General features: G+C 69.0%; 1 protein-coding gene across 1 annotated transcript; it reads left to right on the top strand.

Annotated features, from left to right (window-relative positions):
- The first annotated feature begins 30,925 nt into the window (after window positions 1-30,925).
- On the top strand, window positions 30,926-54,386 carry GPSM1 (G protein signaling modulator 1). The gene is made up of 14 exons (XM_054584807.1): window positions 30,926-30,990; window positions 37,275-37,496; window positions 38,177-38,312; window positions 38,531-38,673; window positions 39,136-39,259; window positions 39,470-39,585; window positions 40,170-40,325; window positions 41,165-41,273; window positions 42,515-42,638; window positions 47,935-48,005; window positions 48,850-49,029; window positions 52,514-52,670; window positions 52,961-53,169; window positions 54,164-54,386. Exons 1-14 carry the CDS (start codon window positions 30,926-30,928, stop codon window positions 54,368-54,370), a joined length of 2,019 nt encoding a protein of 672 aa, XP_054440782.1. The 3' UTR covers window positions 54,371-54,386.
- Window positions 54,387-56,948: the final 2,562 nt, after the last annotated feature.

Here is a 56,948-nt window from a genome sequence, read left to right as displayed (position 1 = left end):
AGAAAGCTCAGGGACTTCTGCTGGACGTCGGTGAAGGGCCTGGCCCGCGGCTGGCCAGGCTGACCTGCAGAAACCGCAGAGGCGGAAACCGCTGAGCGCCCGGGCGTCCTGACCCGCAGGGCAGGAGCCCCAGCTGACTCCTGGGGCAGGACTGCACGCCCCCCGCCCCCCGCCCCCAGACCCCGTCCCCACGCGTCCGGGGAGGGCTGGAGGGGCCGCAGCCACGAGGAGGAGACAGACGCTGCTGCACTGCCTCCATCTCCCCCCAGCGATGACCCAGGTCTGCCGAGGTGACAGGCACTTTGTCACCAGACAGACCTCCCTTGCCACGCGTTCGCCGGGTGACCTGGAACAAACCACTGGCCCATCAGAGCCCCCGTGGGGAAACGGAGGCTTCCCGCTGCCGGGAGTGAGGTGATTGGATGCACGCTCAGCCGCGGTGGCTGTCATTGTCCGCTGCTGGGGACCCTGGCCCGGGGCGTGAACTCACGCCGAGAGCCAGGCCCCGAGGTCTTAGAACTGTGGCTTCTTCCAGAGTGTGGGTGTGAACCCCTCAACCTCCCCAGGATAAGCAAGTCCCCAAGGGCAGCTGCTCTTTCCCTCGGTGACCCCCAAGGGCCCCCTCGAGCCCTGTGTGCTGTGGGTGCTCCCGGAGCGAAGCTGCTTCTGCAGGGGGTCAGGGGGCTCCATGGTTGAAGGGTCGGCCCGTGTGCCCCCCCTCACCCCGCCACCACCTTCCCCGCCGCCATCTGGTGGGAGCTGGCAGAGGCAGGCATGGCACAGCCGGCTCCTGCCCGGGGCTCGGGACCCCGACCCGTGGCAGGGGCCCCCTGGTGACTCCCAGATGGCCCCCCAGTCACCGCTGCGAGCATGCCGGGGGAACTGTGGCTCTGCACTGCGCCGCCCCCTGCAGGGCAGGGCAGCCTGGCTTCTCGGGGACGCGGTCACAGAGCGAGGACGCGGTCCCAGAGAGGCGGTCCGAAGCCACTCTGCTCGGCTGTTGCTGCAGCCGCGGAGAAACTCGGAGGCGCCCAGCCAGGCTGAGCCTTGGGCAATGATTGGGGTGCCCCTCCGACTCCCAAGAAACGGGCCTCCGTGGGAACGAAGGCACTTTCAGAGATTGGTCTGCAGTGTCTGCTCTGAGCTGAAGTCTCTCGAAAAGGGAAAAACCCTCCCCTGCTTGGTTCTGTGTCCTGGAGAGAGGCCAAGCTGGAGAAGGTGCCGGGTACCCCCGCCCCGAGCCCACTGGCCTAAGCTCCCACGGACCCACCCCCAGGGCCTGGAGCTGCTTGCCCCCGGCCACTGCGGTACCCCAGCAGGTCACCAGGGAGACATGGGCCAAGGGCCCCCAAGCTGTGACCCAGGGAGAGACAAGCTATCCCTGACAAGGGCACAGCCCTAGGTGGCCAGTCAGCTGGCAGCCCCCAGAGCCCTTCAGAGTCTCCCCATGGGGCGTAGGGTGTCCCCAAGTCCCCTGGAGACAGCTGGTGAGGAGCCCCGAGAACCTAGCACCACCCCCAAGTGCCTGGTAGCCGAGGAGCCGACAAGAGGTTTCAGTAAGTGCGGTCGCTATTGCTGACCACAGCGACGATGACAATGCCAACGAGGTGTGCGCTCAGTCATACCCGTCCCGGCTCGGAGCGATGCCAGGTCCAAGAGCCAAGGCCGCCCTGTCCCACGTGGCAGCAGCAGGCACCGTGCCGCTGCCGCTTCTACTTAAATGCAAAGGAAGCAAAACGCAGCTTCCACTCTTTTGTCCCTCGGGCCACATTTCCGTGGCTGGTGGCTGCTGTACGGGACAGCCCACAGTTTAGAACATTTCCCTCATTCCGGAAGGTTCCGTGGGACAGCGCTGGCCTAGGTGTTTGAGTCTAGAAGGTTCTGTGGCACAGCCCTGCACCCACCGGTAGAAGCCGGAGGGACCGATGCAGAGCTGAGTGGAATCCCTGCCCTTCCGCTTAGCAGTGGGAGACGGCGCCCTCTGAGCATCGGGCTCCTGCGCCATGAACACGGCACGGGGACGGGACTGACCCGAGGCAGGGCGAGGCCTGCGAGGCCCTGCAGGCGGCCCACCGTGCCTGGCCCGTGGGCCTCGGGGTCAGGAGCTCATTCATCTTTCAGCAAGTGTTCCCCCGCCAGCCCCCACACAGGGCAGGCGCTGCCGCAGGGGCTGGGGGCCGCGATGACAACCAGGCCCTCCAGCGCTTGTGACCCACAGACACCGGCGCACAGACAAGAGCTTGCTGCCCACGGAGCAGGCAGGCAGCAACTTGGGGAGAGGCAGCACCTGGCGCCGCCCGGGTATAATCCAGGAGGCTTCCTGGAGGAGGTGTCTCACGTGCGACCAGCGCAGGCGCTCTGGGTTCTGTTTGCTGCTTGGCTTCTGGCTGCCCGAGGCCCTGCCTGCAGCCACCGCAGGCAGGAGCGGCTCGGATTGCGCCCGACTCTTTGGGGCTGCCTGCCCCCCCGGGACGGAGACCGCATCCGAGAACTGCGGTTCGCACCCGCGGAGAAGCGTAAGGACAGTCCTGCCCTGAGAGAGTGGACAGGCAGCCAGGGCTCAGCCTCTGCACCGGAGGGACTCAGAACTTGGGGTGAACCCATTGCCCGACCCGCTCCCGCCTCCGTGAGAGGCAGCTGGAGGCAGGGCCAGGGACAGGAGCTGGTTCCTCTGGAAGGCTGGGCACCCGGCCTGCCTGCGGGAGCTGCCAGGCCCGGGAAACAGCTCACAGCTCCTCCCAGACCAGGCCTCTGGGGCCTCAGGAGGGCCGTCCCCAGGTGGGTGGGGCAGCTCCGCCCCAGCTACTTTCTCTGGCAGGTGTGGGTGGGCCCTGGGGACGCTGAGGCCCCTCGGTGGGTGGGGGTGGGGCAGCCTCCCCCCAGGCCCCCCTTTCTCAGGAGGTCGGACCCGCCCTCACTGGCGCCTGTGGATGGGGTGGCCCTGCAGCGAGGGGCTGCCCGTGTCAGCTCTTGCTCGTCCTTGCCTGGCACCTGGGCCTCCCACCGAACACGCGCCGTGGCAGACGGTTTTCCCTTGGGGATGTGCGTGGGGTGCCCCTCCCAGCCCCTGGCTCCAGCCTCACGCCCCTCACCAGGCGGGGCTGCCTGCCCCCAGCCCAGGCACCACCCCACCTCCCGCCCCCACCACGCGTGGGCCGACACAAGTGTGGGGGGGGGCAACTGGGGGCACGTAGGCTGCATGTCCTTCGCAGCAAATATGTCCCCGCAGAGGCATGGCAGGAGCACAGAGAAGCAGCAGGGGCCCGAAAGCCTCCAAACACTTTAATACTGAAACGTGGGTGCTCTCCACTGAGGGAAGGGTCTCTCTATGTCCCCAGGGCCTCGCCGCGGCGTCAGGCAGTGGAGGGGGTCCCTGTCGGACCTCCCCAGCCGCCCGGCCAGCCAGCCCAGGGCCTGTCCGCAGGCTCGCCCTTACCGCCGCTCTGCACGGTCCAGGGTGTGACCAAGGCTGCCCCTCTGGCCAGCGGCGTCTCCTCCAGCCACAGGGGGCCGCAGGTGAGGTCCGACGGGGCTGGCACCCCGAGTGAGCTGGGGGGACACACAAACACACACGTGAGTGGGGGGTGGGGGGAGGAGGCGGCTGGCAGGCTGGGGTGGGAGTCTGGGCTCCCGCTGCCCGAAGAGCTCTCTGCCCTTAACAGGGTCTGGCGGGGACCCCAGGGCAAGGGCCTATGAGGGGAGGGCCTGTGTCCAGAGGGCCAGGAGGGCAGCGAGGGCAGGCGGGGCCTGCAGAGGCTGGCACCCGCAGCGTCCCCCGGGCCGTGGGGCCCCGTCGGGGAAGCGGTGACTCAGGGCTCTGCACTCAGGCCCGCGGGGACACCGCCCTGTGGGGGCACAGGCAGCTGAGGGGCGGCTTCTGCAGCCACCACGGCGCTGGGGCCAGGATCAGGGTGCCCTCGGCCACGAGACCACACCTTCCCCGGGGGTCCGGGCTTGTGTCCCAGGATGCACGGCCTGGCCTTCCTGGCGCATGCAGTCCAGGGCCCGTTTGAGCGACTAAAGACCACGCGCACCTCTGGCCGTGGAGACCGGGCAGGGCCTGGCCCTCCTCCCGCAGCCCGCTGGGCCCAGAGGCCGCAGGTGTGTGCCGGCACCTGCTGTGTGCCAGCTGCTGCTCAGGAAGGCGGGGCCGGGCCCAGGCCCCTCCCCTACAGCTTATGGGCACGCACAGGAGATGACGTGGAAAAGAATGTTCCAGAAAGAGTGAGCAGCCCTGGGGCTGAGAAGACAGATGCTAGAGAGGCAACGGACGGATGACCTAGGGGTGCCAGAGAGGGGGCTCCGGGAGCACAATGCCGCTTAGGAAGGGGGAGGCGGGGCGGGTGCCGCAGGGCCCTCTGTGGGCTCACTCTTGCTCCCGCCTCCCGACCCTGAGCTCGGATGCCAGCCTCCCCCAGCAAATCAGTGGGTGGCGGGAAGGGGCCATCTCCACAAAGTCTGGTTAAAGGGAAGCCACTGATGGCCATCAGCTGACAAGCCAGTGTCCCCCTCAACTGCCTAAACAGGGTCAGCAGGCACACTCCACACAGGGCCACCTGGTCCTCATCTCTGTGGGAAGGACTCAAGGCCACCTGGGTAGCATAAGCGCAGCCCTCTTAGTACATAAAAGTGAGCGAGTCCATGGGCCAAGAAGACTTCATTTGCAAAGACAGGCGGTGGGGGGCGAGGGGCATGCCTTGCTGACCCCGGGGCACCTCAGCCTTCACTGGGTGCACAGACCCTGACCACTGCCCGTCCCCAGCATGTCCGGCTCAGGGGGCCCCTGGGCCGGGGACCCTGTGTTTCCGGCAAGTTCGCGGGGAACAGTGGGGAGCCGGTGGCTGAGAGGATGGACTGGGAAGCGCGTGGGCTCTTGGACCCAGGCCCTGCCTGGACTCCCGGCTTGCCCTGCCACGAGCCGTGTGACCTGTGCAAAGTCCCTCCTCTCTGAGCTGGTTTCCCGTCTGCTGAGCGGGGATGGAGAACGCACCTCCCGGAGGTGCTACCGGCTGTGCCGAAGGAGCGGGCCCTGTGGGGGCTGGGCACGCCCCTCCCCCAGAGGTGCCAGGTGGTCGGGCATCCAGGGACCCAGCCTGGAGCCCTCAGCATGCGGTGCTGGTGGCCGGCGGGCTCCGCCCTGCGCTGAGCGCCACGGTCCCAGCAGTGCGCGTAGGGCCCAGCGGGGAAGGACAGGGCGTAAGAGGTCGCCGTCCCACTCTTTCCTGGGACGAGTCCCACTCCTTCACTGTCTCCTGACGCAGAAGCTGGCCTGGCCGCAGAGCAGAGCTGTGCCTCTCCTCCCTGGATCTGGGCTGCGGGAGAGGGGGCCAGGGGCGTGGCCACAGGGCGGCAGCCGTGCCGTGGGGCTGTCAGTGGTGACTGCTGATCAACAAGGGACAGCCTGGGCAGTTTCCCTGGCCGCCCAAGAGGCCAGCGAGCCCTGGGCTCCGAGCCCCACACGCCAGGCCGCTGGGTCGTCGGGCGTCTCGGAAACACCTTCCGCCTCTGCCTGTGTGACCAGGGCCTTGGAGAGCGGGGCTCAGGGCTGGGTGGGAGGGCGGCACGCGGGACGCCTGGGGCTGGGGCGGGGGCCCTGAGGGCCGCAAGCCTCTGCCCTGGGCTCTGCGACCTTCTGTGCCTGGGCCCACAGGGCCGTGCTGGCCGTCCCGCAGCAGGATGAGCAGATGGAAGGTGCCTGCTAACCTCCCCAAGTTTTCCCCACCCCTGCCCCTCCCAATGGACTAGAGGGGTGGCCGGTCCTTTGAAACGTGGCCCAATGCTGCCCCCTGCTGGTGGCAACAATCCAATTCCCCAACTGGATGGGGGCTGGGCCTGGGCAGGTGGGGAAGGGGCCCAGGTAAGTCTTATCCCCAAAGAACCAAAGGCCAACCCCCCCCCACTGGCGAGGTCCAGGGGGCTTCAGGAAGGCAGGGCGGGTGGGGATCCCTGGGAGTGACAGGCAGAGCAGGTGCAGGGACAGGGAAAGTTCCCCAGCAGGGAGGCCAGGGGGGCTGGCTGAGGCGGTGCCCCCATTCGCGGCGCATACATCACCCCTCCCATTTCCTAGGGAAGACGCTGAGGCTGGCGGGGGTCACGCGGCTTTGTTCATGGTCAGCAGCCTGAAGCACAGGCCTGGGATTTGCACGGAGGCCTCCTCCCTCCGGGGTCCCTGGGGCAGCCCCAGGTCGGGGGGCGTCTGGGCCCTCCCCTGCTCCACAGAGTCATTGCTGCCCCGTCTGTGTGCCTGGCTCCATGCTCCCCCACAGCAGCCGCCACCCCCACGACCGTTAATGAGCTCTACGCCTTCCGAGACCCCCGGACCCCGGGTGCGAGGCCGGGACAGGCCAGGCGGGCAGGAGCTGAGCCCCTGGCGTCGGGTCCAGGTGGTCTCCGTGGGCTCTGGCTCCTACTGACAACAGGCAAGGCTGGCCCCCTGGAGACCACCCGCCGGCCTGTTCCCTCTGGAGGTCCCCTTCTGCTGGGCTCTGCCCTGTTAAGCTGGGGGTCCCAGAGGGACGCATGGCACACAAAAGGAATGGGGCTGATAGAGGCCAGGCTGGGGACCACTGCCCCAGGGCACCCCGGTCTCAAAACAGAGAGGGGAGCAGGCAGGAGACGGCCCGAGCACCTCCGGGGCCAAGCGGTGTGCCAGGGAGGAGGGCTGGCTGGGACTGGGGACCAGCGGGTGCCACTGGCCACCGAGGAAGATGGTGGGGGCCCCGCGCCTGCTCTGGCATCAGGAGGCGCCGGGTAGGCAACAGGCTGAAAGAATCGTTCTTGGGGCTGCCGGGGGGGCCCTTGAGGAGCAGGCCGAGCATGTGCACGAAGCCCAGAGGGCGAGAGGCCACGGCTGCCCCCGGGGGGGCCCCGTGTGAGCCAGGCAGCGGCTGTCCTGCAAAGGCTGCCCGGACAGAAGCTGCACAGGGGCTGGGCTGGCAGGAAGGACACCCCCCCGAGGGGGAGTCAGCTGCGATGCTGGGGCACTAGCCAGGGCACTGGCTACTGGGGGGAAATGAGCTGGAGGACTGGGGACAGGCAGGGACAGCAAAGGGCCCCTGGGGGAGGATGGCCCAGGCTGCCGGGGCCCGGGGTGAGGGTGGGGGCAGCAAAAGGTCCCCAAACCAGGTCCCGGCTGAGCTGGCGAGGCAGACGGTGGGGCAGCCAAGGGTCCCCAGTGCCCCAGCCCCTGGCCGGTCCCCTGTCTGCAATGGGACCCAGTGACCCCTGGGAAGGGACCTGTGTGAAGTGGCCCCCAGAGAAGGCCACAGCCAGCGCTGGGGATGGAAGCCGCGGGAGGGGGCAAGGGTCTGTGGCCAGGGGGTCGCGAGAACTTAGACACAAGACGTGGAACCTGGACGAAGGTGTGCCTCATCGGTGTCCCCTGGACACACCCAGCCTGCCGGCCGCCGACAACACAGGGAAGCATGGCCGACCGTGGCCCCTGAGGCCCGGAACCCATGCGGGGAGCCTGGGAGGGGCGCACAGCCTGGGACCTGCCCACGCGTCCGTGGGGCCTCGGGTCGGGGCCCGGCACACAGCCTGCCCCCGAGGCGGCAGGGCCACTGCCCGGCCGGCGCCCCAGCAGCCCAGGTGGGCCAGGCACTGTGTCACTCCCCTGCTGGCCTGGCCTTGGGCATGGGGGGCCCCGCCCCGGGGGCGCGAGAGGCGGCCCGAGGCTCCGGCCAGAAGGACGCGCAGGGCGCCCGCCGGCTTACCTCCCTGCCCAGGGGCTGAGGGTCCGGAAGAAAGCCGTGGTTCTCGCCCGCCTCCCGTCCAGCTCCGAGTGTCCGTCCTCCAAGAAACCTGTAGAGAGACGGGCACCAGGACTTCACTTTCCAGGCGTCGGCACGAGGGGAGGGCGGCAGAGGTGGGGGCGCGAGGGAGGGCTCCCACCGCAGCGGGGGGTCCCAGCACCCTCACTGTCCCCAGCGCCTCCTTCTCTCCCTGACCAGCCTTTGGGAGGCCGAGCAGGGAGGCGGCAGGCCCCTAAGCCTCAGGACCGGGCCTCACTCCCCCTCCAGCCAGAGCCAAGCTGGCGACAACAGCTGCCGCTGATAGGAAAGTGAGTGTGTGCCATTCCCCGGGGCCAGTACTGTCACCTACGACACGTCCTCAGCGACAACAACTGGGATATTGTCATCGCACCCCCCCCAGGGGAGAAGAAACTGGGGTTCGGAGAAAGTGGGGCTCCCTGAACGGCCAGTGGGGCTGGCGGTCGCTGGGGCTGGGGCCGGCCCTACCTTGGGGCTGGGCGTCTGGGTGGTCCCCAGGGCTTACAGCCCTCCGCGGCTCCCAGCCGGGGCTCCGCCGCAGCGCCTCGCCGTCCGGGCAACAGGTGGGAGAGAACAGCGGCCTGGCCGGCGCGTCCCAGGGAGCCCCTCTGCCCCCGCTGGGCAACAAGGCCCTGGGACGGGCTGGCGTGGTGGGCGTGGGGGCCGTAGGCACGGCGCTGGGGAGCGAGGGTGGCAGGTCCAAGACCGGGTCCCCGGGGGCGTCCGTCGCCTCGGACCTGGCCAGCTTGGCTGTCAGGATGTCGATCCGCTGCTTCAGGATGTTGGCCATGGTCTCCAGGGCCTGCAGCCGGGCCTGCTTGTACCGGAAGTGCAGGGGGCCCGGCGTGCCCAGGCGCGCGGCCTCCTCGGGGTCCAGGTAGATGCACAGCCCTGGGCGCGGGTGCTGGGCTGTCAGGTCCTGCAGCCTCGGGGGGCCCAGGGAAGAGCTGGCAGGACTCAGCAGGGGGGCGCCCTCCCAGCCTTCCTGGGGGCTTCCCATCTCCAGGGTCTCAGCGCCATTCAAGGGTCTGTTCAGACACAGGCAGAAGCTGCGGGGACAGAGGGGACAGAAGTCAGACCTAGTGCCGCTGTGTCCAGCGGGGTATGTGTGTGTGAAACACGCGTGTGCAGGGATAAGCATGGCCGTGCTTCTGCGACAGCCCCCTGGCGTGTTCACCGTGTGTGTGTATGACAGGGCTGGTCACGGAGCATCCGCACGGCCACACCCAGCTGTTGGAGCCAGGACAGCTGGCGGCGGTTTCTTGGCTGTGACACCAGAAACACAGGCCACAAAAGCAGCAGGTACATGCTTCCAAATTGGAAACATCTGTGCACTGAAGGACACAGTCAGCAGAGCGACAAGGCAGCCTCCGGAATGGGAGAGATTTAGAACACGTATCTCCTCAGCGTTAAAATCCAGACCACAGGGAGGATAATGACTCAGCAAGAAAACTGAATGCTCCTCCCAAAACCAGGCAAAGGACTTGAGGGGACCCTCCTCCAAAGACACGGAAGGGGCCAATGAGCACAGGCAAGTGGCTCCCGTCACTCTCACCAGGGAAACGCAAGGGGGAAAAGGCGAGCTGTCCCCTCATGCCCACCGGCCATCACTGTGAACACGAGAGGTGTGGGCGGGGACGTGGAGACCTCGGAGCCCGCAGGCCGCTCGGCAGGCACGGGGCCGCCGCCGCGAGGAGCCGCGTGGGGTGGTTCCCCAGCAAGCGGACACAGGACGACTCGTGACCGGGCAGTCCCACCTCTGGGCCGCCCCCAAAGAACCGAAAGCAGGGCCGCAGAAAGCCACCCACATAGCCACCTTCACAGCAGCATTATTCACGTAGCCAAAGGTGAATGCAACCCCAGCGTCCACAGGCAGAGGAACGGATGGACCAAACGTGGTCCCTCCGCACAGCGCAGCACCTGTCACTCAGCCCTAGGGAAAGGTGGTCTCCTGACCCCTGGCGCGACGGGGACCGACCAGAAAACGAGCTCAGCGAGGCAGGCCAGACCCCGAGGGCCACAGGCCGCAGGCCTCCCGCCATGAAACGTCAGAGCGGAGGAAGCCGGGGGCGGAGAGCGACTCAGGGGGCCGGGGAGGAACGGGGACAGACCGCCGTGGGGACGGGGACTCCTCCAGCGGGACGAAATGGCTCGGAGCCAGACAGAGGTTCGGGTTGCACACTGAAGGCTCCAGTGCCACTGACTTGGCCCCTCGATGCGGTGAAAGTTACATGGTATGACTTTCACCTCCGTGAAGTCGCCGGCTCGGTGCGGCACGGGGCCCGGGGAGCCGGCTGCCCGGGGGAGCCCCCGCCACTGCCCCAGGAAGAGCAGCCCCACACCTGCACACCCACCTGCCCGGGGCCTCCTGGTCCCCCAGCACCATGCCGGAAGTCACCTTGCTCCACTGCAGCACCGGCGACCCCAGGCTCCCAGACACCTCCGGGTCCTAAAACAGAGGAGGACACTTCAGAGCCCTGCGCGGCCCGAAGACCTGACCCTGTCTCTAAGCCTCAGAGCTGGCTGCGGCCTCACAGGGTCCCCTCCTTAGGGGCTGGGGCAGAGGCAACAGGGTCCCCCAGGGAGGCAGGCAGGCATTTGGGGTCACCAGGGCGTAGAAGCCATGGCTGAGCGGGCCGCCACTCTGGCCGCCGCCCCCCCCCCCGCCCCCCACATACCCTGGACTGTGCAGGATGGGGGACAAAGGTCACGATGCTGGGGTTGGTCTGGGAGACCACGGGGGCGGCCCTGCTGGGGCCGGCCTTGCCCAGGACGGCCTCCCTCTGTTTCCTGTAGATGTCCTGCAGCCTCCGGTTCCTCAGCTCCAGCGCCCGTGCGGCCGAGGCTTTCTCCTCCAGGACCTGCTGCCGCCGCACCAGCGCCTTCTGGCGCATGAACTCCCGCAAGGACTCGGGGCTGTAGGGGCGGCCCAGGAGCCCCCGGGGCTTCGGGCAGGGTGGCGGCGGCCGTGCCTCATTGTCCTTCCCAGGTGCCCCACGAGGGGTGCTCGGGGCGGGGCTGAGCCAGGCGCTCTTCGCTCCCCAGGGAGGCAGGAGGGAGCCTCGGCCCTTGAACGGGCTACCGGGCCGCTTCGTGAGGGAGGCACTCCAGGGCCGCTGGGCGGGAGCACTTGGCCTTTCCAGAGGGTTCCACGGTCCCCGGGCGGGGGCCACCCAGTCTTCACACGTGGCCCAGGCCCTCTGCCCGGCTGAGGCGCTCCAGGGCCGCTGAGGGAAGTAGCTTGGCCTTTCAGGGGGGCTCCCAGGCCTTTGGAAAGCAGGGTCCTGCCCTTGAGCCAACCAGGTCCTCTGCGGGCAGGACTCCCACCGGGCCGGGGTGCTCCAGCGCTGCGCCCTGGGGAAGCCCCCAGCCCTTTCTGAGGAGGGGTGCATCCCCTTTGCCGGGGTCCGGGGACTCTTGGAGAAGGAGCTCCGCCCACCTGGGGCCCGGCAGGGGCCCTGGGGCCTCCTCCCTGCTAGCTCCTGTCTCGAATGCGGGGACGGGTGGCGTTCACACCCCGCCCTGGGCTGGTGGTCTCGGGCCAGCTCCAGCCCGGCCTGGATTTGCCGGCGCAGGTCTTGGAGGATGTCCAGAGCCGACTGGATGGTCACGGCCTGGTCGCTGGGAGGTACCTGCATCACGGCTGGACTGAGCGTCCAGGGGAGGGCGGCGGGGCTCCCAGCAGTTCCTCTTTTCTCGGTACCCCCTGAAAAGACGGGCAATCACAGGGGGAGCAGAGCTGGCCCCCCGCCCGGAGGCCCCCACCCCACGGAGCCCCCTCCTGGCCTCACACGCATCGCTGATGCGCGGAGGCCCTCAGGGGCGGGTGCCCCATCGGGGTGACTTGAGGCTGGGCCTGGGCGCCTGGTGGAAACTGAGCGCAGGCTAGGGGTGGGTCTGCTGGAGGGGCCCCTGCTTCCCTAAGTCAGGAAGGCCTGGCTGGCCGTGCCCTGTCTCTCCGGGGCCAAAGGGGCCCCTTGGGGACAGACATCTTGTCCTTAGGCTTTTAAATATAACGGTTTCCCCAAGTCCCCCATTGGTGGCGGGTTCGGAGGTCGTCTGACAGGTCGCCGGAGAGAGCTGCTGCTCCGGCACCCGGGCACCCAATGCCTCCTCCTCCCCCAGCGGCGTGGGGACCGCCCCCACCCCCAGGAGCCCCAGCGGAGCAGGCCGGAGCCCGAGGCGGAGGCTCAAGGTACCTGCTTCCGCAGCGGTGGGCGCTGGCTCTCTTGAGGCTGCCTTGCTCTGAAGACCGGGGAGCGCGGGAGGGGGCCCGAGCAGCCCCCTGGCCAGGGCTTGGCCTCTCCTCCAGGCATGGACGCCAACCAGCTCGGAGTCTGAGACAGAGGAAACGCAGGCACAACAGCTGCCAGGCCCGAATGCTGCCCAGGTACAGCCCGGGAGGCTCCGGGTGAGCCCCGTGGGTCGGGCCCCGGGGGCAGGGCTACACCCCCAGGCGCCAGCAGGGTAGAGGTGGGGCTGAGCCTCAGGATAACCTGACTTCCCTGACCCTCGGTCTCCTCTCCAGGAAACGGGGGCAACACAGGCGGCTTCCTGCAGCTCCGTCTGCAGGGCCTCGGCCCAGGTGCAGGCCCAGGGCTCATGCCCGCTGGACGCGGACCGGCAGTTATGGCAGCGGCGATGGTGACAAGCCCCCAGTGCACACAGGGCAGGTGGGAGGGCGCTGCCACACCTGGCCAGCTGCACTGAGCCGAAGGCAATCCATCTGGTTTGAAGCGGGCATGACTTGGTGACAACAGGGGCTGGGGACCCTCAAAAACGCCAGGCTGGCAGGATGAGGGGCCAAGCGAGTACCCCAACACGGGCGTGCTTTCTTTAAGTGCTGTCACATAATAGACATCGTGTGTCAAGTTTTACTTCATGATCCCCGGTTACACACACCAAATGCCAGCAACAGAGCCACCGTCATTGCAAAGCCACCCACCAGGCCTGGTGGAGACCAGCGCAGCAGCACACCCTCAGCTGGCTTGCACGTGCGCGCATGCAGGGACCCACACGTGCACGCGCATTCCACACATACATCCTCATGCGCATACAAAGACACATGCAAGCACATGCACAGAGACACAAACGCACATGCGCACGTGGAGATGCACACACATGCACACAAAGATGCACAGGCACATGTACACACAGAGAGGGACACATGCACACGTGGAGATGCACACACATGTACACAGAGATGCACACACAGATGCACTCTGCCCCGACCCCTGGGCCAGGCCAGGGCAGGCCAAGGGGAAACAAGGCCGCCCAGGCCAAAACTTGTCCTGTCCCCGTGAAGGGGACATGTCTGCCAACCGAGGGCGATGCACAGCGGAGCCCATCCAGGAGCTGACCCCCAGGGACAGGCCACCAGACAGGGCCAGGAGCCTTGCTCCACACACAGCTGCTAGATGCGACCCCTGCCATTGGCCCCAGATCAGAGGCGGCAGACACAGGTCTGAGGCTGGGGCCGCAGCAGAGGAAGGCCACAGAGAGCCATCCCTCTAGGGGCTGTGCTCCCAAGGAAGACCCTGAGGCCACGCCCTCTCTGGAGCAGGACCCCGGACCCTGCTCCGTCTAAGTCACGCCCTCTGTAAAGCCCTGCCCCTCTAGATCCTAGTGGCCGAGAGCTTCCTAAGCCTCGCTTCGTTAGGACGGGATGGGGAGGCCATTCCACTCTGGGACACATTTGCCCAGATACCCCCGACTCCCCGGCCTCCCCGCTGGGCCTGACCTCCCACCCCCAGGCCCTGGGGACACTGGAGTTTAAGAGCTTGGTCTCAGGAGTCCCAGGCCTGCGTTCCAATTCCAGCTCTGCCCATCGCTAGCTTTGGGCAAGTGAATTGACATCTCTGTGCCTCAGTTTCTCCATCTGGAAGCCCCCTCCCCCAGGGCCACCAGGATGTAAAAGCAGCCATGACAGGAGCCGAGCCCTGAAGGGTCAGGACTCTGCGGGGTGGAGTCAAAGGCTCGGGCTGCACATCTGGACAGATCTGGGTTCCGCGGCGGGGGGGGCCCCGGAGGTGGGGCTCCCAGAGAGACCGCTCGTCCGGGGGCCCTGTCGCTGCTGGGCCCTGCTGGAGGGAGGCCGGGCCCCCGGCGCTGGGGCGCTGGGCCGGCTCCGCGGGCGGAGAGGGGGCTGCCGCTGGCCCGGCCCCTCGGCTCCCCCGCCCCCGGGCCCCCCTGCGCCGGGCACTCAGCTTCCCCATTAGCCTGCCAGAGGGTCCAGGTCAATAAATGGGTCCTGATGGGCACATTTTTTCCTTCTGCTGAGCAGTTTAATGGCAATTAATTTTTTTACGAGAGGATTTTTAATCTGCGGAAATGGATGAAGTCCCAGGTGCCCCGTCAGAGGCCCGGGGCGGCCTAATCCATGATAAAAAATGCAAAGCGAGGTGGCCCCGTCTGAAATTAAATATCGGGCTTCATTTTCCTCCGGCCGGATGGATGAATATTTTATAACTATTGTGATTTAATTTTTTGTTAACTACAGCAAATTTCTAATTCATCCAATTCCCAAGTCCTGCGGCTCCGACCTCTGAACCCACACTCATCTCTCCTTAGCCCAGCTGTGACGGCGTCACTGACAGAAACTAATGGTCAGCGCCGTCGGGGTGACACGGCCGTGACGGTGATGAATGCGGCCCGTGGCGCGCCCTCTGACCCGGCGTCGGGCAGCAAGCGGGGCATTTTTCAAGGGAGCCATTAAAATAAAACAAACCGAAAAGAAGCGGAGGGCAGGGGGAGACGCTGATGCAAGGAACTGTGCTATTGTGTGCGTTTTCAGCCGGGCTTCCGGCACCTCCCGCACGTGCCCAGCACCCCTCGCTGTCCTGTCCGGGAGGGAGCGGGGTTCCCCCCATCGCCTCTCGCCAGCTGAGTGAACACGCCTGCCCAGCCGAAGCCCGAGGCCTCGCCCCCGCACCGGCGCGTGGGGGAGCTTGCTACCTGGAATTCCACATTCCAAACCAGACCCACCGGGGAGCGCGCTCCCTCAGCCAGGGTTCCCGACGCCAGAGGCTGCAGGGCCTCGACAGCGCCTGGTGTGTCGGCACGTCGCCCAGCGAGGAAGCAGGCCCGCCTGCCGGCCACGCGTGTTGCCGGCCGCCGTCCCTCACATCTGTCAGGTGCCAGCCAGTGCGCTGTGAGGGGCAGACTACGACTGCTCGGCAAAGCAGGGCCGAGGGGCTCTGGGACCGAACACGGGGGTCCGTGGACTCCCCCTTCGTCCCAGGGACGTCCGCTGCACTGGTGGGCCGCACCCGCCACAGCTGTGATGGCGACGGGAGGCTCCAGTCACCTGAGCTGCGCCCGCCTAGGCTGCCCCCTGCCCGCTGCCGCCCCGTGCGCGGCAGACCCTGCCCAGGCTCCAGCTTGACCCTGGCCGGCCCGGACCCCCCTGGTACCCCCCACACACAGCGCTCGGATGGCTCAGCCAGCCACCCACGCGGGAAACCGCGCCCCCACTGCATGGGGCCAGACCCCAAGGTCACGTCCCCGAGCCCTGCTGGCCCCACCACATCAGCCTTACCCTTGTCCTTGGCAGCTCTTCGGGTGGACAGCGTGGAGGACTTCTCTCTTTTGCAGGAACAGCTTCTCATGCTTTTGGGGTTTTCCCGTGGAACTTCAGCGAGAGGAGGCGGGGGAGGGGAGGGGAGCGGTGATGTACACACAGGAGCCCCCGCCCGGGTCCCACAGTGGTCCCGCCCGCTCCCTGGGCCTGCGTGCCAGCGTGGGTGGCTGAGTGCAGGGCTCGAGGGGGCAGGTGTTGCTGTCCAGGGCCACCCCCGGGGCACCCCCCTGCAGCGCTGGGCTCCGCACCCTCCCTGACTATCCACAGATTCCAAGTGTCTGGTGGCTGAGAGCCCCTGAGGACTGAACAGCCTCCCATCTCCTGCACGCAGCTCGGGGCTGAGTCACCGTGCTTGTGTTTGCTGAGTGAATAAGTGACTGACTTGGCCCACGAGTGAGCCCAGGGCATGGCAGCTGGCCCCACCGGGAGACGAGGAGTGAGGGCTGGAGTCAGAGGGGCCTTTCCATGGCTGGGTCCACCCCTGGCTGGACAGTCAGGGGGACATGGAGACTGGGGGCAGAGGCTGTCCAAGGCCCACAGCGGCGGACCGGAGGGGAGAACCGACACACCAGTGAGCGTGCGAGGGCGGGCCGGCCCACCAGGCCTCCGCAGGGAATGGCCGGGCTGCGTGGGGAATAGGCCGGCCTGGAGGACTCCAGAGCGCCCCCTGCGGCCAGGGCCGGCCTTGCTCCTCAGCCCCCTGACCCGCTGGTAGGAAGGGCCTCAAGACACAGGCCCGCAAAAAAGGACAAATCTTGTGCGACTCTACTCCTCTAAGGGTCCAGGGGAGTCAGATTCACAGCAGGAGGTGGGAGCCGAGGGCTGGGTGGCCGTGCGCGTTTGATGGGGACGGAGTGACAGTTTGGGAGGGTGGGCAGCCCTGGAGAGGGCGGCGGCGGCGGCTGCGCAACAGTGTGAAGGTCCCTAACGCCACTGAGCCGCGCCCTGAGACGTGGTGGGGAAGGCCTATGTCATGTGTATTTTACAGATTTTTTAAAACAAAGATATTACCTTAAAAATAATTTTAAAAGAAAACATCTTCCCTGCCCCCTAGAAAAAGCGATGCACCTGCCCGGCAAGAAGGGCCGCAGTGCTGCGTGCCCTCCACTGTTTGGCCAAAAGAGGAGCCGCGCTCAGATGTTTCTCTAAATTCCTGCCCTCTCCCCGCCCCGCCTCCGAACCCCAGGCCGTCCTTGAGGACCTTCAAAATCCCCTGAGAGCTGTTCAAGGCGTCCCTGACCCGAGTCCCCACCTACCTGACCGTGACACTCCTGGGCTTCCCCCTCCCCCCAGCGCCACCCCGCCCCCGGCAAGGCTGCGGACTCCAACCCTGGGGACACACTGCACCCCGGCAGGCCCCCCAGGCTCCCGGCGCAGCCCTGCCGACCCCCCCCACCCCCGCCAGGAGGAGCCGCCACTCACTGGGGTAGGCCGGGGCCGGAGGGGACTTCTTCAGCCTCTGGACCTTGCCCCCGGGGGCTGGTGTGGAGGCTCTGTGGAGGCAGGCGGCGCTGGAGGGCAGCGAGGTGCCCAGGGAGGCGCAGCTGCCCTGCCACCGCACCTGGGCCCGGATCTTGTCCCTCAGCTGCTCCAGCCGCGGGCTGCTCTCCCTGCGCTGCCGCGGGGGCCCCAGCACCTGGGGCGGCCTCTCCACCCAGGGCCTGTGGGGAGGCGCACAGGACTCGTGGCCCCCGGAGGAGCCGGAGAGGCGGCCCGATGACACTGAGCTGTCCCCGTCCTTGGCCTCCTCGCTTGCTGTCCACGACGGGTAGCTGCTGCTGGCCTTCCCCGGGGCGCCTGGCGGCCCACAGGGCCCAGGCCTCCTCAGGGCAGCCATGAAGCCCGCCTCGGCTGCGGGCGGCCGCGGCCCGTCTGCCCTGGGAGAGGAAGCCAAACACGGCGAGCCTCGCGCGGCGTCCCCGTCCCGCACCCCTGCCGCTCCCCTGCTCCGCTCTGGGCCTCCACAGACTGGGAAGGGTGTAGGGGGCCGTGGAATGCCCCCCTGCCTGGCGTTCCTGCAACCTTCCCTCTCGGATCCTGACCACACCCCTTTTGTTTGGGCGCCATGAGTGGCCCAACCTACAGGTGAGGACACTGAGGCTGGGGCAGAGGCACGTGGCAGGGGCGCTCGGGCCCCGGGTCCTTGCTCCTCACAGTGACTCAGCCACCCGCCGGGGACAGTGGGCCGGGCGGGCCGACACGTGCCGAAGTCAGCACAAGCGCTACCTGGGCGGCAGGCCTCCCGGGGGCCCCAGGGCGGAGGCAGCAGTGGCCCTGGCTATCTTTGGGGCAGGTCGCTGCGGCGCAGCGCGATTTCACAGGACAGCCCCGGGGTCAGCCGCATCCATTCCCGCTCCGGGCGGCCCGGCCACGGCCCCGCTGGGTCCCCTGCCCACGAGGGAAGCCCTCAGAATGGTCATGGAATGGGGTGGGCACGGAGGGCTCCCGGGCCCTGGGCTGGCAACAGCCGGGGGGCTTCCCAACGGGCCGCCTCTCCGAGGGGTGGGAGAGAATTCCAGGCAGCCCGTGACAGCACAACAAGCCGTGTCACCCGGCAACCGGCGCTGAGGCCATCCACCCCTTCCGCTCCAGGCAGCACCCCCGCCCCAGGCCCCCGCCCCAGGCCCCCGTCCCAGGGCGCCGGGCCGGTGGTGGCCGTGCATGGTCAGTGAGCTGCCAGGGCTGGGCTCAGGCCCAAGTTCAGTCCCAAGGAGGGTCAGTCCGGGGGCCCGAGGCCTGGTCCCAGCTGCCCGACGAGGGGAGGGCCGAGCAGTCAGGCCCGGACACCAGACACCAATGCAGGAACAGCAGCCACCTCTCTGGGAACCCCGCCCTCTGGCTGCTTGGGGCGGGGGGCGGGGGCTCTCGGCTCTCGCTGGCGGTGCATAGGGCACCCTTTTGCTCAGGGAAGTAGTAGCCAGAGCTGCCCTGGCACCAGGCCTGCCCGGTCTGCTTCCTGTGGGCTTCCTGTCACCTTTGGGAGGCCCTTGGCAGGGAGGTGTGGAGGGGGGCCCGGCTCTGCGGTCAGCGGCCGACTCAGCCTCAGCCCGGCTCTGGCTCCAGGAGGAGGGCTGGTTCAAATCCCGGCCCCGCCCCAGCCCCAGGGTAACCCTGAGCAACCGGAGACTCCGCCCCGGTCCCCTCTGGGGATTGTGAGCCCCTGGTGAGTTCACTGCGTGGGGAGTGGCTGAGATGGCCAGGGCTCTCACTACCCAGGGTGACGAATTTGTTGCCCTGAGGGGGCTACTTCCTGAGCAGAGCAGCCCCAGGGGAAGAGGAGTCTGCATCCAAAGAGCCCACAGGAGGGAGGGTGGCCAGTCCTCTGGTCTGTGCTCTGTGATACAGACATTGCACAGAAATGCGTGGGTGGGCCCCGCTCCACTGCAGCCTCCAGGAGCAAAGTCCCGGATGGAGCCGGCCCGAGGCAGAGTGGCCCCTGGCCTGGCGGAGGGTGGCCGGCCGAGGTGCTGCCGGCAGAGGGGGCCCTGGCTGCAGATGTAGGTCGCCTGCCTCAGCTGCCAGGTGGGGTCGAGGGCCCTGGGGCAGGAGGCTGGGCTCCGTCTGCGAGGCACGGGCCCTGTCCTGTCTGTCGGGCAGGCTGGCGCGGGTGGAGGGGGTGACACCCCGCCTCTAGGGCAGGCCCTGTCCCCGGAGTTGGGAAAGCGTCCCTCCAGCAGAACCTTGGGCACAAGCACGTCCCTGTGAGGTGCTGAGTTTCTGGGAGCGAAGGACACCGTAAGGGAGGGACCATGGTGGCCCCCGCCCTCGGAGACTGGACAACTGAGGGGACAGGTGAAGACGTCCCCCACTCCTTGGGTTCCCAGAGCCCCCCACACCTGGGTGGAATCCCTCAGTAGCCTTGCCAAGAATATGAGCCCACCTAGTGCCATCCTACCGAGCAGAGGCCTGACCCCTGTACTGACGGGCCACCTCCCCCACCTGGCCCTCCAGCCCCCTCGTCGGTGACCTCTGCCCCTGCTCCCGAAAGGGCAGAGCGAGGGTCACTCCGAAGGACTGTGGCTGAAAAGATCCTCCGGACGTGTGGGCCTGGCGCTCTTTCTTCCCACAAGCGGGAAATCCGGGGACACTGAGGCGGGTCCCGTCCCTGCTGCCCCCCACCGGCCTCACCGTGAGGCCTCCAGACGCAGCCCCAGATCCGGAGGCCACGCGCCTCCCGAAGGCCTCGGCAGCTCCCTGCCCCGGCCGGGACCCCTGCTGACGTCCAGCCCACAGCCGCTCGGCCGAGGCCGCCCCGCCCGGCCTGGCTCCCTCGCGCCCGCCGGGAGGCCTGTGAGCTGGGCTGCGGCCCTCGCCCTGGGCCCTGCATGGCCAGGCCCGAGCCTGCGGCTGCCGGCTGGACATTCGCCCCATGCAGACCCCGCCTGCCTCCCGCCCTCATGTCACTCTCGTGGGGACGAAAAGGGGCCACAAATCAAACCTGACACACTCAGGGGAGGCCTGTGTGGCAGCCTCGCGCCCTCAGAGAGTGAAAGGAACCGCATGCGATGGCCTGAAATGAAAAGCAGGCCAGCCGGGCGGTCGCTGTCCCAGGCTGGAGTCTTCCCTGGCGAAACCGCCTTGGCCTTCGCTGGGCCTGCCTGTGCCTTTTCGCCTCTCGGATGCCCACCTTTGGCAGGTCGTGGGGCGCGCCCTTTCTCCGACCTCTCACAGCCCCGGAGCAGAGCCCACGCGCCCCGCCCCCCCCCCTTGTTATTGTCACCACGTTAGTTGTTGACTGCTAACCGCCCTCGACCCACCTGGGTAAAGAAAGCGTGTCCACCACTTCACTCAACCCCCGAGGACCCCCGGCCGCCTTGCTTTCCCCGGCTCCCTGACCGGTCACCCATCAATGGTGCGCAGCCCCCTCTGGCTCCTTCTTTGATTGTAATGTATAAAATAAGGTGTGAAACTGCCATTTTGCAGAGCGTTTCCTCAAGCCATTGAGGTTTTGCTTCCTGGCTGTTGCCGTCAGTTTGCCTGAAATAAACTCACGAAAACTCCTACAGGTTTGGAAGTTTCTGATGCTGACACTCGCTGAGGAAGGTCCCTCCCCAAACGGTGGGAGTGGGCGGTGCCCTCCCGCCTTGCCCCGCAACGGGGCCAGGGGCTGCGGAGGCGGAGGGTGGCCTGGCGCGCTGCGGGCGGCTCAGACAGCCCTGAGGGAGGGGTCCAGCCCCAGGCCACAGGCTCAGCCACCGTGTCCAGCTCAGGGGCCCAGCGGGGTCAGAAGCCAGGCGAGGGGAAACGGCGGCCCCTGGGAGTCCCCAGGGCCCTGCTAAGCCACCACGGACTGAGGGGGTCACCAGGGGTGGGCTTCTTGGAGCAACGAGCACACAGAGAAGCCCTTCCTTCGCCTCCCGGCGCACAGCGGACCCAGTGGCAGACAGGCCCAATTCCTGGACATGCCAGGTGCCTGCAGGTGACCGCCGGCAGGTCTTCCGGTCCTCGGTGCCACTTTGCTGGCAGGGCAAGCGCGCAGAACTTCAGCCCCCACTCGGGAATGTTCTTTGGAGGGTCAGAGACACAGAACAGAGAGCACTACCCCGGGGCCAGGCACAGACCAGGAAAGCTGTCACCTGTGTCCTTACCCGGCCGCCCCAGCCCAGACCAGCCGCCCCGTCCACTGCCAGGCACAAGGCTCTGCACAGGGCACGAGAAAGTCCCTCAAGGGGCCCGGCTCCTGCCCTTGCCCAGGGACGTCTGATGGCGGTGGGGTGGGGACGGGCTTTGCTTTGGAAGCTGGCAGCACTGTACTTTAAGTAGCCACACTGTTTACTCGTTACCACCTCGCCCCTGGAGGACAAGCTGTGAGCAGGCCCAAGCAGGCTCCGTGCAGCCAGCGGACAGCAAAGGACAAAGGCCCGTCACGCCCCTCCCCCGCGGCCCCCGGGGTCCGGGGCCACAGAGTGCTGGGCGGTGGCAACAGCCAGCACAGGTCTGGACGTTGACAGGGCACCCAGCAGCCACCCCCTCAGACCCAGCCCTGGGGAGGCAGCGGTCCCCCAGCTGGCTTTGCAGCAGGCAGTGCCCGGAAGGCACCAGACAGCAGGGCGGCCGGAGAGGGCACAGGGGCCCGAGGGTCCGGATGGAAGCTCTCTGGAGGCTGAGCCGGGCTTGGTTCCCGCCGGGGAACTCACAGGCGGGTGACCAAGCACCTCGGCACCGGAGACCCTGCGGCACAAAAGTGCACGCCACCCACGACACACAGATGCTCACAAGCACACGCGGGCACACCAGGGTCCCCAGAGAGGCCGCCGGGGCTGCCAACAGGCTTTGTGGAGGGCCTGATCCGGGTGGCGTGCCCCCAGCCTCAGCGCCTCCTCCAGCCGCTCCCCGGGGAGGCAGGCGGACTCCTCGAGGCTGGTCGGGCCCCCCAGGGGACTCGGGTCAAACAGAGGTGGCAGATGCCAGGGCGGGAACAAGGCGACAGCACAGCCAGCGATTTGGAAAGACCGTTGACCGCGGGGGGGAGGGTGCCGTTGGGGACGCCAGATGGAAGCTTTGAGGGGTTGGGGGGAGGCAGAGTGAGCCCCGAGGACAAAGGGCCAGGCCCAGAGCCGGGGCTCCGTGTCGGAGGCAGGAACACGAAACACGGGAGAGCACAGCTGCCTGCACCCCAAACGCTTGGCCCCAGGTGGCAGCAGCCCCCTCGCTAGGCCAGCGAGAACTCAGCCCAGAGCAGCCTGGAGTGACGGCCGGCCCAGGGAGCCTGGAGCCCCTCCGCTCGGGACAGACTCACAGACACAGGACAGAGAGGCCAGCGGGGGCGCCACACCCTAGGCTGGCCCACCCCCACCCAGTCCTGCCCTGTCCCGCGTCTCCCGCCCGCACCCCCACTCAGGCCTGCTCTTAGCACCCGGCTGGGCGGGACGATGCCGGGGGCCGGCCCCAGCTCCGGGCCCCCGCCACGGGGAGGCCCTGCACCCAGCACGTTCCCCAGACAACCTGGGCCCCCTGGACGACTTCAGGTCGCTGAGGTCCTCGAGGAATGTGCTGTCACCTTGCCCACAGCCACACAACACGGAGCACAGGCCAGCCCTCGGCACCGCCTCCCCTGAGCAGCGAGGCCGCCCTGGGTCCAGGGACACCGGGAAAGGAGCCTGTGGACATGTGCCCCTGCTCTGGGGACCAAAACCATCCCCGAGGGCTTAGAACAGTCGCTAAGGGCCCTGGCTCGTGGGGGGCACAGCTGAAGGCCTCCTCTGCCTCCTGCCTCAACCTCTAACTCGTGCTCGACGGGAATCTTCCAGAAAGACAGGAGGCCCAGGAGCCCAGCCCTTTGCCCAAGGAGGGTCTGAGGGGCCCGTGAGGGGCAGGCTCTTTGCTGGTAACGGGCCTCCCAGCCGAAAGCATGTGCAGAGACGCCGGCCCCGTTTGGGGCCTGGGGCAGTGTTCCCCCCCTTTACAGATGGGGAAACTGAGGCAGCGTTCATTAGTTGACATTCTAGTGCCGCCTGTAATGGGACACTGGGCAGCACAGCCCAGCCCAGTGGAGAGGGTCCTAGCGTTGACCCTGAGAAGGCCCCAAGCCCTTGGAGGGGAGCCCCAGGCGGGAAGGGCCCTCCCCAGGGGACCAGGTGGAGGAAGGGCGGCTGGCCTGCGCCCGGCCAAGTCCATGGAAGACAGGAAGGCTAAGCACCCGCCTGACCTGCCTGGCCCCACCCCCACCCCCACCAGGGGCCCGGGGCAGGCCGCCCTTGGCACTCACCAGCGGGAAGGCTCCCGGTGTCCCTGCCCATGGAAGGGCCCCTGCCAAGAGCCATGGCTCCCAGGGCAGCTGCAGGTAGAGCCCAGGAGCCCAGTGCCAGCCCTCCAGGTCCTCTGCGGGGAGGCCAGGAGGCCGGGCTGGAGGCTGGGAGCGCGTGCCAGACGTTGCCAGGGAAACCCAGGTGTCTGTCCCTCTGGGCTCCTCCTCCAGGGCCTCGTCTAGGGGGAGGGTGTGGCTCACACTCAGTGTTCCTCCCCTCTGGGGCCCAGGGCACTTGGTTGGGGGGGGGAGGCAGGTATGAACTTGTGGGGGAAGTGCGGGAAGGCAAGGAAGGTCTCAGATGTGGCTCACGGCCCAGCTCCAGGTGTCCAGGCCAGGCTGCCGGCCCCCTCTCAGCCCCCTTCCCCAGCTCTCTCCCCTCTCCTCGCGAGCCCCCAGCAGCCACCCAAGTCCCTGGTGGCCAGGAGCCCAGGGAGCCTGGGGGTGTGGGGGTCCATCCTGGCACTTCTGAAAAACAGTGTATGGACGGTCACCTGGGACAGTTCATCCTCGGGGCTCGAGACAGCGCCGAGGCGCCAGGTGGCCTGAGGTTGGAGGTGACAGCAGAGCACCTCCGAGTTCCGGCGGCACCCGGCCCCAAGCCGGCAAAGCCCCTCCAGTCCTTGGAGTTGGCGTGGCCCCTGGCGGGGAGCACGGGAGGGCCACGGACGCCGGGCTTGGCCGTGCCTGACCCCGAGCATCACTCCCCCGGGTCTGGGCCACCGCGCACCGTCCCAGCTGTTTTACGGGGCTGCAGGTCCCTGTGCAGGGGAGGGCTGCTGCCCGTAGGAATCTGGGGGTGGGGGGGACAGGCAGCCCGGTGAGAACCCAGGCTCAGAGCAACGTGGGGGTGATGCCGGCGGGGGGCGCCCTCTCCTGGTCATGTCCTGGGAGTCACGTTGGGGACGTCGGGGGTCCTCACTGGCCTCCGCTGCCCCCGCCTCTCCTCCCCTAGAATTGTGCCCTTCCCCCCTAGTAAACCTCTACAAAAACAGTTTGGTTTTTTTTTTTACCAAGAAACTGTTCTTGCTGTTCTGGAATGTGGGTTTGGGACAGAGACTCGGGGCCGCCTGGGCTCGGGCCAGAGCCGGGCTCTCTAAGCAAGACCGTAGTGGGGGCGGCCGTGTCCCGGGACCAGAGGCTCCGGAGAGGGGCGACCCCCACCGTGGGCAGGCCTGGCACTGGAGCTCCGTGCGCCTGCCCGCCCGCTGCAGCCCCCACGGGGCGGGGAGAGTGGGACCCTGGATGCGGGGGATGTAGGGCGCCCCGCCCTCAGCGAGACTCCCCGCCCTACAGGGCCTGCGGAGCAACCTGTGAACCCCGACGCCTGGCTCCAGCCCCGTGCCCGCTACGGTACCCGCGGACCGCACACCCTGCCCTGCGCGGCGTCTCTGCCCCGACCTTGAGCCTGGGAACCCAGCCGCTGTTCTCCAGTTTCCGCAGTGGGGGCGTCTGTCTCCTCCCCTGCCCTCGCTGTGCGCACTTCGGGAGCACTCCAGCAAAGACCCTCGTTGCTGTCCGTTTAACAGGGCTTCTGCGGGGGTCGAAAGTAAATGCAGGGAGCGGGCTCATCCCCCACCTAGAAGCCGGAAGTGAAACAGGTCAACCGGCCACGCCCCCACCTGCAGTCACGGGCTTAACCTCGGAATCAGGCTCTTACCCACCCAGACACAGCAGGTTGGTTAGGGGGCGTTCTCACCAGCTCCCAGGGGTCCTTTCCCCAACTTCTGGACAGTCCTGGCTCTGAGTTTTGACCGGTCCAGCAGGGAGAGGGGGGACCCTCAAGGTGCCAGTCCCTGGATGGCCCAGCCCTGCCCCCCCTTCCTCCCTGCAGCGCCTCTGCCAGTGCCCTGCCCGGGCCGACAGGGCTCCCATGGGAAACGCGCGCGTCCCTCCGGCCCTGGGAGGTTTGCAGGTTAAAGGGGGCCCACGGATCAAATCACGAGGATCGGCGGCTTTCCGGCCAGGGGCTCCCTAGCACCTCTGGAAGATGCCTGCTTTGCCACACGCGGGCTGCTGCCCTCACCCCCCACCCCCTGTGCACCTCAGTTGTCGCCCCAAGATTAGGACCACAGACACAGGGGCCCTGTACCCAGGGGAGCCTGAAAACCACGTGTGGACCCTAGGGTCCCTCACGTTTCCCCCCAGACTGACCCGACGGTTCAGAAACTAGGGAAGGACCAGCTCCCCTGTCCCAGGGCCTCTGTGAAGAATCAACCCAGGAAGCCAGGCCCATCGGGCTGGGCTCCCACCGGCGCGCTGTGGTCAGCCTGCTCTGAGGCCGCGGCGGGGGGCGGCTTGTGGGAGCCAGGGCCCTGAGGAGGATGGGGGTTTCCACGGCAACCACCAGCTGCCTGGGCTGGGAACTGCGGGGCGGAGGCTCAGGGAAGACACCTGAGTGAGTGAGGGCAGGGTGGGGCCGGCCGGTGGGGGCGGGGAAGGGGCCCCTCTGCTGCGTCCTTTCCGTTTCATTGCTGCTGGACAGACAGGTGGACATTGCACAGAGACCCAACCGAGGGGACCCCCGCTCCTCCCGGCTGCCACACGCCCTGCCTCAGGCCTCATACCCACGTTGGCAGCCGGAATACCCACCGCCCGCAGCACACCCAGGCGTGGGCCTGCTGGCCCGGGAAAGGGGTGTGCTGTTGTGAGGCGCGCTAGTGTGGGGTGCGGCAGTTTGGGGTTCACTAGTGTGGGGTGCATCGGTTTTGGGGCACCCTAGTTTGGGGTGCATTAATTTGGGGTGTGCTAGTGTAGGGTGTGGTAGTTTGAGGTACGCTAGTTTGGGGTGCAGTAGTTTGGAGTGGGCTAGTTTGAGGTGCACCAGTGTGGGGGTGCAAGAGTTTGGGTGCACCAATTTGGGGCGCGCTACTTTGGGTAGTAGTTTGGGGTGCACTAGTTCAGGGTGCACCAGTTTGCCCAGGCCCTGCTGGGCCCCAGTCCTGCGCCCTGCAAGCTGGAGCACGGCCCCTGGCCTGCTGCCCTCCCGGGCCCACATCCTTGCGGTGAAAGGGCCACACGTCCCGAGCACCCCTCCGTCCCCTCCCCGCCCTGCACCCCTGCAGCCCTGGCCCCATACCCGGGGCTGGCACCTGTCCCCTCCAGCCTCCCTGGCTGTGCACGGGAGGGAGCCCGGGGGCAGGGGCAGGGCGGTTAGGCCCCGCCTCCTCCACACCTGGCCCAGCTGCTGGGGGCGGCGAGCGGATCCCTGAGGGACCAGGGATCTTCGGGGCTCGGCAACCGCACCCCAGGCTCAGCAGGTGGCCCACAGGTGGTGGGCACCCAGGGGCCCAGGTGAGCTCGGGGCCAAGGCCAGGGGACTGCGGGTGGGGTTGGGAGGGAGGTCAAGGAGTGAGTGCCCTCACAGCAGGGCCCAGGGCCCATGCGGCTGCCCCCGCTCTGGCTGCTCTCCCAGGTTCCCAGCCAGGGGCCAGTCCTTGTCCCTCAGCCTGGTGGCCCCAGGGGCTCCTGGCCCCCCTCTGATCTCGCTGCCAAATGGAGCACCTGGGCGAGCGGAGCAGGACACGCCCCAGGCTGGGTCTGGAGGTCCTGCACAGGCCCGGAGCTCCCACCAGGCAGGTGCCCGCCCCCGCTCTCCCCCCGGAGAGCCCCCCCGGGGTTGGAGGGGTCGGTGCTGGGGCAGGTTTCACAGCAACAGCGCCCCCTGGTGGAGGGCCTGCTCTGCTCAGGGCGACCTCCTGCCCCAGGCCTCCAGCGGAGAGGAGAGCCGGCCAGGGAGGGGCCCGGCTTGCGGCAGCTGAGCGCGGCCGCCCTGTCTGCCTGTCTGTCTCCTCTTTTCTTGTACTGTCTGTCTGTCTGTCTGTCTCTTTGCTCTCTGTCCCTCTTTGTCTTTCTGCCTCTTCCTAGCACTCACAGTGTCACAGCCTGCGGGGGGGGGATGGAAGGGGGGCAGGAGTAGGGGCACAGACAGGACGGGGACGGGTGTTGGTCCCACGGGCCAGGGACCAAGGAGCGCCGCCTGTTCCGCGTGCCCTGCCTCCTACGCACAGGCCCTGGGGACAGGCACTGGGTGACGAGGCTGCCAGCAAGGGCCTAGGAATGCTGCGTGGCCAGGTGACGCCAGGTGACACGGGTAGGGTCCAGCCTCGCGCATCCTCCAGCTATTTCCGGGGTGAGTGTCGTGTCCCGCGAGGTGCTCAGGCCCCGTGCGAGGTCCGACCCTTTCTTCCCGGGCTCCCCCGGGCCCGTGGACCCCGCAGCCCCCGCAGCCCCCGCAGCCCCCACTCTCCAGCAGCTTGGAGTCCCCCACGGAGAGGAAGTGGCTGTGGGTGATGCCGCGGGGGCCTCATGGCAACGGGGGCACGTGCTCCCCAAACTGTGGAGGAGAGCACATTCTTTCTCAGGGTAATGAAGTTGTTGGAAGCGGCGGCAAACCGGAGAGTTCTTTGCTACTGAAGCTTGTTCCCTGGGCTCTCTTACCCCTCGCCTGCCCTCTGTCCACCCCTTCCCTCCCCAGTTCGGACTCTACAGCAGAGGTTGGCCCGGAGCCCCCCGGCCCCCCAGGTCCCGGGGGAGCAGCCTTGCTGGGGGCGCCCGGAGGTGGGCACAGGAGGAAGGCAGGGTCTGGGAGGTGGTGGGCTGGGAGCTGCCACGGTGCCGGGGGGGACAGCTCCATCTACGGCAGCCCTGGCAAACGCCTGGAGGGCCACGGAGTTTGCGTGTCCTGCTGAAGTCCATGCACCAGTTCTTGGTCCCTACGGTCGCTCCCGGCAGCCTGGTCACCTTCCCCCGGCATGGCCCTCGTCCGAGGCCCACAGTGGCCTTGAGTGTCACCTCCTTCAGGAGCCTGGGCCTCCCTACTCTTGGGGACGCAGCAGGAGCCCTGCCGCTGTCCACTGTCATCGCCTGCCAAACCTGGCCAGGGGACAGGTCCAGGAAGGGGCAAGTCAAGAAACCAGGGCTTAACCTCAGCCGCCCTGGGGCCCGGCCCAGCCAGGAGGGGCGTGCCGAGTGGGCGGGAGGCCAGCAGGGGCTGAGTGACGGCGGCAGGCCTGTGGTAGGCGCCCGCAGGTAGAGATGTCACTGCCGACGGGTCCCAAGAGCAGGGCTCGCACGTGCTGACACACGCTCGACAGACGGCGGGTGGGGGCGTGGGGGGTGGCGCCTGCGGACCGGGCCCAGCGGCTGCGTCGGCTCCTGCCCAGCACGGCCCCTGCTTGCTCCCAGAGCTGCCGGCCGGCGCCAGAGTGGTGGACTGGACGGGAAACTGAGTTTCTTCTCTCTAATGGCCCTGTGGGGCTGAGGGCCCTCAGGGCGGGAAGGAAGGCGCGCTGGCAGCACCCCGGGGAGCCCTCTGCCCAGGCTGGGGCACGGAGCACCGCCCGGGGAGGGGGCTTTACAAGACAGGCTGTGACGAGGCGCCCACGTGGGCACAGGCGGCGCGTCCTGGGGCTGGGGGAGGGCAGAGCGGCGGGTCTGGTGCCAGTGGGAAGCAGAGTGACAGAGGGCTGGGGCCCCCCGGGAGCTGCCCCTCTCCCAGACCTGCCGCCCGGGAGCCCCCTGTGCCCTGTGGACCACAGGCTACATGGCCACGTGGGCCATGGTTGCTGGGCCCGCCACCTGGGCCTGCCCTCGTTCCACCTCCCTTTGTGGGCTGTGCTGCCAGGAGAGAGCCTGGTCTCCAGACAGGGGGAGACCCGTCGCTGGGCAGTGAGGCGGGCGTTCCCCATCCAGCCAGGAATGCCCGCGGGGTCCCCGCAGGCCGGGTCCCTGAGCGCAAGGAAGCAGGGTCCCGGGGCCGGCACCCCCGAGCTCTCACCGTGTGCTGGGCTCGGTACCCACGCTGCCAGAGCCCACAGCCCTTCCCAACCCGTAGGGGCTGTGGAGCCCTGTTTACAGGCGGTAGAACTGCAGCTCCAAGAGGGAAAGCGGTTTGTGCAGGGTCACGCAGCTGCGGGGGCGGGGGGCGGTCCTCGGTCCTGCTCAGCCTCACTCAGAGTCCAAGACCTTGGCCAGGGCACAGGAAACTCTAGTGTCAAGTGGGACTCTTTACCCCAGGGACCCCAGTCCCCTGGTCTCCCTGCTGTAAGGGAGGATGGAGGAAGACCCCTCTCTCGGCCACCAAGCTCTCCCTCACTCTGCCATTCACATCGCATCTCCTGTAGGGACCTTCTTGGTACCAGGCACCTAGCCACACCCACGTGTGCATGTAGGAGGCTCACATTGGTGGCTTCCTGGGGCGGCTGAGCCCGTGGCCGCCTGTCCCTTCCAGTGATGGCAGCTCGGGGGGCGCCCCCAGGGGGCAGGCTCGGGGCTGCCACGGACCAGGAGGGGGGAGCCTCCGCCCACCCACTATACCCACCCTGCAGGGGTCAGTTGGCGGCCACGGCCGGGAGCCAGGCCGTGCCCAGCTCCTGCGGTCGTCGGGGAGGGCGTGTGGGGCCAGCCTCGGCCACAGCGCAGGGCACAGATGGTTCTCATTGCAGGCCGCCTCTCTTCCTTCGAAAAAACAAACCGGCCGGGCCAGCAGGCCCTTTTTTTTTTATCTCGGGTTTATTTTCGATCCCTCTGCCTTTGCCTGCAGCCGGAGTCCTGTGGACTGCATGTTGCCGAGGGTCTGGCTGGGAGGCCTTGGCATTTTTCTGACCAAGGGCATCTCTCCGGGGAGGGGCTGGAATGCTCCAGAGGAAAGCGGCCCGTTTCCCGCACCTGGACACATCTCGGTCCTGCTTGGTCACAGCGCCTTCCCAGGGTTTGGTGTCTCCTGGTGGCCCCAGGAAGCTCTGGATTGAGAGGGGAGCAGGACGGAACCAGAAGGTGAGACGCGTGTGCCCTGGCGGCCCGCTGTGTGCTGGCTGCGCCCAGGAGCGGCTCCTGCCGCCAGGCCAGCGCGGAGACCGCCCTAGAGCGAAGCGGAGGGGAGGCAGGCACGAGCCACCTCTCACTCCGGGGCCATCAGGGCTCCAGGAATTCAGAGGAGGAGGTGGCCCGGTCCCGGGACACTGACCGACCCGGCCAGCGGTGGGCTCGGCCGGCTGCACTACCTGCCTCCTTCCAGGTTCCTCCAACCGCCCCCGCTGCCCTCATTTCACAGGTAAGGCCAACGTTAAGAGGGCAACATGCCGACTGAAGGTCTCCACCGTGAGGAACCGAGGGGACGGGGCTGCCACTCTCCACAGCTTCCTGGGCCAGGCCACACGCATCCCTCGCTCCACCATCCACTCCTCCCAGACCTGTGAATTCACTCACATGGGGGACAGAAGCCATGTTTGTGACCAGTCCCCCCACCCTGGCCCCCGCAGATCTCTCTGAACTAGGCAGAGGAGCTCCCCACCGCCGCACCCCGCTGCCCGTTGAAAGAGGGGTGACTCGTGTTGGGGCTGGACCAGAGGAGAGGAGCAGAGAACCACCAAGGAGGGGGGGGCGCCTGCCAAACAATGGCGGGGTGGGGGGCCTTCAAATAGCCCCACGTTGGGGGGGGAAGGAAGGGGGTGGGGAGGCCCGCAGGGCTCAGCAGCAATGTCCACACCAGGTGCCGGCCGGGATCCTGGGGGTTCGGGTGCGGGCCAGGGGGAGCACACCCCGTCCCCTGAACCAGCCGCTCAGCCCCCACCCCTCCCGCGGGGCCGCCCTGGCGGGCTTCCTCTCCGCACCCCTCCCCCACCGCCTGGAGGGAGGAGGGACTGGTGACATCACGGCCACGGCGGGAGGGGCGGCGCCCCGCGCACATCACTTCCTCGGCGCCTCCGCCGGCGGGCCAGGCAGGCGGACCGTGGACAGTGGAGCGCGGACAGCGGACGGGGCACGAGGGCAGGCGCTGGGCATCGCGAGCGGGAGCGTGCGCCCGACCCTTGGTGACCCCGGCCGATGGCCGGCCCTGCCCCGCCCGCCGCCGACGAGCTGCCCGGCCCGGCCCGGCGCCTCTACTCCAGGTGGGCCGGGCGGAGCGCGCGCGCGCGTGCGGGCGGCGGGCGGCGGGGACCGGGCGGCGGGGACCGGGCGGCCCCGAGGCGGGCGGTCTCGAACAAAGGCGGCGGCGGCGGGCGCGCAACGTGGCGGGGACGCGCCCTCCTTGCGGGGCGGCGGGGATGGGGGTGCAGGGGCGGGAGCTCGAGAATCGGGGCGCCGGGTGTGCCAGAGGGGGGCGCCGGCAGTGGGGGGCTGCGGGTGTGGGAATGGGCCGCGAGGGTGGGGTGCTGCGGGGACTGGGGTCTCCCAGGCCCGGGAGAGCTGGGGACCAGCCAAAGCCTGCAGACTACGAGGCTGGTGACTGGGATGGGCCGCTGCCTGCCGTCCCCCTCCCCCAGTACACGGAAACCCTGCGAGAGACTGGCAGGTGGGCCGCCTGGCTCAGCAGGTGCGGAGGGGGCTGCCGGCAGCTTCCCTCCCAAACCTGGCACCACCTCAGCACGGCCATGGCCCCGGTGGTGGGGGACTCGGCTGGGGAGACCACGCTGTGTCGTGGGTGGTGGCCTGCGCCCCACCGGCCGCTGCACTGGGTCCGGCGGATTGCCCTGGGGCCGCAGAGGCACCTGCCGGGTGGGTGTGTGCCGCAGCTGAAAAAGACACCTGCCTCCGGGCAGATTCATGGGCGATGGCAGCGGCCTGGGCTGTGCGCCCCACGCTTGGCTGGGATGACAGGGTGGCCCTGCCCAGGGCTGCGTGCCTGCTTGGTGACTTCAGGCCTTCCAGGGGTGTCCCGCAGAGTGATGCCCTGGGCCCGGTCCAGGTGGGCACAAGACCCTCCGAGGGTGGCTTGACCCTGCCAGCCTGTGCAGATGTCCAGCCCGGGGGACAGGCATGCGTGCAGGGCAGGGGCGATTGTGGGTGGCGGCTCCCAGAGGCAGGCCTGGCCCCCTGCCCCGCCCCCAACTTGAAGGACATCATCATTCCAGCTCTCTCGGCCACGCCTGAGACCCCGGCCCCGGCTGTGGAGCCTTCGGGGGCCCAGCCTGGCAGCCCGTCAGCAGCAAGCCTCTGCCTGCACCCCGCACGTGTGGCGGGAGGGCGTGGTGGCGGCTGGAAGGCTTGCTGCCCCTCCCCTCCGCGGCCTGGTCGCTGCTGCCGGCCAGAGACACAGCCCCCATTGTGTGGTCTGCGGGATCGAGTGCTGAGCCCCCGCCCTGGCTCCTGGGCCCCAGGCAGGGGGCGGGCGAGGGCAGGGGGCGGGCGAGGGCCTGCGGGTGGGTCTGCTGGCAGCTGACGCTGGAGGCCTCCCTTAAAGGGCCCCCCCGCCATCCCCTCTTGGGACCGAGAGCAGTGCAGAGAGCCTTTGCCCGGGGTCTCCGGTTGGATGGAGAGGGGGTGCTTTGTCCCGAAGAACAACAGGAGTTAATCTGGCTGCCACCAGCTGTGAGTGTGTGAGCGTCAGAGGGAGACAGAGAGAGGGAGGGCTGAGTCCACCTCAGCCTAGACTCACGGCGTGATGTGGAAGCCTGGGGTGTGGGCTGGTGCCAGAGCCCATTGGGGACATACCGGGCAGGACGCTGGCCTAGGGGGCAGCTGGGAGGGGACCCTGGGGGAGGCCTCGAGCCCAGCCGGGCATCCTTGCAAGCTGAGGCCTGCGCTGAGCCGGACTCTGTGAGCCTGGCAGAGACTTGAGACGTGGAGCCATGAGCTTTCCGCAGGGCCCGGGAGGAGGCCCGTGGCGGGTTTGGACCCGGCCGGGCCGCCATGGCCCAGTGTGGGCAGGGCAGCTCCGGGTCAGGGCTGGCTTTCGGAGGCTGGCAGGAAGGGGTGGGAGTCAGAGAGGTGTGGTGGGGGCAGCTTCTTTGGGCAGGGCCGTGAGGCAGGCGAGGAGGGGCCTGCGTTTTGGGAGCGGGGAAAGCCCGCCGGGACATGGTGGCAGATCAGTGAGGCTGACGACCAGGGAGCCCGTGACCACTTCACTGCCCGGCGAGCCCGCAGGCGGGCGGCAGACAGGCAGCGCCCAGCCCCTGCCACTGTGGTCTGGCCCCGGTGAGCCCCTTGCCAGGAGGGGAGCGCTGAGCAGGCACGGTTCAGAGGCTGCGCAGGTGCACCGGCTGGGGCAGCGGGCTGGCTCGAGGCGTCCGAGGCACGGGGCCGGGCCCCTCCCGGGAGGTGGAGGGCTGGAGGCGAACATTTAAGCATCGTTTTAGCCAGATGACAGATCCCGGGTGGGAAGGCTGTGGCCTCCCAGGGTTTGGGTGGTGAGTCTGGCAGGGGGAGCTAAGACCTCAGCCCCGGGGGTCTGGGGGCTCGTGGCCACCCGGAGGTGGATGGGCCTCTGGGAGGGCCAGGCAGCCCCGCACGGGGGTGAGCGGCAGCAGGCAGGAGGGCCGGGCCGCACCTCGCAGAGCACAGGGGGACGGCCTGCAGCGCAGGAGTTGGTGGCGGCCCTGGGCGGTGGAACAGGGGCCTGGGGTTGACGTGGGGGTGCAGAGTTCGGGGGACCCCCTTGTCTCCGGGAGCTGAGCTCAGCTGAGCCGTCCTGGGGGGTGGACAGTGGCACTGGAGGCCCCCGGGCAGGGAGGGGAGCGTCAGGCCTGGACAGCCTTGGCAGCAGAGCCGTGTGCGGGCCGGCAGCCTGGGACCGGATGCCCGACCGCACCTCTGCCGCCCAGCCCCTTCCGAGGCTCGGCCGCCCCGAGCCCCACCCCCCAAACCACGCAGGCCTGCACGCACCTCGGACCCTCCTCAGCAGCCCGCTCATTCCTGGCTCCTGGCTCTCTGTTCAGGCCCCAGGCCGGTCTCGGGCGGCGGAGCCCGCCCCCGCTCTCTGGGCCCCTCCTCCCGGAGCTGCTCTGTGGATTCTTAGTTGTGCAGGCTTGGAGACCCTGCCCACCCCAGCACCCACAAGTGGGGTGCAGAGGACCTCCGGAGGTTCCTGGGGGGCAACACATCGAGAGGGCTGGGGTGGGAGACCCTGAAGACACCTTGACTTCCCACCACCATTTGACCCTGTTGGCTCTGGACCGAGGACCCAGTGGCTGGACGTGGGCGTCCCCCACAACTCCAAGGGCCCCCCTTCTGCCCAGGGAGGGCCGCGTCGGCCGCCGCCCCGTTGGCCACAGGTGGCTGGAGGAGCTGGAAACCCAAGGGGCCGGGCCGTTCCCGGGAAGGAGCTGGGGTGAAGGGAAATGTCGTGCCTTCTGAGCTCCCCCCACCACCCTGGCCCGGGGCAGCCCCCAGAGGGTTGGGACGCTGGGATGGATGGCAGGCCAGGTCAGGTCAGGGGCGGGACACGGATGAGGGGACACAGCCTGGAGGGGGGCGGGGCCTCCAAGAGGACGGGGTGGGGGCAGGTGCAGCTCCAGCGGGGGAAGGGGGGATCCCAGCGGTGCTCCAGGCGGGCCCTGCAGGTCGGGGGGGCTTCCCCAGCTTGCAGAGCCCTGCCCCTGCCGGGCACACCCCTCCATGGGACCTGGGCTTCTTTGTGCTGAGGCTGGGAGCCGGCCTTGGGGTCAGAGCCGGGTAGCAGCTTGTCAGGGAGTGTGTCGCTGCCTCTGCACCCTGCTGCGTGCCAGCCCCTGAAGGGACGCCCCCTGGGCCCCGCCCCCCGGCGCGCCCTGCTGACGGCACTGATCCCCAGCTCTGAGCTGCCCTTGATCCCCTTGATCCACCTCAGGCCCCGGGAGCCCCAAATAAACTGTCCGAGCACCTGGGGTCTCCTGCAACCAGGGCCTCCAGGGCCATCAGCCTGCTACCCTGGTCCGCAGCGGGGAGAGGCAGGGGAGCCCTGAGTCCGAAACAGCCCCGGGACCAATGGCCAAGGCGGGGCGAGGGCTGGCTGGCCCGCAGGGAGGCAGGGAGGCCCAGAGCCCGGCGATGCAGGCCGCCCCCACGAAGGGCCAGCCCGTGGCCCTGAGCCTGGTGGAGAAGGCGGCGTGCAAAGTGGTGTACGGCGCCCCCCGCCCCCGCCCCCTGCTGCTGCCCGTGGGCCTGGAGCTGTGGCTGTACGTGCAGAAGATGCGCAACCTGCAGAGGGCGAGGTGCGGTGGGCGCCTGGGCACAGGCGGGGGCTGGGTGCCGGCCTAGCGATAAGGGTGCTGTGGGAGGGTTGGGGGTAAGTGGAGAGGGTGGCGCCCTCTAGCCCCGGACACCCTGCCCCACACCCCTCCAGGTGCCCTCCCCACCTTGCCGGGGGCCCATGTTAGACCCCACCCCTAGTCTGCACTTGCGATAATGCCCCATCAAGGTGCCACCACCCCTTGATTTCGGGGTTCCCAAGCTGTAACTTTTGCTCCGAGACAGGCGGGGGGTCCGCCAGGTCTGCCGGAGCCAGCAGGGCCGGCTGATCAGGGACGGTGCCCTGGTCCGGGCCCATCCCCTCCGCAGCCAGCGGCCGGGAGGGCAGCTTGCCCATCAGGTGGCTCGCCAAGCCGCGGGCAGGGTCAGGCAGGCCCCGGCGAGGAGGCCCCCTGCGTGGCCCCCCAAGGCTGCCCGTGGCCACCTGTGCGGTGGCATCGGTGGCTCTGCCCAGAGCACTGGGCGAGGTGGCTGCGGAGGAGCAGGCACCGCGCCACGAGCGGCCCGGTGTGCAGGGGCGGCGGCAGGGAGGCCCAGCGGTCTGGTGTCCTGGCCCCGAGGCCGCATCCCTGCCCCGCGGCCCCCGGAGCGGCCACACCTGTGGCTCTGCCTGACCCCGGGGGGCCGGAGCCCAGGCCCTGCGTTCTTCCCAGCTCCCCAGGACGGGGACCTGGCACAGGGGAGCAGCGGCCGGGCGCAGGGCCTTGCAAAGGCGGGCGGCTTCCCCAGCGGAGAGCTGTGGGGCCATGGGGCGATGCCTCTGGGAGGTCACCGGCCCCGTGTGGTGCCTGCTGCTGCTATTGGCGGCGTTTGGGGTGCCCGTGTCCTTGGTGACATGGCGGCAGAGGGAACGGGCGGGTGGTTCGCACCGGAGGAGCAGGAGCGTTTGCTTGAAACGGATCAGAAGCGCTGGCCTAGGCAACTTTGTTTATTTTCTAAGGAAACATGTTGGATTTCCCCCAGTAACTCCTGATCGTCGCACGTGTCCAGCGACGCAGAGAAGGGGTGGGTGGAGCGGGGCCGGTGCGGGACGTTTTCAATCGCTCCACGGGGTACCCGTGCTCTCTGAAAACCCCAGAGCAGTGGGCCTGAGACCCGCAGAGCTCAGCTCCCGCTTTTCCCAGGGCCCCAGCTCCTCCGGCTGCCTGGGCGCCGCCGGCACGGAGGCCCGTCAGCCCCCTTGCCCGCCCGCCCGCCCTCAGGGTGACCTCCAGCTTGGGGCCCCTGAGTCCAGGGCTGGCTGCTCTCTGGCCCCAGGGCAGGCCGGGCAGCTGGGGCCGCTCAGAGGAGGCTGAGGCCCTGAGGGAAAGTGTTGGGTGCCCCTCCCCCCGCCTCCCAAAAAGGGAGGCCCAGAACCAGGGTCTCAGGGTCAGTCCCAGGGGCTGGTCCTGAGCAGGCGCTCAGCTGACAGCTGTGTCCTGAGGGCAGCCGTCCTCGGGAGCCGGCCAGCCTTGGAGCGGTGCTGAGCCCGAGGGCAAGGGGCTTCATCTCTGCTCGTAGGTGGGGCGTACGAGGAGCCAGCACAGCCTCTAGCGAGGGTGCCAGGCGGTCGCGCAGGACCCTGGGCCCTTGGCGTTGGGCCGGGTTCACGCGGCAGGAACCTGGGGTGGTTTTCCTTTGGGGTCATCCTGGGGCATGGTCCCTCCCATAGCAGCACCATGGGCCGGGAAGCAGCTGTTTCTCGGACCAGCCCTGGCCAGCAGCCAGCAAAGCTTCTTGGCCTGGGGGGGGCAGGAGGGGGTCAGGGGCTGGCCGACCTTCGGCTGAGTCTCCCATGCCCACTGAGAGCTCGGAGGGTATGCCCCCCAGGGTTGCAGGCTGGGGCGGAGCTGGGATCAGATCCTGCCTGTGTGGCCTCGGTCAGCCCACCGGCCCTCTCGAGCCTCCGTGGTTCTCCGGGGGATCAGGGCCGCCCCAGGCTGCCACACCTCTCGGGAGGACGGTCAACTAGCCCCAGGCGGCCCCTCCCCTGGGCGGCTGACGCTCGGGGGTCGGCAGCCTTCCCCACTTCGCCATCGCAGCCCCCCAGCTTCGGCCCGAGCGCTCCCGAGCCCTGCGGTAAGGAGGCTCGGGCACAGGCGCGCCAGCCCCAGCACCTGCCTCAGGGCGTGATTCGTGAGAGCTTCTGTCTGTGTGCAGAGGCGTGGCACCGCTCGAGGGACCCGTCGTTCATAGGGATGGCGCCGAGGAGCCCGGGTGCCCAGGGTGACTCCCTCTCTCCGCGCAGGATGGAGGCCTCGTGCCTGGAGCTGGCCCTGGAGGGTGAGCGACTCTGCAAGGCGGGGGACTTCAAGGCGGGCGTGGCCTTCTTTGAGGCCGCTGTACAGGTGGGCACCGAGGACCTGAAGACGCTGAGCGCCATCTACAGCCAGCTGGGCAACGCCTACTTCTACCTGAAGGAGTATCCCCGGGCCCTGGAGTACCACAGGCACGACCTGCTGCTGGCCCGGTGAGCGGCGGGGTGGGGGCGGGGTGGGGGGCCAGGCAGCGCCCGCCCTCAGGATGTGGCGTCACAAGACAAGCCCGGTGGCAGAGCTCTCAGGGTCCATGGGAGCCTGGGAGAGGGGCCGGGATCCGGGAAGTGGCCCGGGGGCCTGTGTTTAAGCTGAGATGCGTGTGATCATGTGCGTGTGTGAGCATGGGCGTGGCCCAGCGTCTGTGCCACCCCGCCCCACCCCTGTGTCCCTGGGTGTCTCTGTGGCTGTTCTCTGGCCTCCAAGTCTTTGCCTCTGCTGTTCCACCCCAGCACGCCCTTCCCCCTCTCGTTCCCACCCCCACCTCCCGCTCCGTCCTGCCACACCTGGGCAGCCTCGGTGGCCGACTCCCCAGCAGCCGGTGAGGCTGGGGTGGTGCAGGCAGGCACCCATCAGAGATTCGCTGCCCGAGTTGTCGAAATGGCAGTTCTCACCGCGAGTCCCCCAGCTCTCCCTGCCTCGATCTGGGGTCTCCGTGAGCCCCAGCAGCTGCAGGCTGTGCAGGGGACCCACCCCCGCCGGGCCCCACAGAAGAGGGGCCCTGAGCTGTGCACAGTGGCCAAGGGCCGGTCCTCCCAGGGCCTTGCCCACCTCCCCGAGACCCGCTGCTGAGCTCCCTTCTCGGCCTGGCCCCTCACCCCTTCCTGCCCTGCAGGACCATCGGTGACCGCATGGGGGAGGCCAAGGCCAGTGGGAACCTGGGCAACACACTCAAGGTCCTGGGCCGCTTCGATGAGGCCATCGTCTGCTGCCAGCGGCACCTGGACATCGCTCAGGAGCAGGGCGACAAGGTAGGCTGTCAGCCCGAGTCTGCCTCCCCGCCCCGCCTCTGCCTTAGCATGTGGACCTAGTGATGCCTCCCCCTGCCATTTCTCGCCTTTGGAGCCCCAGGAACAGCCCGGGTGTGGGCACGTCCGCTTTGCATGCATGCTCCCCACCCAGCGGTCCAGCCAGTGGGCTCCTCGGGGCTGTGGCCTTGGAGGCATCCCAGCCTTGGTGCTTCCTGCAGATTGGGGAGGCCAGGGCGCTGTACAACATCGGGAACGTGTACCACGCCAAGGGCAAGCAGCTGTCCTGGAACGCCATGCAGGACCCCGGGCACCTGCCGCCCGACGTCCGAGACACGCTGCGCAGGGCCTCCGAGTTCTATGAGTGAGTGAGGGCGGGCGTGGTCCCCGCATTCCACAGACACCCTGGGGCCCCTGCCTGCGGCGGCCCCGGTCCCCCTCCCACCTCCCTGCAGCCCTAGACCGTGGCTGCCAGGCTGGCCCTCCCGCCCCGCCCCGCTCTCTGGGGCTGCTGGGGCGGTGCCAGGCTCCTCTGCAGCAGGGCAGAGAGGCAGGGAAGCTGCTGACCGAAGCCCAGCGTGGCTTTCAAAAGCCATGGGGCTGGAGAACGGGCTGGGACGGTGGGCCGAGTCCCCGGGAGCAGGAGACCCCTTCCCGTTAGAACAGAGGCTGTGCCTGAAACCCGGTCGGCCTTCGCCTTGGCGCCCTGAGCGCGGACAGCACCAGGCGGCACCAGCGCTAAGGGCACCCTCTCACTGGGGGTGGGCCCCGGGGCCCTGCTTCCCTCGCGCTGGGAGGGCGCGGCTCTGAGGGACTCGGCCTCCAGGAGGAACCTGTCCCTGGTGAAGGAGCTGGGCGACCGGGCGGCCCAGGGCAGGGCCTACGGCAACCTGGGCAACACCCACTACCTGCTGGGCAGCTTCGTGGAGGCCACGACCTTCCACAAGGAGGTGAGTGGCGGGCAGCAGGGCGGGCGGCGGCAGGGCTGCCCGGGCATCTGCCCTGGGCTCTGTCTGGACTTGGTCCCGGGGCTCCCGGGCGGCGCCCTTGGGACGCACAGATGCGAGGCCAGCCGCCCTGGGCAGGGAGGCAGCCCATGCCATCCGCGACGGGTCCCGGGGCTGCCCTGTGACCCCCGGGCTGCCGGTGTGTGTCCTCAGCGCCTGGCCATTGCTAAAGAATTCGGAGACAAGGCAGCCGAGCGCAGGGCTTACAGCAACCTGGGGAACGCCCACGTCTTCCTGGGGCGCTTCGACGTGGCTGCCGAGTACTACAAGTGAGCAGCATCCCCCCTGCCCCCCGCCAGGGAGAGGGTGGGCCCCGGGGAAGGTGCCTGGCAGGAGGCACCGCCCTGAGGTGGGGCATGAGCCTGAACTCCCAGGATCCCCAGGGGCCAGGTGGGGGTGCCCAGCCACCCCAGAAGGGCACACTGACAAAGCCAGACACACAGCCGGCCTTGGCGCTGGTTCCTGGGGGGGCCCCAGAGCAGGTTGAGCCCCCCACAGATGGACTCAGGAGGGTTGTCGCTGGCTCCTGGGGCCCTGACTCAGTCCGGGCGGACGGCCTCCTGGCCTGAGTAGCAAAGCAGTGGCACCGGGCAGACTGGGTCCTGCGCCAAGCCCCAGTGCCCTCTGTCGAGACCCCGAGCCAGGTGTCACTGTCCCAGGCCCCCCCGGGCCTGGACAGGCAGGGGGCACAGGAGACGCGGTGACTGGCCAGCCCTGTGGGGCCTCATCTACCTGCCCGTGGCCGTCAGAGGGAGGGGATGCCCTGGGGGGAACCTGGGGCTGGAGGCCTCCGGAAAGGGTCTGCCCCACCACCGTGCTGTGCGCCCCCCGCTGGAACCGCCCTCCTCCGCAGGAAGACGCTGCAGCTGTCGCGGCAGCTCAAGGACCCGGCGGTGGAGGCGCAGGCCTGCTACAGCCTGGGCAACACGTACACGCTGCTGCAGGACCACGAGCGCGCCGCCGAGTACCACCTGCGGCACCTGCTCATCGCCCAGGACCTGGCCGACAGGTGCGCGCGCGCGGGCGCGGGGCGGGGCGGGGCGGGGCGGCACCCCGGCTCCAGCTGCAGCAGCCGGGGCCCCAGCCCCCCTCAGTGGCCACGCCGCCCCCTGCCCAGGACCAGGTGGGACCGGTGGACACTGGGGTGGCTCCTCGCAGTGACCTAGGCACAGGCGGGTCCTGGGGTGCATCCCAGTCACCTGGTATGTTCGTTGATCCTGTAAGCCCACCCCCATCCCCTTTTTAAAATGTAAACACCAGTTTCTGTGGAGAGACAGGCAAACCGAAGAGTTCTCACCACACAGCCGTACACACTGGTCTGGGGGGCCGTGGCCGGAGCGGGGGCTCCGAGCCACAGGCCGTGGGGCTCCCGTGGGGGTGGAGAGGGGGCCTCTCCCAAAGGCTGCCGGCCAGAGGGCACGTGTTTCTGGAGGTGGTGGCGAAGCTTGGGGACTGGGCTGTGTCCGTGGCCAGGTTGTAAACGTAGGCCCCGCCCCCGCACCGTGTGCGCTAGAATGGGTACGCTTGTGTTAGGTGGTGTTCCCTCAATTAAAACAATTAATGACCTGAGGGACTGGGGCCGTCCCTGTCCCCAAGGCAGGAGAAAGCCATAGGGGTGAGAGCCTCGCTGGCCACTAGGGGGCGAGTGAGGCCACACGGGAACCCCGGCAGCCCCCGGGGCTCCCCGCCAGCCCACCTGCGGAACTGCCCACCCCGCACTTCCTCTGTCCTTTGAACCTCTGTCCCGCGGGGCCTGACCACCGGAGGCTGGGGGCTGGGGATGGCTGGGCTGGGGGGCAGGCCGGCGGGCTAGGGGCGCAGACGTGGACTCTGCTCCCTCCCTGGCAGAGTGGGCGAGGCTCGGGCCTGCTGGAGCCTGGGCAATGCCTACGTGTCCATGGGGAGCCCCGCGCAGGCCCTCACCTTCGCCAAGAAGCACTTGGAGATCTCCCAGGAGGTGAGTCGAGCCGGCCCCGCCCCCGCCCCTGCCCCTGCCCGCCTCAGCCGGCGTGGGAGGCCCCCCAGACGCTGCCCGGCCGGCTCCGGACCGGCCAGGTGCCTTGTGTGCTCCGGGTTCCTGCCGGACTGTCCTTGTGCCCCCTCCCGCCTCCTGCTGCGTGCTGCCCAAGGGCTGGCCACCCGTGTCTTCCGAGGCCCGCGGGCTGGCTGGCTCTGGAGCCAGGGCGTGGGGGTGGGGGAGCAGGGGCCTGTTCTCACCCCGCTGTGTTAGTGCCCTGTGGGCGGGCTCGCAGCCCGGTCCTCTGTCCCCATCGGAACTGGCCAGGCTGGGCCACAGGGAGGCCTGAGCCCACCACCCGCGGTGGACATGACCTGCCGGAGGCTCTCCCTGCAGGCTCTTCCCCTGGAACCACCACCCCCAACAGCCGGACGCCTTCCTGGGGAGGGTGGGCAGGGTCTCTGAGGGCGTGTCCTCCCAGAACCCGCCGCCTGTGGTCAGGGCGACCCACGGTTGTGAACCTCGGGGCTGCAGAGGTGAAGTCTGGCTCCCTGGCTCCGGGCACAACCTCTCCTGACCTCCCCGTCTTCCTGATCCTTGACCCACCCTCCCTACCCCCAAGAAGCTGCCCCCATAGCAGGGCCACGCCACCTCCCTCCAGCACACCCCTAGCGCCCGCCGGGACCCACCACAGCCCCGCGTCCGTGGGTGGGCGAGGCCCATTGGTGCCCGGGTGGGGGCGGGAGGAGCGGGAAGGCTTGGGCCGCGGGGTGCGGGGGTGCCAGGCGTGGACAGCCCTCCTGGGAGCTTGGCGGGGCAGCCCCGTGTCCACATGAGCACAGGCCGGGCTGTGGCAGAGGCTGCTGGAGCTCCACGCAGAAGCCTTGCCGGCCCGCCCTTTCTCTGGCCTGCTTCTGGTGGTGCACGGTGCCTCTGCTCCGCGCTGGGAGCCAGGAGGAGCTGGGAGCCTGGCAGGCACCTGAGGGGTGGGCCCGAGAGAGGTGGCAGCCTGGCCAGAGCAGGAGGCGCCCAGAGGGTGGGCCCCACACGGCCCGGGGCCCGGCTGCTCAAGGCCCCAAGCCTCCCGGGGGTGTGAGGGGTGGTCTGGGTGCACGAGGCCACCCCCGCCCATGGACAGGTCCCCAGACTCACCCCCTGGCGCAGCGAGGCCCGGTTCCCGAGGAGCCCCGCGGAGGGCCTCCCAGCCAGCCCGCCCACTGACCTGCCCTGCTCGGCCGCAGATCGGGGACCGAAATGGGGAGTTGACGGCCCGCATGAACGTGGCGCAGCTGCAGCTGGCGCTGGGCCGGCTGAGCAGCCCTGCGGCCGCAGAGAAGCCAGACCTGGCCGGCTACGAGGCCCAAGGTGAGCTCCCGGGCGGGGGGTGAGGAGTGGGTTCCCCGCAGGCTCAGACCGCGGCCGGGATGCAGGGCCTCGGTGGGCAGGCGTGGGACAGGGACAGGAGAGCCGCCCGGGGGGCTTACGGGGGTGGGGTGCTGGCTCAGGCAGGTCCCACGGAGGGGGCTCTGACCCCAGACAGGAGAATTTCTGATGGCCGGCTGCCCGGGGTCAGGCCCCCAGGGGGCGGGGAACCCCTGTGCTGGGGGTGTCGCCCCGCAGCCCCTCTGTGCCCTGCCCCGGCGCTCGCGGCGGGCGTGGGCGCATGACAGGCTGTCCGGGTGTTGGGGGCGCAGGCGGTGGGCCCGTCTGTCTCACCGGGGAGGGGCAGGACTCGGGGCGGGGGCCGCATGGGGAAAGGGCGGCCCGCGGAGGGGCGATCAGACCCGTTCTTCTCGGTCTCTGGGGCAGCAAGGGCCTGGGGTCACCCTGGCCCCCAAGGTTAGGGCAGCCGCAGGAAGAGAGGGCAGGGCCCTCTCTGCCCTGCCCCCCGCCCCCCGGGGCTGAGGACCCTCCAGGCTGGGGCTGGGCCCTGGGGGGCCAGAGTGAGAGGGAGCTGCTGGGAGGAGGGAGGAGCTGAGTCAGCCAGGGGGACGGGTGCAGTGGGCGCTACTCAGGCCCTCGTCACTGTGTAACCTTATTGCCCACGGGCTGCTGGTCGTGCCATACAGGTCAGCGACGTGCACTCGAGGACAGAGTGTTCCTTGCAAAGCAAAAAGATTAATCAAGTTGGGGGGGCCGGGGGAGCGGGGACACGCTGAGATGGCTTCTCTAGGCCGCTGCAGGTGGGTGCGGGGCAGGGCGGTTTTTTCCCCCTCCCCTCCCACCCGGCTCTTGAGTGTTCAGGGGGTCTGGCCCCAGCCTCTCGATGGCTGTGTGCCTGGGGGTGGGTCCCCAGGGTTCTGGTGGTGGCCTGTTAGAGATGAGGGGAGCCCACGTCACCTCCCCGCTCAAGATCGCTGACGACTGAAGGGAGGGCAACAAAGGCGTCTGAGACCCTCTGCCTGCCCATTTTAGGGGCGCTGCGGTCGAAGGGGATGGGATGGAGTGCGGCCCCCAGGAAGTATCAGGCCCGGGTTTTCCAGGAGCCGGCAGCTCTGCCCAGAGCCTCTGGAACCCCAGCAGCAGGCGGGGACAGGGCTGGGCAGAGTCTGGAAAGGCTGCCGACCCAGCCCCCATCTGTCCTCCCAAGGAAAGGGGGGCCGTGGCGGGTGAGCAGCCAGGCTGTGCGGGAACAAGGGAGCCTCTGTCTTCCCCACTCCAGCTCCTCTGCTCTGCCCGAGCCCGGACCCTCCCTGGCCAGGGCCCCCTGAAGCCTCCCCAGCAGGCACTGGGGACAGGCCATCCTCCTGGGAGGGCGGTGGCCAGGCGGTCTGCCCACACCGGAGGAGGCGGGTCTGGGGACCGGCAGCCCTGGGGGCCCCCGCCCTGGGATGCAGCTGCTGCAGGCGGGCGGGTGCCCTGAGTCCAGGCGGCCCTGGAGGAGACCCCTGCTCAGGTGAGCCTGGCACGGGCAGGGTCTCCTGAAGGGGGGGCGGCGGCATCACTCGTTCACTCAGTGTGTGCCGAGCCCGGGGCGGGGGGCGTGGACTGGCTCAATTTGAAGAAGCCAACAGCTTGTCTTCTGGGAGCTGTCCCTTGGGAGCCTGATGGGACAGTCGCACGTCCAGGGCCTGTCAGTGTGAGGGGAGGGGGAGGGGCAGGAGGGGCATTTATTCAGCCCTGTGGAGGGGTGCCTCCAGGGAGGAAGGAAGCCCTGGGCTGGACCCAGGAGGATGCACAGGAATCCAGGAGGGAGGGAGCGGCGGGCATTGGGGGCGTGGCCTGTGGGGCGTGGCCTGTGGGGGGCGAGGTGGTGCCTGGCCGGCTGGAGACCAGGCCTCAAGCTTTTCGACCCTGCTTGATAAAAACAAGGGTCCCCCCTGCCGCTGAATAGCCTGCAGCTATTTGGTTGACTTCACAACTCCTGCTGCCCCCAGCCCAGCACAGAGGCTCCCCGAGTGAGTCTGGGTGGGCAGGGGCACCTCCCCGTCGCTGCCGCCTGGGCCCCGGCCAGTCCCAGCCCTTCCCGGTGGGGGCGCCTGGCGGGTGGGGGTCCGGCGCCACGCCCCTGACCCGGCAGCCCGGTCAGCGCGTCCGCGGAGGGGCCGGCCCAGAGCCCCCCTGCCTCGCACGGTGCCCTGCCTGTCTGGACAGGCCTGGGCTGGCCTCTGCCCCACGGGCTCGTGCGGCTCTGCGGCTTCTTCATCCCCCTCCGGTCCCCGCGCAGGGTGTCCCCTGCGCGCTCATTCAGCCCCCGCGAGGAGTGGGGTGTGCACAGCGTGACGTCCCAGGGGCGGTTTAGGCTGTGGGCTCTGGCCTGGCTCTGCCGTGTCCTGGCCGGTTGGCTCAGTGTCTTGAGCCAGCTGTGCCTCAGTGTCCCCATCTGGGAAGTGGGCCCACTGGTCATCCTGGGAAGAGCGCCTGGCAGGGACGAGGGCACGGACGGCTCTGGCCCCTGAGGAGGGCTAAAGGTTCGGACACATTGCGGTCCATCTGTGCAGCCAGCGGCCTGTGGCCCGCTCACGTGCCGGGTCAGGGCTGCGCGGCTGCAGGGGCCCCTTGCCGTCTCGGCGGCCGCCTCTCCCGCTGCGCTCGCGCTGGCTCAGCCCTCGGGCCAGCCGGACCGTGCACAACAGCTGCTGCGTGCGGGCGTGCGAGCAGCCTTGACTTCTCGGGCTCTGCGACCTTGGCCGGGCGGGTGCCTCCCCCGAGCCCCAGGGTCCACCGCCTTGGGAGGGCGGCCCGGAGGGAACAGTGCGTGGGAAACCACACGTGGGCCCTGCCTGCAGGCTCAGCAAACACTCGCTGCTTGACCGCATCCTGGCGGGGTGCGGACAACTGGCCAAGCCCCGTGAGAGCCCTGGGGGCACACCAGCGACCAGGACAGGCAAAGGCAGCGATAGAGCCCATGTCCCCAGGGCTTTAGGGGAAAGAAACGCAGGAGCCGGGGAGGGCTGTCAGGTGGGGAGCAGCCGAGCGGGCTCTGCGGAGCCCCCTGTCTCAGTCAGCTCTGGCTGCGCCATGAGCACCGCAGACCACACGGCTGAGAAAACAATGTACTTCTTGCAGCCTGGAGGCTGGGAGCCCAAGCTCGGGTGCCGGCACGCTGGGGGTCTGGAGAGGGCCCTCCTCCCGGCCTGCAGATGGGGCGCGTGGGGTGCCCGGGGTGCGAGAGAAGGGAGGGAGAGCTCTCCGTCTCAGGAAGGTGTTAATCCCAGCCCTGGGCCCCACCCTTGTGACCTCGGCCGACCCTCACCTCCTGGCAGCGCCCCGCCTCCTAACACCATCACGTTGGGGCTTGGGCGTCCACATGGGACACAGGCGTTCAGTCCATGACGGGGACATTTGAGCAAGGACTTGAAAGAGGGGGGGGAGCACGCCGTGAGCTTACATGAGGGGCAGCCGTGCAGACGGGGAACAGCCACTCAGAGACAGGGAACGGCTGGGCAGAAGCCCCAGGCCGGGGCGAGCAGGCCTGTAGGAATCACGGGGCTGTGTCTGGAGGGGGTCTGGCGAAGGGAGGGTGGGGAAGGGGTGGAGGGCGCAGGCCGGTCAGCTCGGGGGTCCCTGTGCGGCCACAGGGGTGATGGAGGAAGGAGGTCTCCCCGGGCGCTCAGGGCTCTCTGGCCCAGCGCGGAGAAGGGCTCGGGGGGCCGGGCTGGCAGACAGGTCCCGGTGAGGCAGGCCGGGGTCCGGCTGGGCCAGGACGTCAGGGTGTCTGGGAGGGACGGAAATGATGACCAGGGTGCTCATCCGTCGCGGGCTGGGTGGGGCGGTGCTGAGGGAGGTTTCCAGACCTCCCCCTCACGGTGGGAGGGGTGGGAAGCCAGCTCGCGGTGCCCGGGCCTGAATGCCCCCAGTCAGGCGCGGGCGCGGGCGCTGGAAGCAGCAGGCAGGAGGGCCTGGGCCCTCCAGACAGAGGGCGCATTTAGCTGGGCCGGAGGGCCTGCCGCCCGCGTGGGCCATGAGGGACCCGCCCCGGAGGCGAGGCCGCCAGTCGGAGGCCTTTCAGCCCCTGCCCAGGCCAGGGACGAGGCAGGCCGGGCAGGGCAGGAGCCTGCGGGTCCCGAGCAGACAAGGTGGGGAAACCAAGTTGGGCCCCCAGGGTGTCGGGGGCAGCGGGGAGAGGCCCAGCCAGGCCCTGGTGGGCGAAGGAGCGGGATTCCCGCTGGCGGTGGTGCGTGGGGACCCGCTCGGGCTGCATCCTGGTCCCGCGGCCCCTCAGCCTGGCACTGAGATGCCCTCGCTCTGCTCCCCAGCGCCACACGTGGCGGGGAGGACAGGCACTGCCGGCCAGTGCCATGGGGCTTGGGGACGAGCCATCACGTCTTCCTAACAGGCTGCGGGTGCGGGGGACCCTGGCCTCGCTCTCTGCCCTGTGTGCTCCGGCTTCACGACCCGGGGTCAGGCTCCCCCGCCTGGGGCAGGGCCTGCTCTAGGGCGGTTGGCGGCGGGAAGGGCAGCCCACAGCCGACAGTTGAGTCGGGACCCACAGGAGCTGGCTGGCTGCGGCCCGGTGGGGACCCCACAGCTGCCCCCGCGGAGCCCCGAAGTCCCACGCCGGCATCCCACGTCTGAGCCTCCAGAGAACAGGGGAGCAGACGTGGCTTCCTCAGAACTGGGGGCCCAGACAGGGAGAGGCCCAGCGGCGCACAGCAGCCCCTCCAGCTGCCTCCGGACTCCCCAGCCCCCATGAATCCCTGGACACTCAGCTTGGGCCAGTCTGAGTGACTGACCCCCAGAGCCAGGGACTGGTCCCGGGCAGTGGGTGTGGCCGAGGGCTGGGGTCAGCGCCACGCTGAGGGCTCCCTGCCTGCCCCCCGCTGCCGTGGGCTGTGGCCTGGTGGCTGGGCCACGCAGGCAGGGGAGGTCTCTAGGTTCAGGCCCTGCACTGGCCCCGTCGGCGTCCGCAGCGCAGCTGAGCGTCCGGATTGGAGCCGCGTGTGGTGCTGGGGTGACTAGAGTGGGCGGGAAGAGCCAGGTCCGGGACTGGGGAACGATCTAAGCCAGTCTCTGCTCCCCAGGCTCTGTGGGTCCACTGGGGTGGGGGGCACAGAGGTCATGAGGACTCCGTGCTGGCCTCCACGTGAGGCGGGGAGTGCAAGCTCGTCGGCCCCCGCAGGCGTGGGGCAGTGAGCCTGGCCCCCCGGAGGGCCCTGGCCTGTGCCGGCCGCCCTGGAGGCCTGGGCCAGCGGTGGCTGACTGAGCCGCTGCCTTCCAGGGGCCAGGCCCAAGAGGACGCAGAGGCTGAGCGCGGAGACCTGGGACCTGCTGAGGCTTCCCCCGGAGCGGGTGAGTGGGGCTCGGGCGTTGGGCTGGGGACAGGAGCCCGGCGGCGGGGCAGGGGGCGTGGGCGGGGCCGGGGCTGCCGGCTGGCAAGTCTGCTGCAGTGTTTGCCGAGCTGCCACCGCCGCTGCCCCCGCTGCGTCCCGGCCAGGGAGATGAACGGCCGTCTGCCCCTCCCCGGTCAGTCCCCCCGAGCGGCCCCACGGGGCCCTGTGGTAGCGGCGCCTGCTCCATCCCGCTCACTTCAGGGACCTGCCTGCCGTATCCCTGGGGGACAAGCCACAGCCCCTGCACCCTGCAGGTCCCTCTGCCCCTGCCCAGCCTCGTCCCCGGCGTCCTGGCCAGCTCCCCCCATTCGGACACGCCCCATGGGGAAGCAGAACTGTTACGGGTGGAGCCACCAGGGCTGTGCAAATGCCACAGAGACTTGGGGCTGAGCCGGGGGGACCCAGTCCTGCTGCGTGCCTGCCGGGGAGGTGCGCTGTGGCCCTGGGAGAGTGGCCTAGCCTCTGAGCCCCTGCTGACCCCAGTGTAGACTGGGCGTGGCTGCAGACCTCCTCGGGGCCCTGCCCGGAGGCCTGCTGGGAGACCAAGCGCAGGGTCCCCCACAGTCCCGGGTTGCTTCATGGTCAACATCTGGGGTATCAGGCGCCCCACCCAAGCTCCTCCAGTGCCCTGTCCCGCCTCTCCCCGCCCCCCATCCTGGGCCCTTGCCAGTCCTCTCGCTCTTCCCTTGGGCCAGAGCGTCACTGGGCGTCTGTGAAGTGGTGACCACATCCACCCAGCGCCCCTTAGGGTCCTGGGCTTGCTGGGGGCCCCACCCACGCCTGGCCTTCCTCCCCCTCCCCAGGAGCAGAATGGGGACAGCCACCACTCTGGGGACTGGCGGGGGCCCGGCAGGGACTTGCTCCCCCTCTCCATGAGGAGCAGGAAGTACCAGGAAGGGCCAGACGCTGCTGAGAGGAGACCCCGGGAGGGTGGCCCCTCCCCGCTGGACAGCGCGGACGTCCGGGTGCAGCTGCCCCGCACGGTAGGCAACTCTCTTTGGGCTCCAGCCTGGGCGGCCGACATGGGCGCTGCCCCAGGGACAGAGGCGACGGGACCGGGTGGGCACCGGGCCTGCCGGCAGTGCGGGGACAGCGTTTAGTCGTCCGCCACCCCCGGCCTCAGCGAGCCCAGTGAGGACCCCGGCAGCACACGGGGAGACAGGTGGGTGGAGGGACGGGGGCCGGCCTCTCGGGGCCTGGCGGTGTCCCGCTGTGCCCAGGAGCCCCGCTGGGCTCCCAGGAACAGGTCAGAGTTCAGAGGTCGGCCTGGACCGCTGCCATTCAGAACACCTGGCCCAGGCCTCCGGGAATCAGTCTAAAAACAGCCTCTCCAAGGGCTTAGTCAGTGCCTCGCCAGCCTCTGGCGGGTGTGGGCGCAGGGTTCTCCCACCCGACGGCTGCTTCCCGCCTCCTTCCCCCACCCCCGTCCCCACCCCCACCAGTCCACTGGGTGGAGGGAGATGAGGAGATCCCTGCAGGGGGGAGGGGCACCGGTCACTCCGGGTGGGTGGGACCAGTGTTGACTGTGGCCGGGCGTCTGCAGGGCCCCCCTCTCAGCACAGGGCTGTGTGGTCTGAGTGGCCTCCCAGGGCCCGTCTCAGGACAGGGCGTGGGGGGCCGGGGAGGCCCCCAGCACGGGGGCACTGGGGCGCCGCGGCGGGCTGGAGGTGCAGACCCCTGTGGCAGGCTGAGCCCCCCCGCCCACCAGGCCCCTGACCCAACGCCCCCCACAGGAAATGGCCTCGGAGGGCTGGGTCTGGGCGGCCCACGGTGACCCGTCCTTCCCCAGGGCTCTGGGCTCGCCGTGGCAGACAGGGCTGCGTGTGCTCGTCCTGTGCTCACCTTTCCCGCAGGGCTCACAGCCCCTCCCCCAGACACTTCTTGTGGTCAGCCTGCTGGTCGGCCCCTGAGTCATGGTCGGCCCCAGGGCTTCCCGAGCCGCCAGAGGCCCAGGCCCCACAGGCCTGCAGAGCAGGAGGGAGATGCCAAGGTGCGCGGCCTGGGGCAGCAAGGGCCCTGGGGCCAAGGGGCCTGGGCTGGGGGCTGGCGGAGGCCAGGGGCTGCTGTGGGGGGAGGTGGCCGTGGGAGGCGGGCAAGGCCGCATGGCCCGTGCCCAGGGCGACCGGTCCCAGAGCAGGCAAGGCCCTGCCTGCCCGGCTTCCCACAGGCCGCTGCCGCACTGGCTTGGGAATCGGCTGGCCAGAGTGCCGGCTTCCCCTGGGCTGGCCCGGCTTGAGAAGGAAGCCGGGGTCAGCGCGGGGACGCGATCTCCCCACGGTCCCCATCCCCTTGCCCTTTGGGCATGACCGCCCCAAGCCGAGAGCCAGAGCGCTGGGTGCTGTGCTCAGGGAAATCACCCCCCAGTGTTTACAGAGCATGCCTGTGTGTGTGTGTGTGTGTGTGTGTGTGTGTGTGTGGAGAGAGAGAGAGAGAGGGAGAGATGGCGCTTCCGCGCTGGTGGGCGGGGCGGGGAGGGCTCTCCCCCGGTCCTATTTAAGCCTCCAGCTAACGGCCCGGGGGGCTTGGTGGTGAGGCGGCTCGGGGCTCCACGGCAGGGTGGTGGCACAGGCTCCCTGGCGTCCTGTCCTGGCTCCACGTGGCCGAGCACCCCAACCAGCGCCGGGCAGGCCAGCGAGCTGTGGATCCGGCGTGAGTGTGGGGCCCTGACCCAGGTGGAGGCTGGGGCCTCTGCCGTGCTCAACTCAGACAGAGCTCTCCCCGCCCCAGGGGGGGCTCGCGGTGGGTGGGCAGTTGCCCCAGGGACCAGGGACGGGGCCAAGCCCGTGTTCTGCTCTACCCCAGCCGCCTCCCGCTGTCCTTGGCCCCTGCCCTGGGTCTGGGCAGCTCGGGGACCAGGGCAGCACCTGCCCCAGGGGCTGGCTCAGCAGGCGGGGGAGGGGCAGCCCAGGCCAGGGCAGGGGCTGAGAAATGGGGCTGGGATTCTAGCAGGAGGGGCTGCAGTGAGACCTGAGGAGGAGCTCAGCGACCCCCAGGCTGTTCAGAGCCTGGCTCTGGGGCAAAGGAGAGTCCGGAACATGGCGGGGGGCTGCCCCCCGCCACCGGTCCCCTGTCCTGCCAGGACCCAGGTGGTGTCCTGAGCAAGGGCGCGGGGCCTCCAAACTGCCCGGACCCTCTGGCCGCAGGTCCACAAGGGAACCGTCAGCGCCCCCGCAGGTAGCCCGGGCTCCAGAGGGTGGGGGCTGCCGGGCCCAAGCCTCAGGCTGGACGTGGACCCGGCCTCGGCGACTCGAGAGTCCCCTCAACCCAGCCCCAGTGCTGACGGTACTGCCAGACGCCTTGGGACGAGCTGCTCTTGTCCCAAGACGGTGGGGGGATGTCTTCGCTGCTCCGAGGGGCCCGAGGAGGCCCCCCGCCGGGCGAGAGGTGGACGGTGGAGCTGGGTGGGGCCCCGGCTTCCGAGGGCTGGCAATGGGGCGCTGATCGGCCGCCAGAGTGTCGCCTGTCAACCTGTCAGCCCTTGGGGCCCTGGACCAGGCCTGGTGCGGTGGCCCCAACAGAGCCCCCACCTTCCCTGCGGATGTGCGCACCGGGGCCCAGACTGGGGTGGCCTTGCCCCAGGCCACCCTGCCAGTTGGGGCTAAGCCAGCCCCAGTGACGTGGTCCCTTCCCCCCCCCCACCCTCCCCCTTCCTCCAGAACGGTGGCCCCTCCCAGGGCGACCCTCCCCTGCTCTTCTGACCCCACCAGTGGGACTTGCCTGGGCCCAGCGGGGTCACCCTAGGGCCAGCCCTCCCCGACACCCACTGCGCTGACGATGTCTCCCAGGCCTGTGTGGTGCAGCTGCTAACCCACCGCCCTCAGCCACACCACGTCAGCACCTGGGTGCTTGCGTCCTGGCCCCCACACGTCCGCCGCCCCTGGGCCTTACGGACACGCTGCCCAAGCCCCTGCTTGGGGCGGGGCTGGGGCGGAACACGGGAGCCCTCACCGCCCTGACCACGGCCCCCTTGCCTTTGGTGATGTGACCGGGTGCTGCCCGCCCCTCTGCGCCCAGGCATGGGCCGCGGCGAGGGCGCACAATGGCCAGCGAGGCTCCTCGCCTGCCGGGGGCCACGCCACTCGCTTGCCCCCCCGCCGCCCCCCACTCGGCTTGCTCACATGTTGTTCAGCAGACACTGGTGAGCTCTGTGCTGGGCGCGGGCGCCAGAGGTGCCGGGTGGAACTCACTCTCCCAGGGGTGGGACAGAGGAGGTGGTGACCGCTACCTGGGGTGGGGGTGGACGGCCCAGGGAATGGGCAGGGTCGCGGCTGGGGAGGGCGACTGCTGGGAAGAGGGGAAGGGGCCGGCCGCGGAGCGGGTCGGAGGGCGCCAGCCGGTGAGGGACGAGGGCCTGGACCTCGGCCCAGGCTGAGCGGCCCCATCAGGGGTGTTCAGGGGTCTGTGAGGTGCTGGTGACGGGAACAGCGCCACCTCTGAGGCCAGTGCTGATCTGCCCCCCACCCCCAGAGCATCCCTCGGGCCCCGTCCTCCGACGAGGAGTGCTTCTTTGATCTGCTGAGCAAGTTCCAGAGCAGCCGCATGGACGACCAGCGCTGTCCCCTGGAGGAGGGCCAGCCCGGGGCCGCTGAAGCCACGGCCGCCCCCACCCTGGAGGGGAGGGTTGGTGAGTGCCCGCTGGGCCCCCGACCTTGAGAGGTGCGGGAGGGTCCATGCTTTCCCTGCCTCCACCCTGAGCTCCCGAGGGGCGGTGCACACCCACTGCAAAGTGCCCCTTGTCGCTGGGAGCTCCCGCCCCCGCCTCGCCCAAAGCTGCACCCTGGGGAACCTGTCACCCTCCGCCCGCCCGCCGGAACACGGTGTCGGCAGCATCGCTGCCTGGGGCTGGGGAGGGAGGGGAGGTGCTCAGCCCCCACCCCGGGGAAGCTGTCCCCGGCTCACACGCAGCCCCCGCAGCCCGGCCCTCGCTGACCGCCTCGCCCCAGACGGAGGAGCTCTTCGACCTCATCGCCAGCTCCCAGAGCCGCCGGCTGGACGACCAGCGGGCCAGCGTGGGCAGCCTGCCCGGGCTACGCGTCACCCACAACAACCTGGGGCGCCTGCGCGGCGACGGGGACCCCCAGGAGCCTGGGGACGAGTTCTTCAACATGCTCATCAAGTGCCAGGTAGGTCTGCAGCCTGGAGGGCGGGGGGCTCTGGTCCCGCTGTCTCAGGCTGCCTCTGGCAGATGCCCCGTGGGGAGAGGAGGGACAGCCTGGCTCAGCAAGTGTCACCGAGTGCCCACGGTGCGGGGAGACAGACCCTCCTGACAAGGCCACCCCAGGATGTCCTCAGTTCGGCTGTTCATACAAAACTGGGGGGCCACTGGGTCCCCAAAGCCATGGTGTCGGGGACGCCTCCAGCCCTCCACTCTGGAAAGAGAAAACCGAGGGCCAGGCAGCGCCCTGGAGCGGGGAGGGCGAGAGGAAGGCAGGGGAGGCCTCACGGCCGCGGGCCTGGGCCGGCAGGCGGGCCACGCTGGGGTGGGGGGTGGGGCTCAGTGGGGCTGCTAGGCAGGAGCTGGGCAGTTTGCAGACCTGCCGTCCGTTCCCACAGAGGACAGGAAGGCGCAGCCCTCGGCGGGCCCGAGCAGCCCCCCATCCGGCCCCAACTGAGAACCCCCAAACCCCCCGTCCACACGCACGTGGGCTCCTGGCCCTTCTGCTCCAGACCCTGCGGAGAAGCTCACACACCTCCTCGACCCCTCCAGCCCACCAGCATCGGCCCCGACCCCGCAGGGGTCCCTGAGGAGCTCCCGGAACCTCGGGCTCTGGGATCTACGGCCTCGCACCCAGTCCGTGGGGCTCGTGACCACGCTGCTGCCAGGGTGGTCTGGGAGGCCGCCCCACAGCTCCGTCTCCCTGATGGCTCAGCCCACACCCAGCCGCCGTTGCCTGACCCGCTCTTTTGGGTGGGCTCCTCCGGGGTCAGGGCTCCCAGAGCTGCCCTGGAGCCGATTCCCAGGCGGGTCCAGGGAGGCCCGAGGTGGCCTGACCACCTTGTGACCCGGCACTGTCCCGGGACGACCGCCTCAGGGCTGTCCGCGGGGCCCCGGCGCTGGGGTAGCCTTCCAAGGCCCGGGAGGGCGAGGCCGCCGACCGACCTGTCCGTGTCTGCCAGTCCTCCAGGATCGACGACCAGCGCTGCCCGCCGCCCGACGGGCTGCCCCGCGGCCCCACCATGCCTGACGAGGACTTCTTCAGCCTCATCCAGAGGGTGCAGGCCAAGCGGATGGACGAGCAGCGGGTGGACCTCACTGGGAGCCCCGAGCAGGAGGTGGGCGGGCCACCCGCACCTCGGCAGCAGTGCCAGCCCGGCCCCAGCTAAGGCCTTGCGCCCATGCCAGGCCCGCCCACCCTGTCCCTGGGTGCCCGGGGGAGTGGGTCACCTTGCCCGGGATGGCCAAGGCCATGGCTGAGGGCAGGCCCTGAGCCCCCCACCCTTCCCACCGAGCCGGACGCCGGGCACACTGCCCCTGCGGCGCCCCCTCCCCATGGCGGCAGGCTGGGGCCGGGGCTGCCGTGCAGGGGCAGGCACTCTGTCCTGGGCCGGCCCCACGTGACCTGGTACACAGCTCCCTGCAGCCCCGCCCGTCCGGCGCTGCCCTCACCCCTGCCTGTGCCCCCACCCCGCCCCCAGACCGCAGTGCTGTCTGGACTCCCCGTGACTGCCTCCCGCCCCCCACCATTCCCTCCTGCCCGGCCAATGTGAAAACCCTGCTGCTCCCCACACCCTAGAGGTTCTCCGCAGCCTCTTTGTAGGGCCACCAGCGACACAGACGTCTCTGTCCTCCCAGAGCTGTTCCAGGAGGGCCGAGCGCTGGCATGCTCACACCAGTCCCAGGCTCTCACCCCCTCAGAGGGCCCCTCCCTCCCCCTCTTCCCTCCCACCCATGCTGGGGGAGGGGGACAGGAAGGCACCCCAAGACGCCTGCAGTGGAGGCTGGCTCCCAGGGTCCAGGGCCCCACACAGCCCTGAGCAGGCATTTGCCCCGAGGGCAGGGAGGGGGTAAGCGGGACATTCCGCGGCTCCCTGCTCCACAGTCCAGCTGACGGGGCCTGGTTCCGGGAGGACTGACGCCAGGACAGTGATGGCGTGAGGGCCGTAGCCGTGGGCAGTGGTGGGTCGGCAAAGCCGGGAGGGCTCAGCTCAGCCCCAGCGCCCCAGCGAGGACCCAGCCCTCCCTGCCACCAGCCTCTCCCATACGTGGGGTGGGTCAGGTCCCTGAACACCCAAGTCGGCCCACAGGACTGGGCAGGAGCAGCTCTTCCCTCACGCCGGTCCCTCCTGCTGTCCCTGTGCCCCCGGCCCGGGGCCGAGCCTCAGCTCCACAGCCTGCAGGGCACCGTCGCCCCCTCCTGGGGGCAGCAGCCCAGCCCAGACCTGCTCTGAGGGAGCCAGGGGCCGCCTGGGCTGGGTGTGGGGACCCCCGGGGGCAGGGCTGGCAGGTCGGGCCCCAGGGCACAGGCTTCCGCCCGGCGGCCCCGGTACTTGAATGGACATGTGTATTTATTGCCCTCCTGTGTTTGCCACGTTGTCCGTGGGTCCTTCCCGACCCAAGAGGTACACTTGTTTTCTGTTTTTCTGGAAAAAAATAAAGTCTGCCAAGTGAGTGCTGTCGTTCCAGGGTTAGACTGGGGGTGACGGGCTAGCCTGCGGGTGCAGAGGGCCTGGGGCAGAGAAGGGCCTGCCCAGCCGGGTGCCCTGCCACAGCCTGCCGCCGCTTGTCAGCCCTGGGGGAGGCTGTGCCGTCCTAGCTGGATTCCACACACGTGGACATGCTTGCCTTTCCGGTCCCAAGGCTGCACCCAGGACCCGGGGGCTACCAGGGTAGGGGAGGTACAGTGGGCCTGTGACGTCACATCCCCCAGACCCTGCAGACTGGTGACCCCAATAGGGCAGCCTGTGAAGGGGCAGTTGAGAAAGCAGCTTGGGGCCCATGCCCCACAGATACGCACACCCCGTGAGGCCCTGCCCCCAGTACGGTCTGGGTGCCTGGCAGACAAGGGAGGCCCCCCGCCCTGTGACACACTGTGCACAGAGCCTAGCTGCTCCCTCCACAGCCCCCCACGACCCCAGGGGGCTGAGAGGCCCTAGCGTTAGGATGCAAAAAATAAGACGTGGTCAACCTACACGTCCCAATCACAGGCCTGTTTCCCCATCCACAAAGGGAGGCTCTGGGTGGCCCTACTAGATCCAGCCAGCTCCCCAGACCTCCCCAGACTCTGCTCCCAACTTGGGAGCAGGGAGGCAGACAGGTCGAAGCCCAGCCCCCTGCCCCTGCTCCTGCATTTCAAGGCCTGCAGGTCCCTGCATGGCCTCATGCCTCTGGAGGGGCACGCGGGGGCTGCAGGGGCTCCGGGATGACAGCTCTGTAAACGGCACCGGAGGCTCTGGGTGGGAGTAATAGAGGGTTGTTTGCCGAGGGGAGGACAGGGGGTAATCCAGGCGAAGCGCAGACTGCCGCCGCCCCGGAGGACAGAGCCGAGGCTCCGCGTGCCGGCACGAGGCGGTGAGCAGGCACTCCAGGCCTGCTGGGGTCTGAGAGGCTGGCTGGTGACTCATGCTGAAGGTCACACAGCCCAGAACATTTCTGGAAATAAACATACTTTCATAAACACAGGAACATCCTGAGAAGGCAGTCAAACACGGCTGCAAGACGAATCGCACGCCCGGGGCGGGGGCCACGTGGGGCACTCACAGTCCCCGCCCATCAGGTGGCAGCCCCGCTCCCAAGGCCCTCGTCACCACGGCCACCCAGCCCACCTGCAGCCGCAGTGAGCAGCCTGGTGTGACCCAGGGATGGCAGGTGGCACGGGTGGATCTGCGGGGCCTTCCTGTGTCTGGCCAGAGGGATGGGACACGCACAGTGCGCTGATCCTGTCCCCAGGAGGAACAGGGACGA

This window comes from Pteronotus mesoamericanus, unplaced genomic scaffold (genome assembly GCF_021234165.1).
Source record: "Pteronotus mesoamericanus isolate MK-2021 breed Mesoamerican mustached bat unplaced genomic scaffold, CSHL_Meso_final contig_78, whole genome shotgun sequence".
Lineage (NCBI taxonomy): Eukaryota > Metazoa > Chordata > Mammalia > Chiroptera > Mormoopidae > Pteronotus > Pteronotus mesoamericanus.
Note: the sequence above shows the minus strand (reverse complement) of the source record. Positions and strands in the feature narration are given on the sequence as shown.

Bases quoted from the DNA above. Each gene is read 5' to 3' on its own strand.
- GPSM1 (XM_054584807.1), top strand. From the start codon at position 30,926: ATGGCCGGCCCTGCCCCGCCCGCCGCCGACGAGCTGCCCGGCCCGGCC. The intron at 39,586-40,169 runs GTGAGCAGCATC...CCTCCTCCGCAG, and splicing joins GTGGCTGCCGAGTACTACAA to GAAGACGCTGCAGCTGTCGC. The intron at 49,030-52,513 runs GTAGGCAACTCT...CCCCACCCCCAG, and splicing joins GGGTGCAGCTGCCCCGCACG to AGCATCCCTCGGGCCCCGTC.